General features: G+C 39.4%; 1 long non-coding RNA gene across 1 annotated transcript; it reads left to right on the forward strand.

Moving 5' to 3' along the window:
• The first annotated feature begins 397 nt into the window (after positions 1-397).
• Positions 398-41,271, forward strand: LOC132531369 (uncharacterized). Its single transcript, XR_009544075.1, has 4 exons — positions 398-522; positions 16,900-16,976; positions 18,119-18,309; positions 40,162-41,271. It is a non-coding gene; the product is annotated as an uncharacterized LOC132531369 (long non-coding RNA).
• The last annotated feature ends 30,818 nt before the right edge of the window (positions 41,272-72,089 follow it).

A 72,089-nucleotide genomic window follows, 5' to 3' on the forward strand; every position in this document is an offset into this window, starting at 1 on the left:
AGATCCTAACCCAATGTCCCAAATACACACCACACATAAAACTTCAAATAAACTGTCATTTGTTAGTAGGCCAAGTAGTACTTGAGTTTCTGCATTGGGGAGTCTAAATGCTAGACAAATATAACTTTGAGATTTTTATCTAGAATCTAAGATAGTAATCTAATATGTGACACAGTATAAAAAAACACTGTTCCAAGAAGCAGAAAACATGGGTCATAATCTCCATTCTGCTACTAACTTGCTGCATTACTTTGGTCAATGTTTTAAATCCCCGTGGGCCTCACTATCCCCATCTGTAAAAAATAAGGGTTTGGACCAATAGACACTACAGTTCCTTCCAGCTCTCTATGGCTATAAAAGCTGAATTGAATCCATCTCTTCTTCTTTCACAGAAGAGGTGGTGGAGGCCCAAAGAGCTAAGACCTGCCAGGTCAAGTGTCTGATTGGAAGCACTAAAGCAGACTCCTGCCAGGGTCTGCCATGTGCATGCAGCAGGATACTGTGTTGTGAAGATACCCTGAAGTAAGTATCCCATGAGGACATGAAGAGAAAGACCAGGTTTTTAAATCTGCATAGCTTGTGGTTTCTATTTTACAGGCAGGCCTGCATGGGAAGCCAAATTGTAATGAGGATTGCTTAGTGTGCATGGAATTACAGCAATGGAGCAGGGGAAGGAAAGGAGTCTCTTGATAAGTTGAATGATATTTGAATGAGAACATGTGTTTGCTAAAAGAATTTGAGACACCCTTCCCGGCATGACCATACTGTTGTTAACCATAATTTTAAGAGTGGGATTGGCAAAACTTGCTCTCTATGGTGGTCACTGTTGAGGTTTGCTTCTGTGACCTTCCTTCTCCCTCACTCCCAGCTTTCTTGAAGTATGATTGACAGATAAAAATTGTTTGTACTTAGGTAGTAAAATATGATGTCTTGATATATATATACATTGTGATATGATTGCCACAGTCAAGCAAATTAACATATCTATCACCTCACATTGTTAACCCCCTTTATTTTTGTGGTGAGAACTACTCCCTTAGCAAAGTTCAAGTGTACAATATAATACAATACATAATATTATTATTATCTATAGTCACCATGCTGTACATTAGGTCACCAGAACTTATTCATCTTATAACTGAAAGTTTGTACCCTTTGACCAACACCTCCTTATTTCTTCTACCCTCCCAAGCCCCTAGTAACCACCTACTACTTTCTGTTACTATGAGTTGACTTTTTTTTTTTTTTTTTTAGATTCCACATATAAGTGAGATCGTGCAGTCTTTGTCTTTCTTTGTCTGGCTTATATATCACTGGGCCTAATGTCCTTCGTGTTAATCCGTGTTGTGATAAATAGCAGGATTTCCTTTCCCCATTGAATCATCTTGGTTTCCTTGTCAAATATTATTTGACCATATATATGTGGGTTTATTTCTAGGCTCTCAAGTCTGTTCCATTGGTCTGTGTCTGTTTTTATGCCAGTACCATACTGTTTTGATTACTATAGCTTTGTAATACAATTTGGAATTAGGAAATGTTATGCCTCAAGTTTGGTTCTGCTTGATAATGATTGCTTTATTTATTCAGAGTCTTTTGTGGTTCCATATGAATTTTAGTATTTTTTGACACTCCTTTTCTCTCTTTCATGGCTGACCATCTGATATTCTTTCTTTAGTATTGTTAGTAAATCTGTTTTAGTTGGGCTCTTAAAAAACCCAGAAACTGCTTCAAGTATTTACAATGGGTTTTAATTCAGGAAATCAGTTACACAAGTGATGTCATAGCTTAAAAGCAAAACAAGGAGTAATGATAAAGCAACCCCAAAATTAGCAGTAGCAGGAAACCCCTTACCAGTAGACTAGAACTGTGTTGTCCAGTATGGTAGCCAGCCACACCTGGTTGATGAGCACTTGAAATGTGGCTAGTCTGATCTAAGATGTGTTCTTAATGTAAAATACATGCCAGATTGTGAAGAATTAATATGAAAAAAAGAATGAAAAATAGCTCATTAATAGTTTTTATATTGAATACACAGAGAAATATGTTGGGTTAAATAATATATAGTATTTAAATTCATTTCACCCTTTAATTTTGACTTTTTAAATGTGGCTATTAGAAAATTAAAACTTACATGTATGGTTCTTACATTATATATATATATATGTTTGATGGTGTTGGGCTAGAGAGACAAATGTAGAAGATGACATTACTAAAGCTCAGGATCCAGAACCTCAATGGGCTGAGAACTAGAGGCAGGAAGGAAATACAGCTGTTGCTTGAAATGCCAACCGGAGCCATATAGAAGGGGAAGAGTACCCTGGCTTTACCCTGCCACCCCAATCTCCTGTCAGTGCTGCTGAACCCAACAGGAAGTCACCTGGAAAATGGCAGCCCCCAGGGGTCAATCTTCCTGTAATATGGAGTGGAGTGGGGCAAGGGCAGGGAATGCATCTGAGGGCAAATGGATTCGTTTAGATTACAGTCAGGTCCCAGTGTGTCCTTTTTGTTCATTCACTTATTCAACAAATACTGATTGAGTATTTCAGTACTCAATACTTACTACAGAGACCGTTTAGAATTATTGTCCTGAATTCCTGATCCTTGCTGTTCAGATTCTTTACTTGATTTGGTTCCACATTCCCTCCCTGCCTAGACTGTGGTCTGGATACTTATAACTTCCCTGTCTTTGATCTTTGAGTTGTCCTATTCTCTGTTATGTTCTTCATGTTTCTTTGACAAAGAGTATTTGAACTCATCATCGTATCTTGTTCTGCTAATTCCTAGTGTCTCGTCCTGGATTTTCACTCAGTTCTTTATTCAGTCTTATTTATAGTGCTTATACAATCCCTGGTACCAAATAACCAGCTACTTCCCACAGAGTATCAGCTACTATAGCCAGTCTTGTAAACAATAAGCCTTGTTTCTCCTTTCTTCTTTCTTGCTCCCTCTCTATAATACACCACCACACATGAAACCAGTGGTGAAAAAGCTGACCTCATGACCCATGGCATGAAAAGATACCTAAAAGGAAATATACACATCTTGAGTCTAAGGGTGAATCTTTCTGGCCAAAAGCTAATTCTCATAAAGTGTTTACCTTGGAAAGGTTTACTCTTTAGGCCTGGTAATCACCAGTTTCATAGAGAAATATGTGCTTTTATCATCAATAACCATTTTACCCAGAAATGGCTAAAATGGTTACTGTGTGTTAGGCAATTTTCTAAACAACAGAATACAAGATGAAAAGGTAAAAAACCCCTGGAGGGTAGATATAAGAAAAGATAAGTAATCTAAGGAGTCATGATAACAAGTGGCACAAATAATGAAAGTCCTGGGGGTTTAGGTGAAGAACTCCCTTATGTCACAGAGTGTTTCAGAAAAGAAGGGAACCTGAGCTGGGCTTTTCAAGAAGGCAAGAATTAGATAAACAAAGTGGAAGGATAAAGTTTTCCAGAAAGGGAAAATTGTATACACAATAGGAATATACAGAAGCAGGAATAAATTCACTCTCTATTGAAATGGAGTATATTATGGCCAGGAAGCTCAAGTCTTTCAAGAGTAGTCTTCATCTCAGTGAGACCCCGGAGCAGTATCAACTTGAGTGAAGGACCTTATAGCATTTTTATTAAGATTAACGATATGGCTGGAAAGTGCAGCTTGTTAGGAGGTAGAATGGGAATCTTTCATCGTTAGTACTCGCGACACTACAACATGACTTGGTTCCCACTTTGGACCATAAGCTTCACAAGGGACAATGCCTGACCTGTTCACTGTTTAGTCCCAAGGCATGGCCCAGAGATGCTCAGTGATTCCGTGTTGAATGAATGAATGCCAATAAATGGTGTGATAATGCATGAGTCCCTGGGCTGAGGAGACCCAAGGCAAACATTGATTCAATATTGCTGTATTCCAGAATAGAGTTTAGGGAATTAGAAATGAAGTTACGCATTGTACTCCAATTATTAGGAGAAATCCTTTCAGGGACTTTGGGCAGTGTGTCCTCTGGGTCACAGTTTTACGGGACTTAGGAATCCCAGTGGAAAATTTGGTCAACCTGGCATGTTATTAGGAGATGATAAAATTTATAATATAATTGTCATCACCTATGCCTTTGTAATAGTTTTCTTTATGATAATACCTATTTAAGGCTGATTCTATTAGGTACATCGGATTGAATTTAAAGTTATATTAGATTTCATATCAGAGCTAATATTCCAGAGACCAGATCCTGCAGGCCAAGGCTAGTTCATTAAATTCTGAGATATCAAAGCAGATAAATTATGATCACAGAACCTGGGGAACTAGAAGGATCATTGAAAGTTTCAGGGGAACAGCATTACATGAGGGAGGGTTTTGAGGAAGTCCCAGTTTATTGACTTAGACCCTGGGGAGTGTTGCTGTGTGTCAAATGCGGGCTGTTTGTTAATCCAACACTCTACCATATGGAGGCCAAATGGCTGTTTAGAGTGGGCATTGTCTCTAGAATCAACCAGAGTAGGATTCAAAGCCTAGAGTCTACACATATTACTCTATAAGTTTAAACAAGTGATGGGGGTAAACATAGCGCTTACACCATAGCTGCAAGAATTCAATAAAATAATGCAAGTAAAGCCCTTGCCTGTCACAGAGAAAGTGCGCAGTAAATGTTAGTTCTCTCTGTAAGAACAGTAGAAGTGCACCTAATACACGGGAGTCTTTAGTTTTCCAAAGAGGACACACACCCCCACACACAAAACAAACACACAAAGCTGAACGTTCATTCAGACCAACTGTGTACATGCCCTATTTCCTACGCCTTACCCCAAAACGTAATTCGTTCAACCCTTTACTCCCTTTGATCTTGGATTTATTTGCCCATGAATCATTTTTGTGTATCCTAGTTCCCCAGATGAATGCTTCTTGCTCTGACTCCAGCACAGCTCCCCTGTCCTGGTTTTGCTTCACTGACAAGGTTTTGGCCTGTGTGTCTTGCTCTTCTTAGCATCTGACCTAAGTTTGCCCCCACGTTTCACTTCCATCCTTCCGATGACTCATGGTGGCCTTCATATTACTGCAGAGCTAAAACATATTTCACAGAGAGGAAACAAAGTAAATAGCCTTAAAGAGGCCTTTTGGTTGAGGATGAGAGAACAGAGTTGGAGAGAGAGTTTCCAGAGTGGAAAGGTACACAGAACACACTTCTCCCACAATCCTGTCTGGGGATTGTGACAGTAAATACCGGCTCTGGTGGCAGTAGGATTAGTCAAGGAGCCACTTAATCAGAAAAGCTCTTTACCCTTAAAAATACCGTCCATTTCTCTACTTACAGAAATGGAAAGAAAAAGCTAGTTGTGTGATTCCTCAAATCCCTGAAATTATAGTTTGGGTGCAGATTTTCAAAGTGGTCTCTGCCAGAGTGTTACTTTGATAAGCTGAGAACCAGGCATTCAGCTTTAGGGAAGCCAGGGATTTGGAGGTAAGCCATGGTGGGCCCAGCGCCAGCTCCCAGACTTGTGATGTCTTATGGCATTTACAACTCACTGCCTTCCATTGAAACCATTGCCTCAGAAGAAGGGGATAAGAAAAGAGTGAGCCATCCTAATCAGGGAATTGCCCTAGGCCATTGGGATACCTGCTCTGTTATGGGAAACCCTGCAGTTTGAGCATTGGTATAGTTCAACATGGCAAAGACTGGAGGAAAGTGATGCTAACCATGATTGAAGATTCCACCTCTGGCATCTCATATGCAAAAAAATACAAGCCTGCAAATCTCTCCACCTTTCCACTAACCCCTTTCAGAGTCATTAAGGCAATTTGGGGGCCATGAGAGCTGGTTGTCTGGCAACACCAGGCTCTGTCCACAGAGAGAAAGTTCTTTTTCACAAACCACAATCTTCTTCCTCAGAGCCTCTGCCCAGTCCTCCTTATTCCTGCCAGGATACTGCCTCCTCCACATTTTCTCCACATCCAATAATACAGTTCAGGGAGTCCCCTCTAACATAAAATGTAGTATGTCAGATGGTTTTAAAGTGCCTTAGAGGAAAATTAACCATGATTAGTGAGGTAGAAAATGAGCTGTTACTATTTTATATTAGCGTTGTCTGGGAAGGTCTCTTTGATAAGATGAAAATTGAGCAGATAATTGAATAAAATATCCAGTGAGACTTGGAAGTATTAAAGAAAGATTATTCTAGGCAGAGGGAACAGCCAGTGCAAAAGCCCTGAGGTGGCAGAGTGCTAGGCATGTGTTCAAGGAAAAGCAAGAAAGTCAGTATAGCTGGAACACAACAAATAAGAAGAGTGACAGAAGAGCTCTTGGGGAGCCAGATCACTTAAGGTTTAGAGGCTTTTACTCTGGGAAAGACAGGAAACCATGGGAGAGTTTTGAGCAGAAGAAGGACATGAGCTGACTTGAGTTTTTAAAGGATCACTGCCTGCTGTGTTGAGAATAGACTAGGGAAACAGGAAGGAAAAAAACAGCTAGAAAATTATTGCAGTAATCCAGGTTTGTGATGATAATAGCTTAACCAAGATCATAGCAGTGGATGTAGGTGAGAAAATTGGAACACAAAGACATGCTGAGAATTGGTAGTATTATGGATATATTTTTAAGGTGGAGCCAACAAGAGTTCCTAAAAGATTGATGGTAGGGTATGAGGACAACAGAGGAATCACACAAACGTGCAGGGGTTTTGGCCCAAGCAACTGGATTGATGAATTGCTATTGGTAGAGATAAGGCTAACTGCAGGAGGATAAGAGTTGAGGGGAAAATCAAGAGTTCTGTTTTCAACACATTGAATTTAAATTTGTATTAAACATCTGTGTGGAGGTTTTGAGTAGACAGAAAAGACTTCACATAAGAGGTCCAGGCTGAACTATAATTTTGAGCATTAGTGGTATATAAATGGTATTTAAAGCCATGAAACAACTTGAAATTGTAGATATATAAAGACATCCAAAGATTGAGCCCTGGGGCAGGACAACGTTTAGAGTTCAAGTAGTTGTGGAAGAGTCGCCAAAGGTGACTGAGAAGGAGCAGCCAATGATGTAAGGAGAGAACTAAGAGAGAGTGATGTGCCAAAGCCAAGTAAAGAGACTATTCAAGAAGGAGGAAGGGATCAACTTTATTGAATGCTGCTGTTAGGTCAAGAAAGAGGAGAACTGAGAGATGACTAAAGTGGAAAGTTGAAAAATGGAAGTTGTCCTACAACTAAACATTTGATGTATTTTCTCTTAAAGAAGAAAATTGAAGACCCTAACAGAAATATGTGAGACACATTTATTAATTTACACTATAAATTTGGTGACCAAATTTCCTAAAGACTAAAATTGATACAGCTGGTATAATACTGGAGCAAAATATTTGAAAATAAGATTGTTCTCTAAAACTCAAGCCGTGTAGATAATGACCAAGAAAGAGCCCTCAGCAGAGAGATTGGCTCACTACATTCTGGATGTCTTTCCACCCCACTGAGAATCAGTGACTCATTCATCCATTTTTTCCTTTATTTTATAAAACACCAATACTCATACCTCTCTATTTCTCTATTTTTTCCCCTCTATCTGCCTATCTAACCATCCTCTGCCTACCAACCTACCTATCTACAAAAATAATGCTGCTTTAATAGAAGATAGCCTTAACACATAGTTTTTGCCAGCAAGATCAAAAGATTTTATAACATTTTATTCCTTAATATTTGTAAAGGCTATAGAGGAATATACCACTTTTTTTTGCTGCAAGAACAAGAACCACTTTGAGAAACAACCTAAACCTATCATTAACAGTTTATGTCTCTTTGTATACAGAGATTTGTATTCTTTATGAGGAAGGTCAAGGGTGAGGCATTTCAGAATGCAGTAATAATTGCAACACTTCTCAGAATGACCACAAATTACAGTGAGGATAATGAGAATGTGTTCAGTGGAGTTTGAAGTGCCTAGAGGATGTTTAGGAGGAAAAAATGTCAGGTAGGAAGGGATATATGGATACATGGGTTTGTAGAACAAGATAGAAGTCTATTCTGGGTAAATAAAGTTAAGAGTTTGAGCCATCATAAGATGGGAAAATTTTGGTTTTGATAGAGTCATAGAGATTATAGAGGCACAAAGGAGAAAAGCTGAACAATTATTCTGCTAAATTGTTCAGGGGACCTCCCTCTCTTTCATAACTATGCTTAATCAACATGAAAACATTGTTTTCTCATAAAATGCCACTTTTCATTCCATAATTGTAAAACTAAACTGTGAGAGAAAATAGTGAAAGCAGTTCATCATCAGCCTTCATGTCTCATCAAAGGAATATGCTGAGAAGTCTCTCGTACTCCTTGATGCCTCCTGCCCACGTCCAACTATTTTTGGATTAAAGTTGTTCCACTATCCTGTAAAAGCCTGGGGTATTTTCCTGGGGACATTTCTGGATAGGGATATCCAGAACAGAGTAATCCTTCTCATAAAAACAACAGAGCATATAACCCTCAGAGATGGAGTGTGTCTAGATAATATTTAATTTGTTGTTTCATTTCTTCTGAATCATAATGTGCTTTATTTCCATTTGTAAGCATGGTAAGAGCAGACATGAAATGGCTCTGAAAAAACACTGCTATTTCTCTTTTAAGAGGTTTTTTACTTTCTTCTTGATTTGAACAACGATGACACTATTTGGACTTTCTGTGGTAAAGCTGTTTCTTTTAAAAGTCAGATTTGATTCTACAGACGTTTTAAGTTCAGCACATTACATCTTGCGCTAGCATCTAATTCAAGCTCCTAATTATATAACCATCCTTCCCTGCTTTCATTACCTCTTTTGTGATCAGGACTGGTGCCTTTGTGAGTGTATATATGACACCTATAGCCCAGCATCTTGCAAATCAGATGTATTTTCATAATGAAACTGACTGCCCTGGAAAAATATTAAAAATTCATGTCTTAGTTTTGAATTATTAGAAAATTGAAAATGTATATTTTAATACATTGAGTTGTTTAACATGAATTTAAATGTGTCATTGAACAGAATAGTAGATATACTTCGCCATTCAATTTTTTCTTGGTACTTCAATTCAAAATGTTTTCCTTACTTTTTTTCCAAGAAATGTATTAAAACTTTCCTTATAATTGAAGCAAGGATTGTTTTTTGACCAGGATGAAAATCATAAACAAAATTCACAATATGAGTAACATACATGGAAGTATATTAAGAAAATATGTGTGCTTTTATTTGTGCTGAGATAGAAGATGCTTAACAATTAGAAACCCAGATTACCCAACTGTGCACCCGAAGTTGCTTTGGCATGAAGCCATTCAGGCAAAACAAAAGTTGACAAAATGGTGGGAGTTGGGCAGAAGATGATAGAGGGGATAAATGGCACTTTGCAGTTGCCTTTTTAAGGAGCCATTTTAATGTGTGGACTTTTTCACACAATCCCCAAACAAACCATATTAAAATTTCAACTCCTTTTAATATTGAGAAATATTAAATATCCTTACCCCATCCCTTGGCAAAGAAACTAGTAAGGCACAAAGTAAGGGTAAGGTAGGGTAGGGATGAGGAGACACCCAGACATCATGTAGCAGACACAGTACACATAATCAAGAGACATGTATTTACCAGACTTGCTCATTTCCGAAAAGGCCATCCAGTCATTCTTCACTAAAGGAACTGTCCGTTCTCTAAGAATTTACATGACTGAGTGAATGGTTCAAGTGTCAAATTCTGATTTCTCTTTTAAAGCTATAATGGCAATACTAATTTATTTTATTTTATTTATTTAGTTTTTGGAGCACTTTCTTCTTTTTTTAATTGAGGTATAGTTGATTTTCAATGTTGTATTAATGTCAGGTGTACAGCAAAGTGATTCAGTAATACCTACATATATATCTTTTTTTCATATACTAATTTATTTTACATCAATACATGCAACTTCTGCTTAATAGTGACAACTGGCTTTTTTTTTTTTTTTTTATGGTACGTGCGCTTCTCACTGTTGTGGTCTCTCCCGTTGCGGAGCACAGGCTCCGGATGCGCAGGCTCAGCGGCCATGGCTCACGGGCCCAGCCGCTCCGCGGCATGTGGGATCTTCCCGGACCGGGGCACGAACCCATGTCCTCTGCATCGGCAGGCAGACTCTCAACCACTGCGCCACCAGGGAAGCCCGACAACTGGCTTTTTAAATCTGAAAATGAAGATAGGCATGTATACCTTCTGTGGGCTTCCTGAAATAGATCGTATTTGGGAAAGGGAGGATATTGGGGCAGTAATTCCATCTATTAATATTAGCGTCACTCTCCATAGGGAATCCTTAATTTATACTTAATGATTCTCTCAGTACTCAATAAAACACATATATTAATATTCTTAAATTGAAAGTCTCCTAAGATTGCCTGGGGTTAATGTGTTGCAAATATTTCTTAGTAATTAAAAAAAAGGGAGGAGAAGGTTGTACATTAAATGCCATTTTAATACACTTTGACTTAGTGTATTATTTATTGCCACACCGTGGCAAATGGCTGCCTCCAGTAAATGTGTCGAAATGCCTGTGTAGTCAAAAGAGCCTTGAGAAAGTGACTCCATAAAGTTTTGTTTCAAATGCAAACCTAGGGATCAGAATTAACTTGGACCTACAGAATGTAGCAAATTTTGTTCTTTTCCTCATGAGAATAGTGGATGGAAAGTTTTCTTTTTTTAATTGCTTTAAAGAATGCATGATTGTATCTTTTGGAAACCTCCAGATCAATCTCTTATTTTCTACTGCAGCAAAATATCAGATACTAGAATACTTGAGAAATAGTGAAATATGATTAACTTGTTATTTTATTTTTCTGATGTTTAAGAAATTTTTTTTTTCTGTGCATGGTTGTTTTAATAGTCACTTTAGGAGAAGTAGGTGCAAGGAAACACTATAAAATATATTAGTCCTTTCTTCTGGCTTAATTGAATATTTATTAATTCAATAAGTATTTATTGATCATCTGTTTGCTAAGCAACATTGGATGAAGGACTGTATGTTTTTGCCCTCAAACAGTTCATTGTTTAGTAGGAAGAGAAGGGGATATGAATGTAATTATAGGGTATATTAGTCAAACTAGGCTAACTGTTAAAACAAGCGGTGTTAAATTTCAGTGGTTTAACACAGCCTAGGTTTATTTCTTGGTTATGTTGCCATACACTGGGGGGGGCACAAAGAGGATGGCACAGGGTCTCTGCTCTATGCAGTCATTCAGACTTCTTCCATCTAGTGGCTCTGTCAGTTTTTTGGTCCTCAGAGAGCTCCACCAAATTTTCTACATCTGTCTAGAAGGCCAGGGAAAAAAGAACATGCAGTATACAAGGGAGGTTTCATGGACCAGGCCTGGAGAAGCCATCTTGCCACATTCTGTTGGTCAGAACTCAGTCATATGGCTGCACCAAACTTGAGTGTTTTGATCCAGTTCATAGGACTTTAAAGATGTTTAAAGTATATATATATATATATATATTCGTATATGTCTGTTTTTCTGGGATTTCTGTTGTGATGCATTGGTTTATTTATTCATCCCTGTATCCATACACACTGTCTGTATTATTATTTTTTTTTAATTAATTAATTTATTTATGGCTGTGTTGGGTCTTGGTTGCTGTGCACGGGCTTTCCCCAGTTGCGGCGAGTGGGGGCTACTCCTTGTTGCGGTGCATGGGTTTCTCATTGCGGTGGCCTCCCCCGTTGAGGGGCATGGGCTCTAGGCGTGCAGGCTTCAGTAGTTGTGACATGTGGACTCAGTAGTTGTGGCTCGCAGTCTCTAGAGCGCAGGCTCAGTAGTTGTGGCGCACGGGCTTAGTTGCTCTGCGGCATGTAGGATCCTCCCGGACCAGGGCTCGAACCTGTGGCCCCTGCATTTGCAGGCAGATTCTTAACCACTGTGCCACCAGGGAAGTCCCACACTGTCTGTATTATAAGTCTGGTAGATGGAGACTCCTTACCTTGTTCTCTTTTTACAAAATGATCCTGGCAATTATTGGCCATTTGCTTTTCCAACAAAATTTTTGAGTCACTTTATAAAAGTTCCATGAAAGAGCTTGTTCCATGAAATGTTTTGATTTAAATTGCATTTGACTATCATTTTCTTAGAATTAAATTTGTATCTGATTCACCCCAGACTTTATTACATTGTAGTTGCTCCATAAACACTTTATTGACTAAATGAAAGATGACACTTCTAAGCTTCAGGACAATGAGCCCATTATAAGCATTAACTATGCTCAGAATTGCAAACCAATTTTAAAATTGAGCAAAATAAAATTTAAAATTTAACTGTTGCAGATCCTCTACCATATAATGTAGTCCAAAGATATTATTAGCTTTTCAGGGCACTGAATTTAGTCATTCGGATATTTAACTGTGACAACATATGTAAAATGCCTAGCACATCAATTAGTCTTGTTTTACATGGTAACAGCAGATGGTATGGTTGAATACGTGGTAATTCCCTTTTGCTAGACAACTGTTCTACTTTATTAGCAAAGATCATTAAATGCTACTTTTTTAAAAGTAGCCCAGGGAAACAAAAAAGATCATTAAATGCTACTTTTTTAAAAGTAGCCCAGGGAAACAAAAAAGTAGCCCAGGGAAACAAAAAGTAGTCCAAAGATATTATTAGCTTTTCAGGGCACTGAATTTAGTCATTCGGATATTTAACTGTGACAACATATGTAAAATGCCTAGCACATCAATTAGTCTTGTTTTACATGGTAACAGCAGATGGTATGGTTGAATACGTGGTAATTCCCTTTTGCTAGACAACTGTTCTACTTTATTAGCAAAGATCATTAAATGCTACTTTTTTAAAAGTAGCCCAGGGAAACAAAAAATAAACATTGATGTTTTATTTGTTACTTTAAAAATATTATTTAATACTTATAAAGTTTATTACTACTATTTAAAATCAATTAATTTGAGTGCTAATAGTCCCTAATCAAGCTACAGCTACATTCCTGTATGACTATTTGATTGTTTGCTAAAGTTTAACAGCAACATACATAAAAGTTACTCTTACTAAAACATAAGATTATCTTTTAAATACCTAAAAAATTTAATATAGATCTGTGATGGTGAGCTTTTCCTAAAAGGTAAATGGACTACCAATGTGAGCTAATGAGTAAACTTTAGTATTATGTGAAAAATAGTTTGACACAAAGTATTTTCCGAGGAAAGGAAACACATACCAACTGGTATCCTTACCTGCAAAAGCATATCCTAGTTGAATGACATAATCCCAGGGTTGGAAGTTGCCTTGATAAGATTCATTACTATTTCCTTCCTCTCTCCCCATCCCCCTTCCCCATAATGTCTCTGTTTCTAATCAGGAAGAATAAAGTTCATGGCTGAAAGGCAGTTAGGAAATCCAGATGGGCAGCAGGAAACCACAAGTCTGATTTTCTGTTTATAGGACTAGATAGAGAAGTTGACATAGTCTATTAAATTGATGAGGTCATTAATGGTTCATTCTTTCTCTGAACCTATAGATAGAGGTGAAGGATAAAAAGATTCAGAATATAGACCTAATGTGCTACAGTCACATTACAAGTGGTGAGAGAGATGTGAGTAGATCTCAAGCTCATGCCAGGAAATACTAAACACCACATTTCAAGGTGTCTGTGAGAAAAAAAAAAAAATCCCAACTCCAACTATAATTTTACTTTACCACTGTCCACTATCAGACTGTTCCAGAGGACTGAAAATGACCAGAGCTTGTGCTCAAAAGCACATGTAGGGCTTCTAGACTCTAAAGCAGGCAATTTGGAGTTGTAGCGGATTGACAGAGCATAGCTCTGAAGTAACAGTCATTTGTAAAACTATCTTGAGTTTCTAGAAAGAAACACTAGAAATATTTACCAGGTGGCATTTTGAGTTCTCTCTTGTCTGCCTGAAGCTCAGAAGTAACAGGAATGTGCCACAGCTAGAGAGCAGGCCCATTCTTGGTGTCCTTATAACCCAGAAATCATTTGCACACCCTTCTGCCCCAGCAGGGCTTGGGATGGAGGGGAAGAGCTCGGACCCTGGAGTCAGACAGTTTGGGTTGGATCCCAGCTCTGTTATTTACCAGCCATGTCTTGGGCCCAGGCCCTTGGAATCTCAGTTCTTTGCTCAGTAGTATGGGAATAAAAATATTGATCAGATTGCTGTGAGGATAATATAAATGAAGTAGCTCTTTCTAGAAAAGGCCCCCAGACCTCACATCTCTCACCATTGACTCTCAAGTCCCTAAAATTCCTTAATTGGTCATGACTGTGAGATAAGACAGGGGTGATGCACTAAAAATAGAAATGTATGGGGTGTTGGTGGTAGGGGTGTATGACATTTTCAAACTAGCACCTTGGTCTTCATTTACTTTTGCAAACTAGTTAACCAGTCACTATGCAGGGAATTCATAGGCTAGGACAGAGTATAGAAAAGTTTGGAATATAAAAAGGCATTTAGAAGCAGAGTATGAGGACCTATCAAAGAGGGAGAGCCTGGGGTGGGAGAGTGAGGTGACACTGAAGCGCTTGGGTAAGGAAATGTGAGTCCTCAGGATTAGAAGAGGAGGGTAGTAAAACAAAGTTGGGGTGGAGGTGGGAGAGGAGAGTGACTACGCAGAAATGACACTTGAACTTGGAGTCATCCTTGATTCCTCTCTCTCACACACACCTATAGCCAAATCATCAGCAAATTCTATTTCCAAAGTTTATCCAGCACCCAATCAGTTCTCACCACCTCCACAGTTACCCTGGTTTAAACCATCTTATTCTCATGTCCCAATTACCACAGTAGCTTCCTACTTGTGCTCTGCCTACCCTTCCCGCCTACTGTCTGTTCTCTGAGTGTTCCTTTTAAAACATAACGTCAGATCATATCGCTCCTTGCTCAGAACTCTCTAATGACTTCCTATTTCACTCACAAAAAAATAGTAATAATCCCTAGTCCTCCCCATGGCCTGCTTTCCTGACCCCACATGATCTAGCCCCAGCAGCCCTCTGACCTGTCCTCCTTTGGCCCACTGTGCCCAGCTGCACTGACCTTACTGTGAGTTGAACATTCTTCAGCCTTAGCACATTGGCACATTTTTTCCTTTCTCTGGAACTTCCTACCTCCAGAAATCTACATGACTCACTTCCTCACTTTACTCGGATGTCACTTTCTCATCCCAGAGGCCTTTCTGACCTCCCCTAATATGGCACCTTGCACCCCCATCATCATCTATTCCCCGATGCTGGTCTTGTACCCAACCACACTACCCAGTGACAGCCTGCCATTGGGTTTGCACAGAGACATACAGCCACCTCATTGGAGCATGAGCTGCCACACAGCTCATCTGTGAATCTGAAGCCTTTCCTTTGAGCTGTACTAATCTGTTCTCTGAGGGCCAGGAACTGGGTTCTGTGGACTTCAGATGTCCCTGCTCTGAAATCCATCCAGCAGAGTGGGGTCCAGGGGTATGGCCAGTTCTGAGAAATCCTGGGTAGCATATAAGTGACCAGGAACACATATCTTTTGCAATTTGTTTACTTTACCCTCGCAGAAAGTATTTGCCTGGAGGCCTACCTAACAGAACATCTTAAAAATATTGACCTTAATACACTTCTAAGCAATCTCAGAAAATATTTAAAATAAATGGAGACTAGCAAAACAGTCTCCTCCCAATAGCCAGGGTCTCAGCTATGGAGAAATTCCAGTGGTATTTGAGTCTCAGTGATGGCTGGTTGCTATCAGGTTGGCCAGAATAGCTATTAGTGTAGCGAACGTTGTGATGTGTCACCCAATTCCCACTGCGGGGCAGACACACATTCTCCCAGTGCTGGGAGTGTTGCCTGCTGATGACTCACAGCTGAGTCCCTCTCTGGGCCTTTCCTATAGCCGAAGGGAGCTGTCTGGCCCAGTTACATTCCCTACCTAGGGATAGCCCACACCTGATGACTGGTCAGCATGGAGGCAAAAGGCCTGGTGTCTGTACCACAGTTTGAGATGACTCTAAAAAGCCTTCCCAGCTTCAGAGCTCCCTTTGGGATTGGCCGTGACCTTTCCTGCAACTACTTTACCAAATCTCGCTTTCCTCACTCCCTCACAGGAGGCGTTCTCAAGTGTGCCACCCCATTTACTCCCTGCGTACAAATCTCCATCTCAGAGTCTGTCTCCCAGGGGACTCCCCTTAAGACACTGAAGAAATTCAGTCTAATCATTACAGTGGCCTGAAGAACCAGCCTGCGCCACCTGGGGTCAGGTGATTGCCACTGCGGCTGATTCAGGAACTTGGGGAAATGTATTGACTCTTTTTTTTTTTTAACTTTTTATTTTATATTGGAGTATAGTTGATTAACAATGTTGTGTTCGTTTCAGGTGTACAACAAAGTGATTCAGTTATACATATACATGTATCTATCCTTTTTCAAATTCTTTTCCCAATTGGGTGGTTACAGAATATTGAGCAGAGTTCCCTGTATTGACTCTTACAGACTGTTAATGAGTAGCAAGTGGCAAAGCCAGAGCTCAACCCACACATTCCACTCCAGCTAAGGTTTCAAAAGAGAGCTGGATCCACTCGAAAGGCATGCCACCCTCTCAATGTTCCCACACTGCTTCCAGACTGACCTTTCAGTTCCTCACACAGGGTGAGCTCTCTTCTGACTCAGGGCCTTTGATTTTGCTGTCACCTGTATCTTAGAAGTGTTTTCCTGGAATCTTGGCTTGACTGGCCTCTTCTCAGCCTCAAAGTTTCAGCTTAATGCTGCATCCTCAGGGAAACCTTTCTGGAATGCCCATAACCAAAGTCATTTCCCCCACTCCATTTGATACCCATTCATCCCAGATCCTTGCTTATTTCTTTCAGTGGTTTTCATTTACCCTAAATGTTCTTGTTTGTTTATGTCTCCTACATAACTGTTTTTAAAAATTTCTTCTCTCCCCCTACAGACTGCAAGCTCCATGAATGTAGAAACGATCTAGCTCACTGCTGTATCCACAGCGACTGGAATGGCACCAGACATATGGTAGGTTTTCAGTAAATGCACTGGATGAAAACATGAACATCCTTTTCATTCTTTAGTCTTCTCTCTACACACTACAAGAAGCTATCTGAGCCAACGTACAGACACACAAGCTCTTATACAAGGAATTGGCTGGAGCCAAACGACAAGGTCTGGAGAGAGGTTTGTTTCTACTCTCTGTGTTTATAATGCTGGCTTTGAGGGTTGGTGGGGGTGGAGATGTGTATAATATAGGAACAGACAAATTGCAAAACCAAGTATTGAGGATGGGAGTACGAGTCAGCTGGGAGTTTCTACTTGATGCCATGTGAAGTTGAAATGCAGGTCCTCTTGCAAGTTCATGTGGATGTTGGAAGAATTGCTTTTCTTACATCTGTAGAACTCAGAGCCAGCAGGAGGAAGAGAAGCCCTGCTGTCTGGAGTCTCTGAGGGACAGACTGACTTTCCTGGAACAGTTCATGTAATGAAAATGAAACTTACGTTGTTCACCCTTTCTAGCTGGGACTCAGAGTAGAGCAGTCTTTGGAGCCTCAGAGAAAGTTCTGGCTGACCAGCTGTGAGCCCAGTGAAGGAATGGCTAGAAGCAAGACAGCTGTGTCTGTTCTTGATGTGAGCCTTGGAGGCCCTGCAGGAGTAGGGCTCATGCTCTTATACATGAGCTGGCTCCCCACCAGACCTACCACACTTGTACGGCCCCTGCAAAAGTGGCAAGGTGCTTAAACCTGTATGCATCCTCCCAGTCTGTATCCTGGCCAGCCTCTGCTGGAGAGCCATAGCATCATGAGGAGATACCTGAGTCAGAAGAGAGCCTGGGGCTTATCCCCTGCAGTAGTTTTTAAGCTGGGTCCTCTGCTTTAACCAGAACAGCTTCACTTTTCATCTCTTTTCTCCATTTCACTTGAGAAAGGCAGTATATTTCTAAAGGAATTAGAAACTACCAAACATATAATTCTGTTGTGTTAGAGTTGAGGAAATCAAAATCCCAAGAGGTGCAGTGAGGAGCTGTAGTCCTAAAACAACTAGTGACAGAATCAAACTATGACTTGTGGGTGTTGTGTCTTCAAACCCAGCTCCATTTCTCAACCTCCTGCATTATTGCTGTGCCAGTCATTTTATATGGCCTTCTTTGTTACTTAACCTTCCAGAGCCAGTTCTACCCTCTTCCCGGGCATGACTCTTCCCTTCTGGAGTTCCAGAAAGAGGCACAACTATGGAAAAAGTAAACACGTCCAACCCCACACTCCTCTGTCCCCGTAGACTATACCCCATCAGCGTACACCATTTGGTTTCTCAGAGCAGCACTGCTGAAAGCCATTCTGTCTAACTAGGGTTACAGGTGAGTAAAGATGTGATTGCTCTCAAACCAAGTCCACTCGGTCCATAGAGTCTGCTCTTTGACCTTTGTCCCCTCCTACCCCTTTTTTTGAGGGGCGAGGGGGAGATGGTGGTGAAATTACAGGGAAAGGGGGATGTATTAGTTAGTTATTGCTGCATAACAAGTTAATGCAAATTTAGCAGCTTAAAACAATATGCAATTATTATCTCACAGTTTGCATGAGTCAGGAGTCAAGGCAAAGCTTAGCTGGCTCCTCTGCTTAGGGTCTCACAAGACTGCACTCAAGGGGCTGCAGTCTCACCTGAGATTCAGGGGTCCTCTTGCAAGTTCATGTGGATGTTGGAAGAATTGATTTTCTTACATCTGTACAACTCAGAGCCAGCAGGAGGAAGAGAAGCCCCACTGTCTGGAGTCTCTGAGCTCAGGGAAAGAAGAAGCCCTCTTTTAAAGGACTACCTGGTTAGGGCAGGCCCATCTAGGATAATCGCCTTTTAATTAAGTCAACGTCAAACTGTTTAGGAATTTACTTTCATCTGCAAAATCCCTTCTATAACACAACATAATTATGGGAGGGATACCTCATGCCCATCACCATATCCTATTAGTTAGAAGCAAGTTGCATATCCTGTCCACACTCCACAGGAGAAAGGTACATGAAGGCATGGATACCAGGAGGCAGGGATCACTGGAGTAATCTTAGAATACTGCTACCACAAGGGGATTATTAGAAGGATAATAAAAAATGAACAAAGGTTAATTCAGGATGAGGAAATGGAGGCTCAAAATGGTGAGAAACGTACTCATGGTTACCTCATTGCAGAACCAGTTTTCTAATCTGGAGTGTCTGAAGCCAGGGCTTATTCATTTACCCTCTACTTCCTAACTCATACATTTGAAAAACAAATGAAGGCTGCTGTGAGGTTCAATGGCAAGAAACCTGGATAGGCAACAAGAGACCTGTTTTCTCTTCCAAATTTATCATCTAACTAGCTCGATATAACCTTAGTCAGCTCCTTAACTCTATGTCTCATTCTTTCCTCCCAGTAACCCACCTGATTTTTGTGAGCATTAGCAAAAAGTGTCAGGCATTGCAGATAGTAGGTAGCTATAAATGCTCATTAAACTAAAATGAAAGGTAGCTGTTTTAAGTGGAAGGAGGTTTACCAGTTGAACCTCTTCTCCTTCTGCCAAGTGTGATCTCGAGTGCTATGAGTGTTGGTATGATTGGAGGAAGGAAGAGGATGATGGAAAGGCAAAATAAATGTCCCCAAGATATTGCTGCCCTTCTCTCTTTCTCCTGAAAGCCAAGGGGACACACTGGAGCAATTCTGAGCAGACCAGTTTTCGGATCAGATTTCTGTTTTAGGAACCTTGCTCTGATAGTGGAGAGAAAGAGAAGACCAAATAGGGAGCTGCTGCAGAATTCTGGGCTAAAGATCATGTTCACCTGGGTCAAGGAGGCGAGAAAGGAGATGGAGAGGTAGGGGAGAGCTTCTGTAGATATTTAGGATACAGAATCTAGGACTTTGTGGTCATTTATATGTGAGGAGTAAGATAAATAAAGAGCCTAAAAGGAAGTCTAAGAGTTCCTTAAGAGTCAGGAATAAAAGCAGCAAGGTGGTTCCTCTGAGAAGATGACAATGCTCATTATTGTCACTGTCTCCCTCTCACATGAGCTATAGCTTCTCACTGAGTCAGTACGAAAAGGGGGCTTATCAGAGATGTGGAAGCAGGTAAGGTGAGCACATCTAAGGCTGGGTCCTGGGGGCCATTGTTCCCATTAGCCCTGAATGCTGGAACTAGGAGCAGCATCACCTGGGAGCTTGTTAGAACTTGTTCCACCCAGACACCTCCTAAATTATAAACTAGGTATGGGGCCCAGCAATCTGTGTTTCAACAGGCCCTCCTGGTGATGTCTATGCATATTAAAATTTGAACATCATTCTAAACAAGTCATTTTGTCTGAAAATATGTCCATTCATAAAACCGCTGGGCAGTCAGGCAAAATGGATGTACAACCAGGGGCCTATGAAATGGGCCAGGATTCAAGCTGAAGAATGGTTGGCTAGACATTGGCAGTGAGGAAAAGGCTTACCTTCCTTCCCCATCTGAAGATACCAAGTGAGACCTTCCAAAGTCTCGAGAGAAAGATGCCTCTGATACATATTCTGTTTGCCTTTAGTCTTGCTCAAAAGAAAACATTTTCAAAGGAAAGAAGAAGTGAAGGAAAGGTGGAAAATGCAAGGGCCATGCGTACCACTTAGTTTTTCCCTTGGGAGTGCCAGGCCCTGCTTCCTCGCTGACGTTTTCTGTTACTCACCCCCCCCTCGCAGCTTGCTCAAAGGCCTGCGCCCAGAACCCCTACTGTTTCAGAATCTAGAGAGCAGGGGTGCGGATGGAAGGGTGGCCATAAGGACCGCTAACTGTTCCTCTCTAGTTGACTCAGTCAACCAGGCAAGGATTCACTGAGACCTGATGAGATATTTACAGTTCTCTCATCACTGCAGCAACAGGGTAGGCAGACCAGGAGTGAGGCCTGGGGGTGAGGCTAGTTCCGCATGACCTACAGAAGAGACTTCAGGATGTTTCAGTGCATACTTGTATCTCTGAGCCTCCACTGCATCATCTTCAAAATGAAAGAGTTGAGCTAAACGGTACACCCAGTATTTTAATTTTTACTTGTTCTTTTTGCCCCAGAAGTCTTGGTCCTACAGACGATATCAATTTATTTTTTGTAGCAAGAGAGAGTACTGTTCACCTGAACCTATGGTTCCCTATTTGAGGGAAGGGACTTTAGGATTTTCAGGATTGAATTGACCTTAGAGCAAGATAAATCCAGCCAAACTCATACACTCCTAGAGCGTTCTGTGAACATTTCAATCCTTGTATATCAGAAACTAGAATTTTTTGGGGGTGTTAAATTTCCATTGATAGATAGATTTGAAGTATGCGGAAGAAGCCAGTTTCTCCAGCCTTAGAAATGGTTCTGGAGGAAAGTTTTGCAATCTTTAAAGTGTCTATGAGACACAGAGAAAGACCATGATTCTGAAGGAGCAACTCGGTCCCACCATTCTTTAACATCTTACCTTCATCTTCAAATTAACGCATTGAATAAGTTAAGGTTTGGATTCTTTTACAAAGTTTTTCTTTTTATATAATCATAGCCTAGAGATGACACAGCTGTACTTTCCTCCCACGCAAAATTAGTTCCTTGACTTTTACTCTGATTCCTTTGTCCTTCCTTTTTCCATTGGAAACAAAAGTTGAGCAAGACTCAAAGGAAAACAGAATATGACTCAGAGGCATCCGTTTCCTCTAGAATATTTGGAAGGTTTCACTTGGCAACTTCAGATAGAGGAGAAAGGTGAGCCTTTCCCTCATTGTGTTCTTAAATGTTCAGTCAATCATACTTTAACTTGAGTCCTGTCCCATTTCAGAGGATTATACATCTGTTTTGTCCGACTGCCCAGAGGTTTTGAGAATGGGTGCATTTTCAAAACCAAACATAATAAAAAAAGTAGAAAATTCACACAGAACTTCTGAAAGAAAGACTAAATTGTTTTCTTGATTTCCAATAACTATGGTACTTTTTTTTTTAACATCTTTATTGGAGTATAATTGCTTTACAATGGTGTGTTAGTTTCTGCCTTATAACAAAGTGAATCAGTTATACATATACATATGTTCCCATATCTCTTCCCTCTTGCATCTCCTCCCTCCCACCCTCCCTATCCCACCCTCTAGGTGGTCAAAAACCGCCTAGCTGATCTCCCTGTGCTATGCGACTGCTTCCCACTAGCTATCTATTTTACGTTTGGTAGTGTATATATGTCCATGCCACTCTCATTTTGTCACAGCTTACCCTTCTCCCTCCCCATATCCTCAAGTCCATGCTCTAGTAGATCTGTGTCTTTATTCCCGTCTTACCCTAGGTACTACATGACCTTTTTCTTTTTTTTTTTCTTAGATTCCATATATATGTGTTAGCATACAGTATTTGTTTTTCTCTTTCTGACTTACTTCAATCTGTATGACATTTTCTAGGTCCATCCACCTCACTACAAATAACTCAATTTCGTTTCTTTTTATGGCTGAGTAATATGCCATTGTATATATGTGCCACATCTTCTTTATCCATTCATCTGTTGATGGACACTTAGGTTGCTTCCATGTCCTGGCTATTGCAAATAGAGCTGCAATGAACATTTTGGTACATGACTCTTTTTGAATTATGGTTTTCTCAGGGTATATGCCCAGTAGTGGGATTGCTGGGTAGTATGGTAGTTCTATTTGTAGTTTTTTAAGAAACCTCCATACTGTTCTCCATAGTGGCTGTACCAATTCACATTCCCACCAGCACTGCAAGAGTGTTCCCTTTTCTCCACACCCTCTCCAGCATTTATTGTTTCTAGGTTTTTTGATGATGGCCATTCTGACCGGTGTGAGATGATATCTCATTTTAGTTTTGATTTGCATTTCTCCAACGATTAATGATGTTGAGCATTCTTTCATGTGTTTATTGGCAATCTGTATATCTTCTTTGGAGAAATGTCTATTTAGGTCTTCTGCCCATTTTTGGATTGGGTTGTTTGTTTTTTCGTTATTGACCTGAATGAGCTGCTTGTATATCATGGAGATTAATCCTTTGTCAGTTGCTTCATTTGCAAATATTTTCTCCCATTCTGAGGGTTGTCTTTTGGTCTTGTTTATGATTTCCTTTGCTGTGCAAAAGCTTTTAAGCTTCATTAGGTCCCATTTGTTTATTTTTGTTTTTATTTCCATTTCTCTAGGAGGTGGGTGAAAAAGGATCTTGCTGTGATTTATGTCATAGAGAGTTCTCCCTTTGTTTTCCTCTAAGAGTTTTATACTGTCTGGCCTTATATTTAGGTCTTTAATCCATTTTGAGTTTATTTTGTGTATGGTGTTAGGGAGTGTTCTAATTTCATTCTTTTATATGTACCTGTCCAGTTTTCCCAGCACCACTTATTGAAGAGGCTGTCTTTTCTCCACTGTATATTCTTGCCTCCTTTATCAAAGATAAGGTGACCATATGTGCGTGGGTTTATCTCTGGGCTTTCTATCCTGTTCCATTGATCTATATTTCTGTTTTTGTGCCAGTACCATACTATCTTGATTACTGTAGCTTTGTAGTATAGTCTGAAGTCAGGGAGCCTGATTCCTCCAGCTCCATTTTTCTTTCTCAAGATTGTTTTGGCTATTCGGAGTCTTTGTGTTTCCATACAACTTGTGAAATTTTTTGTTCTAGTTCTGTGAAAAATGCCAGTGGTAGTTTGATAGGGATTGATTTGAATCTGTAGATTGCTTTGGGTAGTAGAGTCATTTTCACAATGTTGATTCTTCCAATCGAAGAACATGGTATATCTCTCCATCTATTTGTATCATCTTTAATTTCTTTCATCAGTGTCTTATACTTTTCTGCATACAGGTATTTTGTCCTTTTAGGTAGGATTATTCCTAGATATTTTATTCCTTTTGTTGCAATGGTAAATGGGAGTGTTTTTTTGATTTCACTTTCAGATTTTTCATCATTAGAGTATAACAATGCCAGAGATTTCTGTGCATTAATTTTGTATCCTGCTACTTTACCAAATTAATTGAGTAATGCTCGTAGTTTTCTGGTAGCATCTTTTGGATTCTCTATGTATGGTATCATGTCATCTGCAAACAGTGACTTTACTTCTTTTCCGATTTGGATTCCTTTTGTTTCTTTTTCTTCTCTGATGGCTGTGGCTAAAACTTCCAAAACTATGTTGAATAATAGTGGGGAGAGTTCTCAACCTTGTCTTGTTCCTGATCTTAGTGGAAAAGATTTCAGTTTTTCACCATTCAGGACTACGTTGGCTGTGGGTTTGTCATATATGGCTTTTATTATGTTGAGGAAAGTTCCCTCTATGCCTGCTTTCTGCAGGGTTTTTATCATAAATGGGTGTTGAATTTTGTCAAAGCATTCTCTGCATCTATTGACATGATCATATGGTTGTTTTCCTTCAATTTGTTAATATGGTGTATCGTGTTGATTGATTTGCGTATATTGAAGAATCCTTGCATTCCTGGAATAAAACCCACTTGATCATGGTGTATGATCCTTTTAATGTGCTTTTGGATTCTGTTTGCTAGTATTTTGTTGAGGATTTTTGCATCTATGTTCATCAGTGATATTGGCCTGTAGTTTTCTTTCTTTGTGTCATCGTTGTCTGGTTTTGTTATCAGGGTGCTGGTGGCCTCATAGAATGAGTTTGGGAGTGTTCCTCCCTCTGCTATATTTTGGAAGAGTTTGAGAAAGATAGGTGTTAGTAACTCTTCTCTAAATGTTTGATAGAATTCACCTGTGAAGTCATCTGGTCCTGGACTTTTGTTTGTTGGAAGATTTTTAATCACATTTTCAATTTCAGTGCTTGTGATTGGTCTGTTCATATTTCCTATTTCTTCCAGGTTCGGTCTCGGCTGGTTGTACATTCCTAAGAATTTGTCCATTTCTTCCAGGTTGTCCATTTTATTGCCATAGAGTTGCTTGTAGTAATCTATTATGATCCTTTGTATTTCTGCAGTGTCAGTTGTTACTTCTCCTTTTTCATTTCTAGTTCTATTGATTTGAGTCTTCTCCCTTTTTTTCTTGACGAGTCTGGCTAAGGCCTTATCAATTTTGTTTATCGTCTCAAAAACCAGCTTTTACTTTTATTGATGTTTGCTATGGTTTCCTTCGTTCCTTTTTCATTTATTTCTGATCTGATCTTTATGATTTCTTTCCTTCTGCTAACTTTGCGGGGTTTTTTTTTTTTGTTCTTTTTTCTCTTATTGCTTTAGGTGCAAGGTTAGATTGTTTATTCGAGATGTTTCCTGTTTCTTAAGGTAGGATTGTATTGCTATAAACTTCCCTCTTAGAACTGCTTTTGCTGCATCCCATAGGTTTTCGGTTCTCGTGTCTCCATTGTCATTTATTTCTAGGTATTTTTTGATTTCCTCTTTGATTTCTTCACTGATCATTTCATTATTAACTAGTGTATTGTTTAGCCTCCATGTGTTTGTATTTTTTTCAGATCTTTTCCTGCAATTGATATCTAGTCTCATAGCGTTGTGGTCAGAAAAGATACTTGATATGATTTCAATTTTCTTAAATTTACCAAGGCCTGATTTGTGACCCAAGTTATAATCTATCCTGGAGAATGTTCCGTGAGCACTTGAGAAAAATGTGTATTCTGTTGTTTTTGGATGGAGTGTCCTATAAATATCAATTAAGTCCATCTTGTTTAATGTATCATTTAAAGCTTGTGTTTCCTTATTTATTTTCATTTTGGATGACCTGTCCATTGGTGAAAGTGGGGTGTTAAAGTCCCCTACTATGAATGTGTTACTGTCGATTTCCCGTTTTATGGCTGTTAGTATTTGCCTTATGTATTGAGGTGCTCCTATGTTGGGTGCATAAATATTTACAATTCTTATATCTTCTTCTTGGATGGATCCCTTGATCATTATGTACTGTCCTTCTTTGTCTCTTGTAATAGTCTTTATTTTAAAGTCTATTTTGTCTGATATGAGAATTGCTACTCCAGCTTTCTTCTGGTTTCCATTTGCCTGGAATATCTTTTTCCATCCCCTCACTTTCAGTCTGTATGTGTCTCTAGGTCTGAAGTGGATCTCTTGTAGACAGCATATATATGGGTCTTGTTTTTGTATCCATTCAGCCAGTCTGTGTCTTTTGGTGGGAGCATTTAGTCCATTTACATTTAAGGTAATTATCGATATGTGTGTTCCTATTCCCATTTTCATAATTGTTTTGGGTTTGTTATTGTAGGTCTTTTCCTTTTCTTGTGTTTCTTGCCTAGAGAAGATCCTTTAGCATTTGTGGTAAAGCTGGTTTTGTGGTGCTGATCTCTCTTAGGTTTTGCTTGTCTGTAAACATTTTAATTTCTCCAATAAATCTGAATGAGATCCTTGCTGGGTAGAGTAATCTTGGTTGTAGGTTTTTCTCCTTCATCACTTTAAATATATCCTGCCACTCCCTTCTGGCTGCAGTTTCTGCTGAAAGATCAGCTGTTAACCATGGGGATTCCCTTGTGTGTTATTTGTTGTTTTTCCCTTGCTGCTTTTTATTTATTTTATTTTTTTATTTTGCAGTACACGGACCTCCCACTTTTGGGGCCTCTCCTGTTGTAGAACACAGGCTCTGGATGCGCAGGCTCAGCAGCCATGACTCACAGGCCCAGCCGCTCCGTGGCATGTGGGATCTTCCCGGACCGGGGCATGAACCCATATCCCCTGCATCAGCAGGCGGACTCTCAACCACTGTGCCACCAGGGAAGCCCTCCCTTGCTGCTTTTAATATGTTTTCTTTGTATTTAATTTTTGATAGTTTGATTAATATGTGTCTTGGAGTGTTTCTCCTTGGATTTATCCTGTATGGGACTCTCTGTGCTTCCTGGACTTGATTACCTATTTCCTTTCCCATATTAGGGAAGTTTTCAACTATAATCTCTTCAAATATTTTCTCAGTCCCTTTCTTTTTCTCTTCTTCTTCTGTGACCCCTATAATTCGAATGTTGGTGTGTTTAATGTTGTTCCAGAGGTCTCTGGGACTGTCTTCAGTTCTTTTTACTCTTTTCTCTTTATTCTGCTCTGCAGTTGTTATTTCCACTATTTTATCCTCCACGTCACTTATCCGTTCTTCTGCCTCAGTTATTCTGCTATTGATCCCTTCTAGATCATTTTTAATTTCATTTATTGTGTTGTTCGTCATTGCTCGTTTCATCTTTAGTTCTTCTAGGTCCTTGTTAAATGTTTCGTGCATTTTCTCTATTCTATTTCCAAGATTTTGGATCATCTTTACTATCGTTATTCTGAATTCTTTTTCAGGTAGACTGCCTATTTCCTCTTCATTTGTTAGGACTGGTGGGTTTTTACCTTGCTCCTTCATCTGCTGTGTGTTTTTCTGTCTTCTCATTTTGCTTCTCTTACTGTTTTTGGGGTCTCCTTTTTGCAGGATGCAGGTACATAGTTCCTGTTGTTTTTGATGTCTGTCCCCAGTGGCTAAAGTTGGTTCAGTGGGTTGTGTAGGCTTCCTGATGGAGGGGACTAGTGCCTGTGTTCTTGTGGATGAGGCTGCATCTTGTCTTTCTGGTGGGAAGGTCCACGTCTGGTGGTGTTTTGGGGTGTCTGTGGCCTTATTATGACTTTAGGCAGCCTCTCTGCTAATGGGTGGGGTTGTGTTCCTGTCTTGCTAGTTGTTTGTCATAGGGTGTCCCGCACTGTAGATTGCTGGTCGTTGGTTGAAGCTGGGTGTTGGTGCTGAGATGGAGATCTTTGGGAGATTTTCGCCGTTTGATATTACCTGGAGTTGGGAGGTCTCTGTTGGACCAATGTCCTAAAGTTGGCTCTCCCACCTAAGAGGCGCAGCACTGACTCCTGGCTGGAGCACCAAGAGCCTGTCCTCCAAACGGCTCAGAAGAAAAGGGAGAAAAAGTAGAAAGAAAGAACATAAAATAAAGTAAGATAAAGTAAAGTTATTAAAATAAAAAGTAATTATTAAGAAAAAAAAATTTTTTTAAAGTAAAAAAAAAATGGACGGACAGAACCCTAGGACTAATGGTGAAAGCAAAGCTTTACAGACAAAATCTCACACAGAAGCATACACATACACACTCACAAAAAGAGGAAAAGGGGAAAAAATCATAAATCTTGCTCTCAAAGTCCACCTCCTCAATTTGGAATGATTCGTTGGCTATTCATGTATTCCACAGATGCAGGTTACATCAAGTTGATTGTGGAGCTTTAATCTGCTGCTCCTGAGACTGCTGGGAGAGATTTCCCTTTTTCCTCTCTGTTCGCACAGCTCCTGCGGTTCAGCTTTGGATTTGGTCCCACCTCTGCGTGTAGGTCGCCGGAGGACGTCTGTTCTTCGCTCAGACAGGACAGGGTTAAAGGAGCAGCTGATTCGGGGACTCTGGCTCACTCAGGCCGGGGGGAGGGAGGGGTCCGGAGTGCGGGTCGAGCCTGCGGCGGCAGAGGTCAACATGACATTGCACCAGCCTGAGGCCGCCGTGTGTTCTCCCGGGGAAGTTGTCCCTGGATCACGGGACCCTGGCAGTGGTGGACTGCACAGGCTTCCGGGAGGGGAGGTGTGGAGAGTGACCTGTGCTCGCACACAGGCTTCTTGGTGGTGGCGGCAGCAGCAGCCTTAGCATCTCATGCCCGTCTCTGGGGTCCGTGCTGTTAGCCGCGGCTTGCGCCCGTCTCTGGAGGTCCTTTAAGCAGTGCTCTTAATCTCCTCTCCTTGCGCACCAGGAAACAAAGAGGGAAGAAAAAGTCTCTTGCCTCTTCGGCAGGTCCAGACTTTTTCCCCGACTTCCTCCCGGCTAGGCCTGGTGCACTAACCCCTTCAGGCTGTGTTCACGCTGCCAACCCCTCTCCTCTCCCTGCGCTCCGACCGAAGCCCGAGCCTCAGCTCCCAGCCCCTGCCCGCGCTGGTGGGCGAGCAGACAAGCCTCTTGGGCTGGTGAGTGCCGGTCGGCACCGATGCTCTGTGTGGGAATCTCTCCGTATTGCCCTCCGCACCCCTGTTTCTGCGCTCTCCTCCGCGGCTCCGAAGCTACCCACCTCCACCACCCACAGTCTCCGCCCATGAAGGGGCTTCCTAGTGTGTGGAAACCTTTCCTCCTTCACAGCTCCCTCCCGCTGGTGCAGGTCCCGTCCCTATGCTTTGCCTCTGTTTATTCTTTTTTCTTTTGCCCTACCCAGGTACGTGGGGAGTTTCTTGCCTTTTGGGAGGTCTGAGGTCTTCTGCCAGTGTTCAGTGGGTGTTCTTGTAGGAGTTGTTCCACGTGTAGATGTATTTCTGATGTATCTGTGGGGAGGAAGGTGATCTCCGTGTCTTACTCTTCCGCCAACTTCCTCAACCCTCCTATGGTATCTTTTAACCATAACTTGAGTCAAAGAATTAAGTCTTGAACTGAAAAACACTTCTGTGTTTGTTCCCTTACACAAATGCTTACATAATTTTGCTTTACACATAACCTTTCTCTGCAAATTTATAGTAACTGAAAGTAATTTCCAGAAAGTCAAATAATTCCTCACAACATCTCTATGAAGTATATTTAGAGAGAGGTTGGAATAGTTGTTTTTCAAACAAAAAGTAAAGGCAAAGAAGGATGAGGTGATAGATTAAGACTACACAGTCAATCACTGTTTATACTAGTTTATAGCTTAGTTCCTTCATTCAGGAAATATTCCATAATATTCCCATTAGTAATCTAGTTCTTCATATATTAGGATATATTTCTTGTGTTTCGTCTTATACTCCTGTCCTTTTTAAAAAACACAAAATTTTTTATTGTCTCACAGTTCTAGAGGCTTGAAATCCGAGATCAAGGTGTCAGCAGTGTTGATTCCTTCTGAGAGTTGTGAGGAAGTCTCTGTTCCAGGCCTCTCCCCTAGCTTCTGGTGGTTTGCTGGCAATCTTTGGTGTTCCCTGACTTGTAGAAGCATCACTCTGATCTCTGCCTTGATGTTCACAGAGTGTTCTCCCTGTATGTGTGTCTGCCTTCAAAATTTCCCTTTTTTATAAGGATATCAGTCATATTGGATTAGAACCCACCCTAATGACCTCATTTTAAGTTTATTTCCTCTGTAAAGACCCTATCTCCAGGGACGAGGGGAAGATGGCGGAAGAGTAAGATGCGGAGATCACATTCCTCCCCACAGATACACCAGAAATACATCTACACATGGAACAACTCCTACAAGAACACCTACTGAATGCTGGCAGAAGACCTCAGACTTCCCAAAAGGCAAGAAAGTCCCCATGTACCTGGGTAGGGCAAAAGAAAAAAGAATAAACAGAGACAAAAGAATAGGGACGGGACCTGCACCAGTGGGAGGGAGCTGTGAAGGAGGAAAGGTTTCCACACATTAGGAAGCCCCTTCGCGGGCGGAGACTGCGGGTGGCAGAGGGGGAAAGCTTTGGAGCCGCGGAGGAGAGCGCAGAAACGGGTGCGGAGGGCAAAGCAAAGAGATTTCCGCACAGAGGATCGGTGCTGACCAGCACTCACCAGCCTGAGAGGCTTGTCTGCTCACCTGCCAGGGTGGGAGAGGCTGGAAGCTGAGGCTTGGGCTTCGGTCGGAGCGCAGGGACAGGACTGGGGTTGGTGGCGTGAACACAGCCTGTAGGGGGTTAGTGCACCACGGCTAGCTGGGAGGGAGTCTGGGGAAAAGTCTGGAACTGCCGAAGAGGCAAGAGACTTTTTCTTCCCTCTTTATTTCCCAGTGCATGAGGAGAGGGGATTAAGAGCGCTTCTTAAAGGAGCTCCAGAGACTGGCGCGAGCCGCAGCTAAAAGCGCAGACCCCAGAGATGGGCATGAGACGCAAAGGCTGCTGCTACCGCCACCAAGAAGCCTGTGAGCGAGCACAGGTCACTATCCACACCCCCCTTCTGGGGAGCCTGTGCAGCCTGCCACTGCCAGGGTCCCGGGATCCAGGGACAACTTCCCCGGGAGAATGCACGGTGCACCTCAGGCTGTGCAACGTCACGCCGGTCTCTACCGCCGCAGGCTTGCCCCGCACTCCAGACCCCTCCCTCCTCCCAGCCTGAGTGAGCCAGAGTCCCCGAATCAACTGCTCCTTTCACCCTGTCCTGTCTGAGCGAAGAACAGATGCCCTCCGGCGACCTACACGCAGAGGTAGGGCCAAATCCAAAGCTGAGCCCCGGGAGCTGTGCGAACAGAGAGGAAAAAGGGAAATCTCTCCCAGCAGTCTCAGGAGCAGCAGATTAAAGCTCCACAATCAACTTGATGTAACCTGCATCTGTGGAATACATGAATAGCCAACGAATCATTCCAAATTGAGGAGGTGGACTTTGAGAGCAAGATTTATGATTTTTTCCCCTTTTCCTCTTTTTGTGAGTGTGTATGTGTATGCTTCTGTGTGAGATTTTGTCTCTATAGCTTTGCTTTCACCGTTTGTCCTAGGGTTCTATTTGTCCATTATTTTGTAGTTGCTTTTCTCTTTAAAAATTTTTTTTTTCTTAATAATTATTTTTTATTTTAATAAATTTATTTTATTTTATCTTTAATTTATTTTCTTTCTTTCTTTCTTTCTTTCTTTCTTTCTTTCCTTCCTTCCTTCCTTCCTCCCTCCCTCCCTCCCTCCTTCCTTTCTTCCTTCCTGCCTTCCTGCCTTCCTTCCTTTCTTTCTTTCTTTCTTCCTTCCTTCCTTCCTTTCTTCCTTTCTTTCTTTCTTTCTTTTTTCTTTCTTTCTTTCTACTTTTTCTCCCTTTTATTCTGAGCCATGTGCATGAAAGGCTCTTTGTGCTGCAGCCAGGAGTCAGTGCTGTGCCTCTTAGGTGGGAGAGCCAACTTCAGAACACTGCTCCACAAGAGACCTCCCAGCTCCACATAATATCAAATGGCAAAAATCTCCCAGAGATCTCCATCTCAACACCAGCACCCAGCTTCACTCAATGACCTGCAAGCTACAGTGCGGGACACCCTATGACAAACAACTAGCAAGACAGGAACTCAACACCACCCATTAGCAGAGAGGCTGCCTAAAATCATAATAAAGCCACAGACATCCCAAACACACCACCAGACGTGGACCTACCCACCAGAAAGTCAAGATCCAGCCTCATCCACCAGAACACAGGCACTAGTCCCCTCCATCAGGAAGCCTACACAACCCACTGAACCAACTATAGCCACTGGAGACAGACACCAAAAACAATGGGAACTACAAACCTGCAGCCTCAAAAAAGGAGACCCCAAACATAGTAAGACAAGAAAAATGAGAATACAGAAAAACACAAAGCAGATGAAGGAGCAAGGTAAAAACCCACCAGACCTAACAAATGAAGAGGAAATAGGCAGTCTACATGAAAAAGAATTCAGAATAACGATAGTAAAGATGATCCAAAATCTTGGAAATAGAATAGACAAAATACAAGAAACATTTAACAAGGACCTAGAAGAACTAAAGATGAAACAAGCAATGATGAACAACACAATAAATGAAATTAAAGATACTCTAGATGGGATCAATAGCCAAATAACTAAGGCAGAAGAATGGTTAAGTGACCTGGAAAATAAAATAGTGGAAATAACTACTGCAGAGCAGAATAATGAAAAAAGAATGAATAGAACTGAGGATAGTCTCAGAGACCTCTGGGACAACATTAAACGCATCAACATTCGAATTATAGGGGTTCCAGAAGAAGAAGAGAAAAAGAAAGGGACTGAGAAAATATTTGAAGAGATTATAGTTGAAAACTTCCCTAATATGGGAAAGGAAATAGTTAATCAAGTCCAGGAAGCACAGAGAGTCCCATACAGGATAAATACAAGGAGAAATACGCCAAGACACATATTAATCAAACTGTCAAAAATTAAATACAAAGAAAACATATTAAAAGCAGCAAGGGAAAACAACAAATAACACACAAGGGAATCCCCATAAGGTTAACAGCTGATCTTTCAGCAGAAACTCTGCAAGCCAGAAGGGACTGGCAGGACATATTTAAAATGATGAAGGAGAAAAACCTACAACCAATATTACTCTACCCAGCAAGGATCTCATTCAGATTTGATGGAGAAATTAAAAACTTTACAGACAAGCAAAAGCTGAGAGAGATCAGCACCACCAAACCATCTTTACAACAAATGCTAAAGGAACTTCTCTAGGCAAGAAACACAAGAAAAGGAAAAGACCTACAATAACAAACCCAAAACAACTAACAAAATGGGAATAGGAACATACATATCGATAATTACCTTAAATGTAAATGGACTAAATGCTCCCACCAAAAGACACAGACTGGCTGAATGGATACAAAAACAAGACCCATATATATGCTGTCTACAAGAGATCCACTTCAGACCTAGAGACACATACAGACTGAAAGTGAGGGGATGGAAAAAGATATTCCAGGCAAATGGAAACCAGAAGAAAGCTGGAGTAGCAATTCTCATATCAGACAAAATAGACTTTAAAATAAAGACTATGACAAGAGACAAAGAAGGACAGTACATAATGATCAAGGGATCCATCCAAGAAGAAGATATAAGAATTGTAAATATTTATGCACCCAACATAGGAGCACCTCAATACATAAGGCAAATACTAACAGCCATAAAATGGGAAATCGACAGTAACACATTCATAGTAGGGGACTTTAACACCCCACTTTCACCAATGGACAGGTCATCCAAAATGAAAATAAATAAGGAAACACAAGCTTTAAATGATACATTAAACAAGATGGACTTAATTGATATTTATAGGACATTCCATCCAAAAACAACAGAATACACATTTTTCTCAAGTGCTCATAGAACATTCTCCAGGATAGATCATATCCTGGGTCACAAATCAAGCCTTGGTAAATTTAAGAAAATTGGAATTGTATCAAGTATCTTTTCCGACCACAACACTATGAGACTAGATATCAATTACAGGAAAAGATCTGAAAAAAATACAGACACATGGAGGCTAAACAATACACTACTTAATAACGAAGTGATCAGTGAAGAAATCAAAGAGGAAATCAAAAAATACCTAGAAACAAATGACAATGGAGACACGATGACCCAAAACCTATGGGATGCAGCAAAAGCAGTTCTAAGAGGGAAGTTTATAGCAATACAATCCTACCTTAAGAAACAGGAAACATCTCGAATAAACAACCTAACCTTGCACCTAAAGCAATTAGAGAAAGAAGAACAAAAGAACCCCAAAGTTAGCAGATGGAAAGAAATCATAAAGATCAGATCAGAAATAAATGAAAAAGAAATGAAGAAAATGATAGCAAAGATCAATAAAACTAAAAGCTGGTTCTTTGAGAAGATAAACAAAATTGATAAACCATTAATCAGACTCATCAAGGAAAAAGGGAGAAGACTCAAATTAATAGAATTAGAAATGTAAAAGGAGAAGTAACAAGTGACACTGCAGAAATACAAAAGATCATGAGAGATTACTACAAGCAACTCTATGCCAATAAAATGGACAACCTGGAAGAAATGGACAGATTCTTAGAAATGCAAAACCTGCCAAGACTGAATCAGGAAAAAATAGAAAATATAAACCGACCAATCACAAGCACCGAAAGTGAAACTGTGATTAAAAATCTTCCAAAAAACAGAAGTCCAGGACCAGATGGCTTCACAGGCGAATTCTATCGAACGTTTAGAGAAGAGCTAACACCGATCCTTCTCAAACTCTTCCAAAATATAGCAGAGGGAGGAACACTCCCAAATTCATTCTACGAGGCCACCATCACCCTGATAGCAAAACCAGACAAGGATGTCACAAAGAAAGAAAACAACAGGTCAATATCACTGATGAATATAGATGCAAAAATCCTCAACAAAATACTAGTAAATAGAATCCAAGAGCACATTAAAAGGATCATACACCATGATCAAGTGGGGTTTATTCCAGGAATGAAAGGATTCTTCGATATACACAAATCAATCAGCGTAATACACCATATTAACTAATTGAAGGAGAAAAACCATATGATCATCTCAATAGATGCAGAGAAAGCTTTCGACAAAATTAAACACCCATTTATGATAAAAACCCTGCAGAAAGTAGGCATAGAGGAAACTTTCCTCAGCATTATAAAGGCCATATATGACAAACCCACAGCCAACATCGTCCTCAATGGTGAAAAACTGAAACCATTTCCACTAAGATCAGGAACAAGACGAGGTTGCCCACTCTGACCACTCTTATTCAGCATAGTTTTGGAAGTTTTAGCCACAGCAATCAGAGAGGAAAAGGAAATAAAAGGAATCCAAATCGGAAAGAAGAAGTAAAGCTGTCACTGTTTGCAGATGACATGATACTATACATAGATAATCCTAAAGATGCTACCAGAAAACTACTAGAGCTAATCAATGAATTTGGTAAAGTAGCAGGATACAATATTAATGCACAGAAATCTCTGGCATTCCTATACACTAATGATGAAAAATCTGAAAGTGAAATCAAGAAAACACTCCCATTTACCACTGCAACAAAAAGAATAAAATATCTCGGAATAAACCTACCTAAGGAGACAAAAGACCTGTATGCAGAAAATTATAAGACACTGATGAAAGAAATTAAAGATGATACAAATAGATGGAGAGATATACCATGTTCTTGGATTGGAAGAATCAGCATTGTGAAAATGACTCTACTACCCAAAGCAATCTACAGATTCAATGCAATCCCTATCAAACTACCTCTGGCATTTTTCACAGAGCTAGAACAAAAAGTTTCACAATTTGTATGGAAACACAAGAGACCCCGAATAGCCAAAGCAATCTTGAGAACGAAAAACGGAGCTGGAGGAATCAGGCTCCCTGACTTCAGACTATACTACAAAGCTACAGTAATCAAGACAATATGGTACTGGCACAAAACCAGAAATATAGATCAATGGAACAGGATAGAAAGCCCAGAGAGATAAACCCACGCACATATGGTCACCTTATCTTTGATAAAGGAGGCAGGAATGTACAGTGGAGAAAGGACAGCCTCTTCAATAAGTGGTGCTGGGAAAACTGGACAGGTACATGTGAAAGTATGAGATTAGATCACTCCCTAACACCATACACAAAAATAAGCTCAAAATGGATTAAAGACCTAAATGTAAGACCAGAAACTATCAAACTCTTTGAGGAAAACATAGGCAGAACACTCTATGAGATAAATCACAGCTAGATCCTTTTTGACCCACCTCCTAGAGAAATGGAAATAAAAACAAAAATAAACAAATGAGACCTAATGAAACTGAAAAGCTTTTGCACATCAAAGGAAACCATAAACAAGACCAAAAGACAACCCTCAGAATGGGAGAAAATATTTGCAAATGAAGCAACTGACAAAGGATTAATCTCCAAAATTTATAAGCAGCTCATTCAGGTCAATAACGAAAAAACAAACAACCCAATCCAAAAATGGGCAGAAGACCTAAATAGACATTTCTCCAAAGAAGATATACAGACTGCCAACAAACACATGAAAGAATGCTCAACATCATTAATCATTAGAGAAATGCAAATCAAAACTTCAATGAGATATCATCTCACACCGGTCAGAATGGCCATCATCAAAAAATCTAGAAACAATAAATGCTGGAGAGGGTGTGGAGAAAAGGGAACACTCTTGCAGTGCTGGTGGGAATGTGAATTGGTTACAGCCACTATGGAGAACAGTATGGAGGTTCCTTAAAAAACTACAAATAGAACTACCATATGAGCCAGCAATCCCACTACTGGGCATACACCGTGAGAAAACCATAATTCAAAAAGAGTCATGTACCAAAATGTTCATTGCAGCTCTTTTTACAATAGCCAGGACATGGAATCAACCTAAGTGTCCATCAACAGATGAATGGATAAAGAAGATGTGACACATATATACAATGGAATATTACTCAGCCATAAAAATGAATGAAATTGAGTTATTTGTAGTGAGGTGGATGGACCTAGAGTCTGTCATACATAGTGAAGTAAGTCAGAAAGAGAAAGACAAATACCATATGCTAACATGTATATATGGAATTTAAGAAAAAAGAAATGTCATGAAGAACCTAGGGGTAAGACAGGAATAAAGACACAGACCTACTAGAGAATGGACTTGTGGATATGGGGAGGGGGATGGGTAAGCTGTGACTGAGCGAGAGAGTGGCATGGACATATATACACTACCAAACGTAAAATAGATAGCTAGTGGGAAGCAGCCGCATAGCACAGGGAGATCAGCTAGATGGTTTGTGACCACCTAAGGGGGTGGGATAGGGAGGGTGGGAGGGAGGGAGACGCAAGAGGGAAGAGATATGGGAACTAATGTATATGTTCAACTAATTCACTTTGTTATAAAGCAGAAACTAACACACCATTGTAAAGCAATTATACTCCAATAAAGATGTAAAAAAAAAAAAAAAAAAGACCTTATCTGCAAATAAGATCACATTCCGAGGTAGCAGGGTTGGGACTTCAATATATGAATTTGAGAGGGGGGATACAATTCAATACAGATACTATGTAATAAAATAATAACAAAAGCACATGTTCATTTATTGTTAATAGATTCATTTAAAAGTATTTATTGAGGACACACTGCATAGAAAGCACTATGTTCATATGCCTTTTAAAAGGATAATTTTACCCCAATATTTTCCTGATTCCTCCCAGTGTACATTCCAAACCTATCCCATCATATAGTATCAGGAGGGAGCTTCAACTACTCTGACCCAAAAGCATAGAAGAGCGAAGAGCTAAGGGAAGTAAAAAAAAGTTAACAAAAGTCCAAAAAAAGCACAGCAGAATGATTTTTTTACCATCAGCTATAATAAAGCAAAATGAGAGGTTTCCTAAACAGGACCCCATTTTCCCCTGCCTCCATTTAAGCAATGACTTTTACATAAGACTTTCTGTGGCATTTCTCTTTTTGTAATTCCTGATTCAGAATAAAATTGGAATTAATGACTGGGTAACTTCAGAAGATCAATAACTTATTATACCTGAAATATCTATTGTTAAAACAGTACAATACTCTCCTATCTAAAGTTAGAGGATAAAAGATTTCTCAAAGTAGAAGGACTCTAGAGATATCTGCTTCAGGGGACAGGTAGGTTCCATCCTATGTTGTTTTAATATAGGTTTTATTATTGCTTGGGTATGGTAAGGCCAACAGATCACGAGATGACTGCCATTGAAAAGATACTTTGTAATGTTCACAGATTCCAGTAGAAGCGGGTATATGATGCCATGGGGGTCAGGTTAGGACTTCAGCACATGAATTGGAAGCACCAAAGTTGGGCAAGAGGGAGTGAGAGAGGGGAGAACTGTGAGCAAGATCTGTGGGAGGGAACAGGCAAACCAGGGTAAGCACGTTTAGGATTGACTACTTTGAATAATTTCAGCAGATATTATTCTTGATCATCACCCATCTAATCCAACCTTTCCTCCTAAATATGAAAGTGATGCTCAGAGAGGTAGACTGACTTGCCCAGCTCACATAGCTTGTTAGTTATGGGTCTGGAAATACAACCCAGATGTTTCGACTCCCAGATTAATGTTCCCTGCTAAGCATACTTGCTACAAACTACTCATAGAACAGAGGTTCTAGGTGTAGACAGTAGTATGATTCCAGCCCAGGCCCCCACAATGTCCCCAGCATCGCCTGTAGTTTTTGGAGAGGACACCTCTTGTTCTGGGATCTATCATTGCTTAATTATTCCCATGCAGACTGCTGCAAGTCCTTCTACAGGCTGTGACATCCTTATAGGTCTGTTCTTTTCATGACCATCGTACATTCCCTCCTTTGTTGATAAAGCTCCAAGCCCGATCAGAGCCCTCTGCAACCCATCTAGACCAGTTTCTTTTCTCCCAGGGAACCTGGACAGCATGAAGAGAGTACTGGAGAGTCCACCTTCTGGTCCTAATTAGTTACTGATTCTTTCATCAGATTTTCTTCTGATATTCAGCTCTTCACAGCAGTTTCTCCTCTTGAGCCTCCCTGTCCTGGCTGCAGCATTAGTATTAGTCTCCTCCACAGTCAAAGAGATCCTGAGATAGATATTTTGTGACTTCTTGAGGGAAAATATTTCTTAGTCCTTTAGAATAACACCCAATGTCCTGAGCTGTAGAGAGGGCAGAATTTTGACTGTTCAACACTATTTATTCACTTTTTGTCTATCAGGTAAGCATGCAGTAATGGGCATGTACTATATGTAAGGCAGTTCTCTAAATATGCTGGAGTTGGAAAAAAATGGGTAAGAAAATGTTCTTACTATTAAAACAATCTAAAGGGAGAGATCAAATAAACAGTGGCAGAACTAGGATTATGTGGCAAAGACTGGCTAGCTGGTCATCCAACCTGTTTCCTTTTCATCCTTGATACAGTGTTAGATTAAATTTCTCAGCCTCCCATGCAGTTATCTGAGGCTAAATTACTGAGTTCTAGTCAAAGAATGGTAAGCTGAAATGCTATGCACCCATTTCATGTCTGGCCCATACAGACAATAAACATTGGAGAGGGTATGGAGAAAATGGAACCCTCATACACTGTTAGTGGGAATGTAAATTGATACAGCCACTATGGAGAACAGTATGGAGGTTTCATAAAAAATTAAAAATGGAACTACCATATGACCCAATAATCCCACTACTAGGCATATACCCAGAGAAAACCATAATTCAAAAAAACACATGCACCCCAATGTTCATAGCAGCACTATTTACAATAGCCAGGACATGGAAGCAATCTAAATGTCCATCAACAGAGGAATGGATAAAGAAGATGTGGTATATACATACAGTGGAATATTACTCAACCATAAAAAGGAATGAAATTGGGTCATTTGTAGAGACATGGATGGACCTAGAGAGTGCCATACAGAGTGAAGAGTGAAGTAAGTTAGAAAAAACAAATATCATATAATAACACATATGTGGAATCTAGAAAAATGGTATAGATGATCTTATTTGCAAAGCAGAAATAGAGACACAGACATAGAGAACAAATGTATGGATACCAAGCGGGAGAGGGGTGGGGTGGGAGGAATTGGGAGACTGGGATTGACACATATACATTATTGATACTATGTATAAAATAGACAACTGATGGGAACATACGGTAAAGCATAGGGAGCTCTACCTAATGTGGTGACCTAAGGGGAGGGAAGTCCAAAAGGGAGGGGATAAACATATGTGTATGGCTGATTCATTATATTGTGCAGTGGAGGCTAACACAACATGGTAAGGCAACCATACTCCAATAAAAATTAATTAGAAGAAAAAACTCACTTTAAAAACTGAAAAATCCTTCATTGCTCTTTCCTTTTCTTTCAGCTTGATGCAGATGAACATAGCAACATTGGAAGGCACATCTTAAAGATGGAAGAGCCACCAGATGGCAGGATCCTGGGTCCCCGAATCACCACTTGGAAGAGAGCAGCACATCAATCAAGAATACACATTTGGGGGCTTCCCTGCTGGCGCAGTGGTTGAGAGTCCGCCTGCCAATGCAGGGGACATGGGTTCGTGCCCCGGTCCGGGAAGATCCCACATGCGGCGGAGCGGCTGGGCCCGTGAGCCATGGCCGCTGAGTCTGCGCGTCCAGAGCCTGTGCTCCGCAACCAGAGAGGACACAACAGTGAGAGGCCCGCGTACAGCAAAAAAAAAAAAAAAAAAAAAAAAAAAAGGAATACACATTTGGACCTTTCTTGAGTGAGAACTAAGCAAGCTTCCATTGCATTTAAGCCTTTATAGATTTGGGGATTGTTAGTTACAGCAGATAGCATTATCTAAACTAATGCAGGGTAGAATCCAAATCTCCTGACTCCTAGTTCAGTTCTGTTCCCTCCAAACCACAAATCCACATGATAGTATTATAATACCCAAATTTTAACCCTAATAAATATATAAATCACATTCTAAGTCATCTAAGAGTATTAATACATGAAGAATCAAAATAAATTGGTATTAAGAAGGGGCATCTGCAATGCACGTAGTTCTGTGTGAAACAATGGAGAAGGATGACTCTGAGGAACAAACCCAGAGTCCAGTTTATGACAAGGTTAGTGCTTGAGGCACTGATATGCCATTTCTGCATTCCAAGGTTAGGCAGAGTATTCTGAGGGTTATAACAGGCAGTTTCCCCTGGCTGATCTGGATGTGGCATGCTATAAACCCACATCTCCCAAGGCTCGTTGAACTCCCAAATGAAATTGGGAGTTCAAACAAAATTGCCAAGTATGAGTGATTCCCACAGTAGGTCACAAACTATTTAGACATATGGCTGAACCTAACTGCCTTCTCAGTGCAACTGACAGACACTGAAAAGGCCCACAAGAAATGGCAGGCCAGAAGCAAGGGCAAACCTATGAAGTAGACATAAGTTTTCTTTAATATATTAAAACTTACCTTTTAGAAACTCTCTCCACCCTCCTCACACCTACTTTCTGGAGCCTCAGTATGTGCATTCTCCCAACTAGATGCCCAGGGTCCCCAAATTTAGCACTTTTTCCTGGCCCTCCCTTTTTGGGTATCACTACCCACCTCACCTTTTATTCACATATTTAAAAAACCTACCCAAATTATGAGCTAAAAAAACTAAAGTGGGAGTGGGGGGTGTCCATAGGCTACAGGTGTTACACTGCCTAGAAGGGAACCTAATCCATTACATCTGTCTGCAATTAGCTGGACAACACCTTGGGTCCAAAAGGAGAAGATACAATTTAGAGACTTGTCAAAGGACTAGCGATAGGAGAGTGCAGAGATCTAGGTAACAATGTCATGGCTGCCTGGGGTAGGTTCCATGGAGAAAGGCTGCGATAGCTTCCTCAGGAGGAGAAAACCTTGCAAAAGAGAATTGAGAAAGTGTTAGAGCAAATATTGCCTGTTCTGCTTAAGAACAGTCCTGATTTTATGGCATCTTTTCCCCAAGAAAATATGCATAGACAAAAATAGTCAACGGCACACACCCAAGAGAATTGAACAGATAATATACTTTGCACAATGCAAGTTGCAAAATGCCAAAGTTCTTCTTGTGCTGTAATATTCAGCATCAATAGTTAAGAATGCTCTGGGTAAGTTATTTGCCTGACTGAAGAAACAGTGTCCTGTTTTCTTGTAAATAGTTTGAGAGGGTGGAAATAATGGTTCTTGTAATTTTGTCTTATTTTTTATAGGATACTTGATTCTGTTTGAGGCTAGCTTATGAATTTGGGCTTGTTCTGATTTATAAGTGACCTTTGGATGAGTCTGCAATTGTTCCTGGAATTTATACCACAGGGATTCCCTTTCTGTCCTCCTTAGTTAATTACTCAACATATCACACATAAATGCGATGGAAAGGCAAACAAACACTTAAATTACTTTCCAAAGGAAGCTTATGTTGCAAAATATTTGAACTACATCCATCTTGTGGGTTTCTTTTGTCTAATTCAAGCATTTTTTCATAATTTAGCCTTCCTGATAAATTCTTACTCAAAAGCACTTAAGCTTATTGTTCCTTTTTCAGAGTACTGGTGGCAACCCAATACCCATTCAGATGTTGCCTCTGACTTTAAGGTTCAGTAACCCCACCACACTATTTAACTAAATGCTTCATGTGAAAGGTCACCCCTAAGACCCCTGGTCCTAAGAGGGGAAAAGTCCCTGCTCTGCTAACATGTTGGTTTCTAAGATCCAATATGGCAATTCTGCGTCCTTTCTTTTCATGGAATATTTCAGAGGTAAGAAATGAGGAGAAGCTGCTTCTTGAAGCTATGGAGGATTGTCCTCTTGGTGACCTGAATGACAAATGTGGGTAACACAGGCAATGGGAAAGTGATCTGCCCTCCAGGATGTCAGCAGATGTCCTCCTGGATACGTCATCTGTATTGCATTAACAACACATGGAAGTTGTTTTCCACAGCTCAGAGCTTTGCCCCAAACTTGGCACCAGGTCAGTTCCATACTGGATAATTATTGGGGAACTTTTTGCCTTCAATACCACTGTCATTATGCCACTTCCTTGCTCAAAAATATCCCATGGTTTGGTAGTGCAATTGTCTGAATATTGTGCTTCCCCCCACAACCCTGCCATTCATATGTTAACTCCTAATCCCCAAGGTGATGGTATTAGGAGATGGGGCCTTTAAGAGGTGATTAGATCTTGAAGGACGAGCCCTCATGGGTGGGGTTAGTACCCTTATAAAAGAGGCCTGAGAACGCTCCCTTCCCCCTTTACACCGCGTAAGAGCACAGCGAGAAGGTACTGGCTCTGAACCAGAAAGTGGGCCCTTACCAAAACTGAGCCATGCTGGACCCTCATCTTGGACTTCCCAGCCTTCAGAACTGTAAGAAATGAATTTCTGTTGTTTATAATTCACCCAATCTATGGTATTTTGTTATAGCCTCTTGAACTGAGTAAGACTGGTGGGCAGAGTAATGGTCCCTAAAAGACGTCCGTGTTCTAATCCCCAGAACCTGTAAATGTTACTGTACATGGCAAAAGGGCCTTTGTACATGTGATAAAAGTAAAATACCTTGAGGTGGGGAGATTAATGTGAATTTTCCAGGTGGACCCAATATAATCATGAGTCCTTAAAAGCAGAGAATCTTTTCCAGCTGTGATGAGAGAGCAAGAGCGAGAGCAAAAGCAAATGAAAGAGGAGGGGAAATGTGCTGACAAAAAAAGGGTCAGAGAGATGAGGCGGAAGAAGGAGAGATTTGAAGCATGAGAGGGACTCTCAACGGCCTGCAAAGCCACCCTCACTGTTATCACCACACCTTTTCTCACACTGTTTCTTCTCTGCTTCTCACATCTGAATCTTCGCAATCTATGGTCTGCGTCCCAATCTGGAACAAAGCCAATTCCAACCCATAGTGTTTCTTCTACTTCTGCACTCCTGCACCACTTACTGCTATACTACGTTGCACACCTAGCACAGAGATTCTCAAACTTACTGGTCTAAGGATGTCTTTACATTCTTAAGAATTATTAAGGGTTCCAAAAATCTTCTGTTTATGTGAATTATACCTATATTTACTGTATTAGGAATTAAAAGAAAGAAATTTCTCAAGCAATTATTTATTACTTTATTTTTAAATAACAATAACAAGCTCACTTCATGCTAACATAAATAACATATTTTAGTAAAGATAGCTGTATTTTCCAAAACAAGAAAATTTAATAAGTGTGGCACTGTCTCCCAGTTTTGCAAATCTCTTTGATGTCTGGCTTAATAGAAGACAGCTGTATTCTCAGTCTGTGTTCCATCTATTGCTATATATTGTTTTGGTTAAAGTATTTGAAGACAAATTCTGGCCTCAAACAGACTGCAGTCGTAAAAGGGAAATTATTTTAAAAGCGTTTCCAGATAATTCTAGATATTCTTCTTTGATATTACACCAAAACTCGATAAGTGGTAGTTTCTTAAAGGTTAACTGCAATGTAGAATCTGAAACTATATCAATGAGTCATTTACTACTCTGTTACGTTAAAATCCATTGATTTCCCTTGCACTTTGAATGGAATTTTTTGTAGCATACATGATTGGCCATTTGGAAAATACTGGTTTATGGAGTTAGGCAAATCTTACAAGTGTTGAAACAATTTCATTATGCAATATGAAAAAATCACATTTGTTAAAATCACCACCAATATCATCCAAAAAGTATTTATGTATTGAGAAGCTATCAAGTTTGTAGTGGTGAATAGAAGATTTTAGAACTTCTAATTTTGAGAGCTTGAATTTTATTGTCAGCAAATACTGTCAGTTGTTTTCCTTGATGTGACATGCTTAGTTCGTTCATTTTTAAAAACTGCTGCCGAATATGCAAGTCTGAAAACCCAAACTGACCCAGTTTGTCAGTCTTTGTTTCATGAAAAAAAGTAGCAATTCCCGCTTACAACCGAAACTTCACTGAGGGAAGGCATTGACATCCAATATCTTTGCCCTCAGACTTCCAGTAGGACACAGATTTTTCTACAAGTGAGCATTAAAGGTTCAAAGTATCTGTCCAATATTCCTTCAGTTAGAGCAATCAAATCCACAGGCATGTGCCAACTCTAAGAGAAGGGAATGATCTTCCCAGAGAGACCTTACTTAGTACAACAAGATAGCTGAAGGCAAAATCACGCTGACCTTCTAGTTTTTTCCTGTAGTCTCTCCTCCTAAGTGATACAGATTAATTACAGGAGAGCATAGGAAGAAGGGGAAGCTTTCCCATGGGCCAGGTGGCTAAGGCTGAGGTGAGATAGGCCTTAAGAGCAAAAGGAAGATGAGCTCTGGAGGTGAGTTCCAGTAGGACAAACTGAACTGAAGCTATGGGCTTCCTAACTTCATTTCCCATCTCTTCCCATTATGTTCTTTAAGAACACCTGACCCCAATCAGAGATATGTAATCACCGGAAAGGAATCAACATAAAACACAGATTAGGATGGGGAGGTGGGGAAAGGTAGGGGAGACAAATACAAGGAAGATAAAGAGAGAATTAATTAAAGAAAAAGATACATAGTTCAAATCATTATAATTTCAAAGAAATTTGAAACTTAAAAAGGCTCAATTAGAGATAACAAGAAGGTGTAAAACAATGAAGGATAATAAGGAAATTAATAGAGCAAGTTGGAAGAGCGAAGAAAAATAAGACATTAGAGGAAAATCATAATGAAATAATAAAAACATTGAATAGAGTGAGTACAATTTTAAATGACGCATAGAATATAAAACAGCCTGTGGAAGAGTATACAGAGAAAATGAAAAAAAAGATATCTGTAACTTACAGAGGAGACAATAGACAGGTAAAATATACAAAATACCCCATATTCCTAAAGAACACACACACACACACAATCAACAAAGATTCAGAAAGCTACGAGAAAGAACCCTCCTGAAATAAAGATGTGAATCTGTAGGTAGGAAAAAACTCATGCCCAATGCCAAGAAAAATTAATACAAAAGATTGCTGTGACACATTCTGATGAAGTTACTGAACTTTAAGGGTAAAGAAATAATATAGGCATCCAAGCAGAAGAAGTTTAACATTAAAGTGGGAAATTGAGTTTTCCTCAAACTTGTCCACAGCAACTGTTGATACCAGAAAATAATGGAACAGTCTCGAAAAAAATCTCAGGGAAGTATGAATTTTATGCCCAAATAAGTTGCTTTTCAAATATAAAGGGAAGAGGCATTCTCAAGCATGCAAAAACCTACAGACTACAGCACCCATAATTTGTTCATCAAAAAAAGAAAAAACTTCATGAAAATGAAACCAGGCCAATAAGATATGAATTAAAATTTAAAACTTGGGAATAAAGAAACTGTGGTTTAAAAGCCAACTGTGGTACATAGTAAATAAATTTAAATTTAGAATTAAGACTAAACAATTATGAAAATATGGTTACAGAAAAAATATAACTTACAGATCTTTGAATTGTAAAACTAATATAACTGACAAAAATCAGAAATAGAGAAAAGGCACGTTGGGATAAACTGAAGTGTGCTTATTTTCTCATCTCTCAGGACAAGGACTTAATAGATGAAGTTTGGTATACTTCCTTCACAGAAGGACAGTGCATCTGATTGCTTTCCGTGGACACCATCAACAAATTTATTGCTCAGTAATGTCTTTGGAGGCAGTAGAACCACCAGTCACCACATCTCCAAAGTTAAGAACAAAAAAGAAATCTTGAAAAATAGAGACATAATTGGGCTTCATCACAGGAGAAGGACCTTTTTGGAGGCAAGTCTATGGGTAATAGGACTTTTTTGTGTGTGTGTGGTACGCGGGCCTCTCACTGTTGTGGCCTCTCCGTTTGTGGAGCACAGGCTCCAGACGCGCAGGCTCAGCAGCCATGGCTCACGGGCCCAGCCGCTCCGCGGCATGTGGGATCTTCCCGGACCGGAGCATGAACCCGTGACCCTTGAATCAGCAGGCGGATTCTCAACTGCTGCGCCACCAGGGAAGCCCGCTAATAGGATTTTAATTTTTTTTTTCATCTAAGGAAGGATAGATGTAGGTTAAGGAAATGTCCGTATTCTCCTTGTGGTTACTGGCTTATGCAAAAGCTGTCAGCAAAATGCTCAAAAAATTTTTCTTCCTGATTTTGTTTATGGTTTTACAGAAGCTACCCATATTGACTAGGCTAGCTTTACCATTGGTGGTCATTTTTTCCTATTTAGCAGTGTTACAATTATATACATGAGAATGATTCATATGACCACACTTATATGACAGCAAAAGCTGAAAAATAGTTCATGAGTACATGTGGTATAACTTAGCTAGAGAAATGTATAAATATAAAATTACAGTGGAAGATGAAATTTCCGTGAGTAAACAATTCTGCATTACATGTACAGGGCCAAGAATGCCATACCCTGCCATATAGATAACTCAGAGGAAGCAGAGATAGAAGATGGACTTGTGCATTTGGTTAGATTTCATTTCAGAAATGTAACAGAGCTGGAAGAACATGGCACTGGTGTCAAACCAGATTCTAAAACCTGGTACGGCCTCTTTTTTATTGAGTATCTTTGGACAAATTAAGAACTTTAAATCTACTAAAGCAATGGTTTCCTTATTTTATAAAGTAACTATAACAACATCACCTACCACAGGGTCATTGTGAAAAGTAGTGAAATGATACATGTGGTGAATTCAGTACAGTGTGTAGTAGGATAGGTTCTCAGTAAATGGCAGCTGGATGTGGCCAACTTGAAAAAATTTTTTAAAAAGGCAACATGAAATGCTTACGTCTAGAAAGCTGCTCTAGAAATGTTTTCAACCAGTTGGAGAAGAGAATCTTTTGCCTTTCACTTCATATTGCTAGAAATTGTCAGCCAGACAGGAGTCTTGAATTCTAGCCCTAGATCCTCCATTAGTGTTCTGTGTGGCCCTGGAGCCTTATTTTCTCTGGCTGTGTAATAAGTAGATCACTACCTGCCGATATATTGTTAAGCCAAAAGAAATAGAGAAAGTGTAAGAACGCTGAAAAATAGGATGTTCTATACCAAGGTGAGGAGACAGCTGGTGATGGCAACAATTATGCTTTAATAGGTACACTTTCGCTTCATTTCACTTTGCTATTCTTTCTCTTAAACTAAGGAGCTAAGAAACTGTGTTCTCTTTGAGGGGGTTATTTTTGTGTCTCTATGCACCCCCCCACAGGGATTCCTCTGAATGGAATATCCTTCCCCCTGATTGCACAAAACCCCTGTTTATCCTTGAAGGCTCAGCTTAAATGTCGCTGCTCTTTGGAGCCTTCCCTAACTGTACCCCTTATCTGTGTTCTCACAGTATACTGTCTCTTTTGCTGTGCTTATTACGTTGTCTTGTGGTTATTTCTTTATAGCTCTGTCTCTCCCACCAATATGTAGCAACTAGGACATGAGTCTCTTATAGTGGAGACATTTTCTATCACCATCACCTAATAGGGTGAGTGGGTTAGAGGAGGAGCTCAATAACTATTTCAAGGGGAGAGACAAAAGCTGGAAGTGGAGAGGAAATGACTAGTTACTGGGTTTCTAATAAGTATCAGGCATGTACCAAACCCTTCATATACATTATCTCATTTAATTATTATATCACTAACATCTTTTCATGTATTTATTCATTTTACAAATATTTATTGAGCCCTATACTATGTGCCAGGCACTGTTCTAGATGCTGGGAATACAGCTACACTTACATGGTTAATTCCAAGGGAGGAGAGACAGACACCAAACAAATTAGCAAAAAATATATATAAATATGTCAAGCAGTGATATATTCTATGAGGAAAAATAAAACTGGATAAGAAAATAAAGGATATGGGAGTTGGGATATGGGAGTTTTAGATTAAGGACCAAGGAAGCACTTTGTGATAAGATGACTTTTGAGCAAAGACCTGAATGAAATAAGCTGATAGGCTATAGATATCTCAAAAGAGAATGTTCCACAAAGAGGGCTAGGAGTGCAAAGACTCTGGGCGGGAACACATGTCACGTGTTTGAAGGCCAGCATGGAGGCCAGTATGTCGAGAGGAGTGATCAAGAAGCTGAATGATATAAGAGGTCAGAAAGATAATAGAAGAATGTCATCTAAACCCTCATGGGAAGGCCATGGGAAAACTTTGTGATTTTATTCTCAGTGAGAGGAGAAGGGATGGGAGGATTTTGACTAGAGAAGTGATTTATTTAGATGCTGTGGGGAATATAGACTTTGATGAAGTAACGTGGATGGATGAACCACTTCTTTATTGCAATAGCCGAGGACAGAGGAGAGAGATGATGGAAGATGAGACTAGAATGACAGCAGTGGGGACCAGGTACTGAATGTAGTTTAAGGTAGAGCCAATAGATTTGCTGATGGATTGGAAGTGTGGCATGACATAAAGAGGCCTTAGGCCTGAGAAATTGGACAAATGAAAAGGCTACATACTGAGGTTGGGAAGGTTGTAGGAAGAATAAGTTTGGGGAAGAAAATGAATTTGTTTGTACATATTAAATTTGGGATACCTATTATATATTCAAATGGACTTGTTGAGTAGGCAATTTGATTTAAGAGTTTAGAATTAATGGGACAAGTTGTGTCTGGAGATACAGCCTTTTGAAGGTCATCAGCATAAAAATGATGTTTAAAGTCAAAGGAGTGGATGAGATTACCTAGGAAATCAGCGTAAACAGTTGAGGAAAGAGGTCTGAGGACCAAGTCCTACGTACTCCAATGATTATAAGCTGGGAAGGTAAAAAGAATTCAGCAAAAGAGGCTGGGAAAGAATGGTCACGGGGGCAAGAAAGGAACGAAGAGGGAGTGGTAGCCCAGAAGCTAAGCAGAGGAAGTGATTCAAGAAGACAGAAATGATCAAAAGGGTCAAATGCTGCTAATAGGTTCAATTCTGAGGCCTCAGAATTGATTTGGTAGATTTATTATTGCCATTGGTTCCGGTCATTTTAGTAGGTGTCTTTATCCCTCTTTGACATATAATCAAACTGAAGTTCAAAGAGATTAAGCAACTTGCCCAGGTTCAGACAGCTAGAAAGTGGGAGCTGTGACTGAAACACAAATCTGCCACCTCTAAAGCCAACACTCTTTTACCTCCTTTGGTCGCAGTTATGCAAGTTGTGCTCTACACAGGCACCTAGTCAAAGGGGAAGTTAGCTTGTGCTCTGCCTGCCAAACCTGATCTGGAGCATGGAGGGGTCTGACTTGGGGAGGGGGTATCTCTTCTCACAAAGGCAGGACAGACTTGGGGCAGTAGGAGGGAGAGTGATAAGAAATTGGACAAATCAAAAGATAAAAATTTTAAAGTAAATCTCAGCATTTAAGTACATTATTTAAAAATGCACTGGATGGCTATGCGCCACTCCAGACCTATTATATCGGAATCTCCAAGAATGATCACCTATGTACTCTAGCACTTATGGGTGGATTGTACATTCCAACATCGCAAAACCTTAAGATCTCAGATCTTCCCACACCTACATAGTATCCAGAAGACTGTGGCTCTTTGAATTTGAGCGGTATATGAGCGGTATACACATGCGGTATATACAAGCGGTATATGAGCGGTATACACATGCAATAGCACAGAGCAGCGAAGAGTCTCAAATGGATTTTCTCACCCTATTCTGGATATCCCTATTCCTGTCCCCTCCAATATATTTGAGGTCTTAACACTGGTGGCCCCCATATGTCACCCATACTATGATCAGCAAAGAAGCCCCTTTCCTTTGGGCCTTCTTTTTCCTTTTTCCTCTCTCCCAAGGCCCTTCAGGTTATGTATTTTGCTAACCCTCCCTTGACAAGATTAATGTCCTACAAGAGTGACTCCCATGTATTATGCTAAAAGAGTGCATCCTAGTTTCAGAATGTGCCAAGCCTCAGAATGGTTGTGTGATGGTGGGGGCTGGAGGAGGATACAAAGAGAAACAAACCTGAACCATCATATCCAAAATTTTCAAAAGCTCCAGAAGTGAACATGTTGATAATCACTGCTAAGACCTAGCTCCCCAAGCCACCCTTGCCTCCCTTAGATAAGGAACTTGAAGCCCATGAGGATTAAGTGACTTAGGCAAGGTTATGTAGCAAGTATAGTGGCAAATCAAGGGTTAGAAGTTAGGAGACCCAATCTCAGTCTGAAACAGGAGAGGGGTGAATAGTCTAGTGGGAAGGTAGTAGCACGTTACCATGTAATTACTTAGGACACTGAAAATGAGCCTGATACCTGACCCCACCACAGAGATTTTGATATAGTAGCATTGGGATTGGGCCTAAGAGTCACAAAACATTTCTGACGCTCAGCAAGGTTCGGGGAACTAAGACATAAAGACATCAGCTGTAGTCAATCTCAGGAGCTTAGAAGCCTCCAGTTGGCTCTTTCTAGAAAAAACTCACCGTACGCTGAAAGTAAAATAAATGCAAAGACAGATTGATAGGTATGAGCCGAGTATAGGTGAGGGAAGAGAAAAGCAGGTTTGACCTAGCCTTTTCCAGCTCAGTCTTATCTTGAAATTTGGCTGAAGACTTTTTGGAGTCTATTGTATATCACTGTTTGGGAAACATCAAGTGAAACTGCAAGGCAGAGAGGAGATGACTCCAGAGGAGAGTGGAAGGACATGGAACCTTTGGCTTCTTGAGTCTGTCTAGTTCAGGTCATTAGCATGAGTTAAATTTCCTGTGTTTATGGTGAGCTGAGCCGTGGACTCTCTCTAGTTCTTGGGAGACCAGCGTCTCAACGAACAGTAAGGGCCTTGGAAGCCTTACGTGAGAAGGGCAAATCAAAAGGCAACGGTACTGGACTCCCTGCTCCAGATATGGAAGCAATGAAGACTGAAAACCCCTCAACAAGGGTCTCTGCTTTGCCTATCACTTTCTATAGATTATGCAGCTGCTTTTTTAGTTATGTTCCAGAAGGCAAGAGGGGATTTAACATGGCCAGTAATATGAATACACCTTGTTCTCCAGATCCCAAGGAACACTCCATTTTCTTTTCATTTAAATAAATTACTAGGTCTCTCAGCTTTTTACATAGTAGCCAACTAAAGGTTATTTGCATAACTTTTCTGTGGGGGTAACTGAGGCTTGAGATGCACAAACCAGTGGGGCACTGAGCATGGCTTTTGAGTGCAGTCAGGGGCAGCTAGCAAGCAAAGCAAGAAGGAGAAGCCTATGCTTTAGGATGCCACCCCTGCAATGGCATCATCCCAGCTGAATATGCCACAGCCACTGGCCAAAGCAACATTAGGCAACCTTAGCAGGTGACATTCTTTCCCAGTGCTGTCTGGAGCTAATTAGGAGCAATAGCACAGTTGTCTCTATTTTCCATGTTACTATAGTGAGCCGGTTTTGACTTTCCTGAATATGATTGATTGGGGCCCACCTTGTCCATTTGGAAGGTGAGAGTCATTCCTGCAGAAAGGAGAATATTTCACGTGCACTGAAAAGAATGTGTATTCTGCAGCTTTTGAATGAAATATTTTATATATATCAATTAAGTCAATTTGACTTAATGTGTCATTTAAGGCCAGTGTTTTCTTATTACTTTTCTGTCTCGATGATCTATTCACTGATGTAAGTGGGTTATTAAAGTCCTCTAATATTGTATTACTGTTCATTTCTCTCTCTGTTAATATTTGCTTTATATGTTTAGGTGCGTCTGTGTTGGGTGCATAAATATATCCTCCTCTTGGATTGACCCATTAATCATTATGTAATGTCATTCTTTGCCTTTTTTTTTAGTTTTCATTTAAAGTCTATTTTGTGTGTAATATGAGTATTGCTATCACAGCTTTCTTTTTGTTTCCATTTGCTTGGAATACCTTTTTCCATCCTTTCACTTTCAGTCTGTGTGTGTATTTAGATCTGAAGTGAGTCTCTGGTAGGCAGCATATAAATGGGTATTGTTTTTGATCTATTCAGGCACCCCACGTCTTTTGATTGGAGCATGTAGTCCATTTACATTTAGAGTGACTATTAATAGGTATGTACTTATTGCCATTTTGTTAACTATTTTCTCATTATTTTTGTAGTTCTTCTCTGTTCCATTCTTTTCTCTTGATCTCTTCCCTATGGTATGATGATTTTCTTTAGTGTTATGTTTGGGTTCCTTTTTTAAAATTTTTTCCCATATCTGTTGTAGGGTTTTGGGTTGTGGTTACCATGAATTTCATATGTATCAGTGTATTTTAAGCTGACAGTCACTTAAGTTTGATTGCATTCTGAAAGCTCTACATTTTACTCTCTGCCACATTTGTTTTTGATGTTCAATTTGATGTGTTTCTATTTTGTGTATCCCTTAACTACTTATGGTAGTTATAGTTGATTTTACTACTTTTGTCTTCTAATCCTCATACTGACTTTTTAAGTGACTGATTCACTGCCTTTACTTAATATTTGGTTTTATCAGTGAGATTTTTTTCTTTCATATATTTCCCTATTTTTAATTATGACCTTTTCCTTTCCACTTGAAGAAGACCCTTTAACACTTCTTGTAAGGCTAGTTTAGTGGTGATGAACTCTTTGTTTTTCATTGTCTGGGATACTCTCTCTCCTTCAATTCTGAATGATAACCTGGCTGGGTAGAATATCCTAGGTTGTAGGTTTTTTCCTTTCATCACTTTAAATATATCCTGCCACTCCCTTCTGGTCTGCAAAGTTTCTGGTGAAAAAATCAGCTGATAGTCTAATGGGGATTTTCTTTTATGCAACTAGCTGCTTTTCTCCTCACGTCTTTAAAATTCTCTGTCTTTAACTTTTTCCATTTTAATTATATGTCTTGGTGTGGATCTCTTTGGGTTCATCTTGTTTTGGACTTTTTGTGCTTCTTGGACCTGGATATCTGTTTCCTTCCTCGGGTTAAAGAAGTTTTCAGTCACAGTTCTTCACATAAGTTTTCTGCCCCTTTATGTCTCTCTTCTCCTCTGGGACCCCTTTAATGTGCATGTTAGTATGCTTGGTGGTGTCCCAGAGGTTGTTTGAATGATCCTCTTTTTTGTTTTAATTCTTTTTTGTTTTTGCTGTTCTGGTTGGGTCATTTCCACTATTCTGTCTTCCAGATTCCTGACTCATTTTTCTGTGTCATCTAATCTGCTGTCTAGATTCTCTCTAGAGTATTTTTCATTTCGGTTACTGTATTCTTCAGCTGTGATTTGTTCTTTCTTATATTTTCTAATTCTTTATTGACATTCTCACTGTGTTCCTCCATTCTTCTCCTGAGTTCAGTGAGCATTTTTATGACTATTACTTCAAACTTTTAGTCAGTTAAAGTATTTATCTCTGTTTCATTAGGGGTTTTCTTTTCCTGGGATTTTATCTTTTTCTTTCATTTGTCTCCTCTGTCTCCTCAGTTTGTTTGACTTTGTTTCTATGAATTAGGTAAAACAGCTACCTCTCCCATTCTTGAAGGTGTGGCCTTGTGTGGAAGCATCCTCTGTGTAGACTGTGTGTTGAGCAGATTTGGAAGACTGGGTAGAGCTGCAATGGGCACAGGCCAGGGGGCCGTGGGGTACCCTGCACTGGGGCTACCTTGGGCAGAAAGCTGGACATTTTGTGGCCCAGAGGCCTGAAGCACATTGGGGTGGCTTTGGCAGGGCTACAGTGCCTGGAATGTGTTTCGCTTGTGCTTTCAAGATGGAGAGGGAATGCAAAATATGGTGCTCTCTAGTTCCTCTGACCCTTGAAGAGAGTTCCAACCCTTCCCCACCCATTTGTCAGATGCTTTAGGGTTAGTAAGTGGATTTCCTTCATGTATAATCTAGGTGTCCTTTAACTGCTGTTTTTCCTCTGTGCCTCAGAGCAGGTGAGTATGGCATGGGCCCCCTCAGTGAGGTCCTGCCCTACTGCATGTTGTTGCATCAGGGGTGGGGGTCCCTTCAGTACTGGGTCTCCATCTTTCCTACCTATCTCTGTGTGGTCCCTCTTTGATTTGTTGTGCAAATGATTTTCAGTCAGCCCTCAGTTCTTCTTCAGGGGGAATTGCTCTGTATGTAGAGGTAGATTCCATGTGTCCATAGAAGGAGATGAGTTCAGGGTCTTCCTTTGCTGTCATTTTTGCACTGGAATTCTGAATAGGTCTTAAAGAAGGCTGTCCTTGCTGATAGTATCCGCAATCCCCCAATTCTTCTCCCTAAACTTTCTATCCTCTTTCAAAATACAACTACCCCTGGAAGATTTAGCCCATTAAGCTTGTTTGGGATTCAGTTGCAATTTAGTATAATTTCATTGGTTTATACTCACCCTATTAGGGCTGAGAATATTGGGTGAGTATATGTGTATGGGGTGCTGGGGAAGGCAATAAGGAGGTCTTTCATGGTTATGATGACAGTCTGGGTAGTCTGGAAAACCAGAGACAGCATTAAAGACCTGGTATTGTGTGGTGAGAAGGTATTAGGAGAGAAAGCTAAGGAAAGGAGAGAGTGTGTGCCTTATATCAGCATTTCCCAAATGTTCATACAACTACCTTAGAATCACTTAGGGGAACCTTTAAAAAAAAATACAAATGCTAGGACTCCATCCAAAGATACTGTGGCTTAGTGAGCCTGGGATGGAGCCAACCAAGTTTAAGAACCACCACCCTTATGCACCCTTTATCTACCTCATGATTTTTCACAAGATCAGCCATCTGACTGGCTTTTCTTTACAGACACTTTTCACTTGGAAGGATAGCCTGGTCTGCCTCATTAGTCTCCTAAGTTGAGAACAGAATAGAGCAAGAAGAGTAGATTCAAATGAGAAAGACCTTCCAAATGTGAGGTAAATGAGACAAGCCCTCTCGCAGGCCTGAACCTCAAAGGAGAACAGGGTTTCTTGAACTGGCTCAGTTTCCAGTGGCTAACACCCTGTCTTTTCTTGACCCCTGTAGTCCTTTAAGCCTTGCAATTCTGTCAACCTCTGAAAATACACAAACAAGTACCCAAGGAAAGACAAATTTTAATTTGATGCCTTCCAGTAAGAGATGCTTGTGAAAGCCAATGAATGATGGGGGTTCCTTGTGCCTTGTTAGTTGCAGGGTGTGGCTGATATCCTGGAGAGTGGGTCAGATCAGCCAAGAAACCCAGCTTGAGTATGATCCTTGATCCTCAATCATGTTGAATGCTTATAAGAGATAGGAATGTGAGATAGAGCAATGGGGAAGATCGGTAAGAGGTGGCTCTTGTTTTTCCCCAGATACTTTGATAATACTTAATATTCTTACTGGGTTGAATCTGCTCAGTGTCTGAAGGGATTCAAATCTGAAACCATTTCCGCATGTAGTTTGTATCAGACTATAATTGGTCCAATATTTGAACCAGTTTGGATTTTCATTTAATGAGATCCTTATTCCAGATCCAAATGTCTCTGGAATCATTTCCAAGCTTGAATTGATTCAAACTGTGACTACTTCTGAATGATGACAGGTTGGGTGGTTGTTTCACGGAGACCTGTGAAGCTATGTGGGAGGGCTGGGACAGGAGCAGCAGTGGGAACTTTATATATCCATTACTTGGTGGCTGATGGGTTCTGTAGCCAGACAATCCAGTGTTTCCAAGCCAGAGAACACAGCTATCACTGGTCCACTGAGTGCAGCCTGCCCCTGCTTGTGACTCACAGTAAAATATTCTAACTTAGGCTGGTTTGTTTCCAAAGTTTCCCTTACTTTTTTCATATGTAGGGGGAAAGCAAGTCCAGGTCTGGGGTTGTGTCTGTATGAAAGAGAATCATGAAAAAGCTGGAATCTATATTCAGAAGGACTCAGTACAAATAGGGGAGTACAGGCTGGTGATAGTGAGTGCTACTCAAAGAACTCAACCAATGACTTTGACTGTATGTAAAATAGGCTGTTTTCTGTAGAAGTAATCAATTCTCAGTGACATTAGGAAAAACTTTAAGAGAGATATGGGATTATTTGGAATCCTGAGACTATGGGAAACTTGGATGTACACCAGATATTTAGGTATAACTTTTGTCTAAAGATTATTTCCATATCAGAAGATGAAGCCCACATTCTCATGACTAGAATGTGAGAGATTTAATGGCTCAATAGAACATTAAAAATGTAGGAAGATTAGTTGCCATCTTTAGTTTCTATAGGCAATATCAAAGTGAGTTGTGTGAATTTCTTAAGCCAAAAGAACCAAATGGATATCATTTATTGCTTCATACTTCTATGCCCTTGCCAGGATAGCTGACAAAAGGGTTATGGTGCATATTTGGTAGGATTCTACATAAAACTGTAGGATCATGATCAAATAATCTTGTTTCTCATCAAAACCGTGGCCCTAGGGGAAGGTCAAAAGTGAACCAAAAATGCTGTCTCAAAGTACTTAGCTAACACATTTAACTCTCCTTGTTCAACTCATTTCCAACTTAAAAAGAAGTGTACAGATTTAATGATCTGTGTAGCAAAAGCTTCCCCTGGTGAGTCTCATATTTTGTTTAAACTTCTATAGACTCTTCTTGGCACTTGGTACTATTTGAAAATTCTTGGAGTACTCATCAAATTAAATTACAAACTCATAATATTTTCTTTTAGTTAATAAACTATCTGAGCTAAGGAAGAAGCTATCATGATTTGTTTACGTTCTTTAGATGATAGGCCTCAAATCTGGTAGATTTTATTGCTGGTCTCTAAATATGTTGTAGACATCTGCATAAATATTGAAGGCCAATTACTGGCATCTATTCTTCATTCCCTTGAAAAATACTAGTTCAAATCTCAGATCTCAGGGAGGTCCTTTCCAAAATTTATGTCTGACTTTGTAAGGCATAAAGTCAAAAGACAAGAGACACTAATTCTGAAATCTCTTCATCATGTTCTAATTCATTCTGAGGATCTTAAAGAAGGACTTTGCTGGGAGAGTTTCTACGTTCCATGTTGCAATTGGTAGCATCCAAACTAAACAGGTTTTAATACTTGTGGTAGCACCTGGGGCTTTAAATTCCTCTTTATCACTGGGGTCCTGAGAGAGACTTGACATTTACTTAATTTGTCTGGCAATACTTTCAAATAAGAACTACAGTGGATAAAATGCATTGATTTTTAAAAGTCACTTTTCTGCCCACCACCCATGGCAACAAGTTTGTTTATTTGGAAGAAGACTAGAATTTGAATTCCTACAATAGTATGAACTGTAACAAATCTTAAGTTGTACTTGTGTGATAACTCTGGAGAACACAGAGAGGATGCTTGTCTCATCTGTTCCTTTCTATCCTGCCTTTATCTTGTAAAGAATGAGATTGGTCCAAATTCTCCATGCCTCCCCAGTATCAACATCTGGAAAATATGGCTTATCCTTATCCTCTAAAGTAAGTAACTGGATCTGATTTATATACTGTTTAAAGGAAAAAAAAAAAAAGAAGAAGAAGAAAAAGAGAAGGGAATTGTTCATTTATGAGTAGCATGGGGAATCTTCACTAAAAACCAATCTTGCTTTATACTTCATTTATTTAGCGTAGTTTGGACTATATACAAATTTAAGATATGAAGATAGTAATTTGTTCCATAGATTTTTTTTGTCCATGTCTCCTGGTCTAATCTCTTTTCCTGGAATAAAAATAAATCCTTAAGGGAACCAAGCTAGGGTCTCATTTTATTCTCTTAAAGTACTTGCAATGAGTTAGTATCTACAAGTAATTTCCAAAATTATCAAGAATAAACACTTAATTGAAGTGACTGTGGTGATGACTTTTAGAATGAAAGCAAGAATAGTTTCCTCAGCAAGGAGATAACTGTGTTTTTAAATACTAGACATTCAGTAACAAATGTTTGAGTCAAGTCTAATAAATGCATCTCCATGGAGATATTCATCCTTTCTCCCCAGATTTGGAGTGGAGTTCAGAACTCAAAACAATATTGCTATCTAACTATTTCAATATTAAATCCCATAAAGAATGAATGAAGAGATCTAATTAAGTACCTAATAAAGAAATTAGTAGATAATCTATGTGAACTCTTAACGTAACTATGAAGATTAGATAAGTAGTAGTCCATTAGACTCTATTGCATAGGTGAATTAAAGGCAACAGGCTATGTTTAGTTGATGCTTTCATAGCTACTGAAAAGCAAAGTAATTAGTCAATTAAAAGAAAAACTCCAAAGCAATAATTTAATTAGATTGAATACATTTTTTGGTTGGACACAGAAGCTAAGAGAAGCTTAGAGAGGAGAAAGAGAAGAAAAAATATATAATCTTAGTTAACACAATAAAATAACAGAACAAAAAGCATTTTCAAGGACCCCAAAGTAGGGAATTTTAATGATTTTAAATGTATGCAAGTGTTAAAGTAATTAAGCAAAGAGCTTATTAGACCAAGGTGGTTTTAATTCCTTGGCAGCCTAAGTAAGCAAACTGAAACCTAAGCAAAAATCAATTACTGTAAATGCCTCAAGACTAAGAAATTGAAACTTAAGGACAACCAATCACACCTGACTAGACTTTGCCAAATAAGGCAATAGATTAAGCAATAGCCCATCAGATAACTTCCTTGCTTTGCTTCTGTGTCTGCTCTATAAAAGCCTTTATCTTACCTCCTGCCGCTAGAGAATTCCTAATCATTTTCGGTTTGGCATTGGTCAATTCAGATCAATGTTTGCTCAAATAAACTCTTGAAAATTTTAATGTACTTTAGTTTGTCTTTTAACACAAGAATTATTTTTCCATCTATGGGAACTGATCTTCAGAATTAGAATATATTTCAATGAGGGAATATTACAATCTGATATACGAATATTTGCTTTAAAAACAATATATTTAAAATGTACTCATTCAGTGTGTTGGATCCTAGTGGCCAGAAAGACTTAGTATATCTCCAAATGGCTAGTCACATAATTTTTCATGTGTTAGGCCAAAGGACTTAAGCACTTAAGAGATTTTACATTTTGCTAAGGGGATGTCATTGCAGGGTGCATTGGTGGCAAAGGATCACTAAGAAGTGGGTACAAGGTTTAGCATCATCTCCAAGGCAAAAATACAAGGTTAGTAGTCAGGCAAGAGACCAGATAAATGTAAAGGCTGATGGCCAAGAAGGATCAGAAAGAGTAAAACAAGATGATGATTCAACTTCAAAATTCATTAAGATATTTGCACTGGAAAAACATAATGAATACAAAAATTGATTAATAAGGCAATGGTTTCACAGAATCTGAATTCAAGACAAGATAGCTGCTCAAATAAGGCAAAAACAAAAGAACCAAAACTATGTAATACCAAAACAATATCAAAAACCATGGTTGAAAGCCTTAGAAAAGAAACAGGAAGTAATTACACTTCCTGCAGGAAATGCAGCAAGTGGTACCCTCTATACCAGAGCAAAAAATCTGGATAACCAATATGAATCGCCTCAATACAGAACAACTTCTATCCCCTCTCACTTCCTGGTACAGCAGTCAGCTCCAGGGCTCAATTAACCCAGAGTCTGCAGGTTGTAGCAGATTAATCAGTTCAAAAAATGAATATCTTGGCTGAATTGGTAAGTATAAGGGCACTTCAGTGGGCATGCATGTAATTAATTCATTTATTCATTCACTTATTCACAAACATGTCCTGAGGATGTCAGTAAAAATGATGGAGGAAGGGCCTCCAAAAAACCTTTCTTCCTTGAAAGTGACATAAACATTGCCCTGCCACCCAAAAAACAATCAGAATCAGTTTTTTTAGAACTCTGGAAATTAATCAAAGGCTTACAGCAAGTGGGGAGTATTTATTCAAGAAAAATGGCCAAATCCTGATAAGAAAAGCAAATTTTACCGTGATTTAATGTGCCCTTGTCTACCCCCACCCCTCACAGCTCCAGCTCTGTGGTAGCATTAAAGCCCTACAGCTGACAATCATGGTAAAAACCAACAGTTTGGCAGTAACTGGGATTGGAACTCCTCCAGAGTTATCTTCCGAGAGAAGTTTTGACCTGTTCAGTGGTTCCATGGAAGATACCACTTCAAGGCTGTCTTTATTTAACCTGACACACAGCTTGCCCAGTGAAAACAGCTTTTTCCAAGGGTGTTTGCCAAAAACAATTACAGGTAGCTATGGCTGCCTGAGGCAGTGGGTAACATTTGGAGCAAACAATAGCCTATTTACAAATTACACATCTGATAAGGGTCTAGTATCCACAATACATAAAGAACTCTCATAATACTCAATGATAAAAAGACAACCAAATTTTAAAATGGGCAAATGATTTGAATAATAATTTATCCAAAGAAAACATGAATGGCCAATAAGCACATGAAAGGATGCTCACCATTATTATTCATTATGTAAATGCAAATCAAAACCACAATGAGATCCCCTTCATATCCACTAGGATAGCTATAATCAATAAGACAGACAGTAACAAGTGCTGGAGAGGATCTTAAGAGATTGGGATCCACATACACTCTAGGTAGGAATGTAGAATGGTACGGCAACTTTGGAAAACAGTTCAGCAGTTTCTCAAAGTTAAACATAGAGTTACCAGAAATTTTACTCCTATGCATCCAAGGGAATTGAAAACATATATGCATACAAAAACTTTTACATGAGTATTCATAGTGACATTATTCATAATAGCCAAAAAGTGGAAACAATCCTAATGGCTATCAATTGATGCCTGGATAAACACAATATGCTATATCCATACAAAGGAATATTATTCACACATGAAAGCAATGAAGTACTGATTCATGCTACCATATGGAAGAACCGTGAAAGTTTTATAAGTGAAAGAAGTCAGACACAAAAGCCACACGTTGTATGAATTCATTTATTTGAAATGTCTGGAATAGGTAAACCCATAGAGATAGAAAACAGATTAGTGGTTGCCAGGGACTGGAAGGAGGGTAAAATTGGGAGTGACTGCTATTGGGTTGAGATCTCTTTTGGCAGTGATGAAATCTTACGAGATTATATAGTGGTAATGGTTATACAACTTTGAATAATCTAAAAAACACTGAATTGTGTACTTTTTAAAAGGATGAATTTGACATTGGGTGGATTTATCTTTAAGAAAAAAATTTTTACTGAGGATCTAGCAAGTATCAGTTGCTATTTTGGGCACTGAAGTTAGTGAGAAGAGTAAGGCATCCATGCCCTTGTGAAAGTCTAGTGAAGAAGCAAGACATAAATACAGTTGAGCCTTAAACAACATGGGTTTGAACTGCAAAGGTCCACTTACACATGGAGTTTTTTCAATAGTAAATACTACAGTACTACACAATCCATGGTTGGTTGAATCCGGACACACAGAGGAAGCACGGAAATGAGGAACCACATGTAGAGAGGGCCCACTATAGGTTACATGTGGATTTTTGACTGTGCAGATGGTTGGCACCCCTAACCCCCTCATTGTTCAAGGGTCAACTATAATTTACTATAATGAAAACCAGGAAACTGGGAAACCAGAAGAGGAAGCATATAATGTTGCTGAGATATTGGGAAAGCTTCACAAAGGAGGTAACATTTTTGGACACTGAAGCAGCTCACCAGACAGGCAAAAGGGAGAGGGACATTCAAGGCATAGGAAAAAATGCTCAAAGATCTAGAAACATGACAGAGCAGGCCCTGACAGACATTCAGTGCATAACACAGTGAGTTCCTGTTTCTAAATTTACTGTAAGAGAGGTACTTTCAAAAATGAGACCAGGCAATGAACAGTCTAGCAATGTCTCACCGGTTATCTCTTATCCCCAAATAGAAATTCACATGACAAAAGCTGTTTATACTAGTCAAGATTAGCTAAGTGTATACAATGAGATTTTTGTCAAAAATCACTTCTGGATGACCACCTAAATGACCAACAAATAAATGATTCAGAATAAATAAGTGAATTTGTTGGCATAACTTTATATGGACTAAAAATTTGTGAAATTCAGTCCCTCGGATCTCACTAAATATAGAGCCTGGGAGAGTGGGCTCAAGTTATCGAATACTTTAGATGACTTTTTATTAAAACAAGAGGTTGACAATGAAGAATCAAAGAACTATCTCAACTATTTTTCACATAATGAAGTAATTTTATTTATTCATTTATTCTTCCCTTCATCAACATTTGTTTTGTGTTTATTTTGTACCAGGTGGGCTAGTTGTTTTCCAGTTATCTAAAGCTAGATAAAAAAAGAGTAAGGATGACAAGGGTGAAGGTCATACACTTCCTTATATGTAGAAGGAAAGAGACATAGGCATCTTTAAAGGAACAATAGGATTGTGGTAGAAAGGATTAAGTACATATTTCTCTGATCCATTTAGTACAAAAACCATTCTCAAGCTTCAAAGATGAAAGACTAAAAGAAGAGATTTACTTGTAAGGTTTAGATAAAGAATAATCCTAGGAATCATTTATGTTGCTATTAAGTTAGAGCTCAAACTAGACATCAGGACCATGTTTTTTACAGAAATAATTGGACTTTCTCTCTAAACAAAATACAAAATTTCAAAATCAGTACTTCCAGAGAGTATATGCATTTACATTTTTAACTATGAGAGTAATTGATAACAATTATAAAAGTTGGACAGAATACCATTAGACAATAGATTGTAAAGATAAGAGAGCAACTAAGACAGCTAAAACTTGAGGGGCCAAGATCTCAGAGAGTAGGTGCATGTATTAAGAGAGTCTCGTATATTACACTGCTTTTTCCCCCAGGGCATTTCTCAATTCAAATCACAGGGCATGGAAATAAGGAAGTGGTGGCCTAGAGCTGTGATAATCTCACTAAGCCAGAGCTACAAAACATCCGGGACTTGAGGCAAGTTTCTGGAGAAAAGGGAACGGAAGAAAAATGAGTCTGACTTTATGCAGTTTTTGTTTTGGTGCATTTTTAAGTCTTCTAAGCTATATGTGTGTAAGTTAAGAGACCAAAACTTCAAAGCAGAAATCTGTTACCAAGAGGCTAAAATGCTAAACAGATTTTAGTAGTTTTTGGTGCTGAGGATATAAAAGCTGGATTTCAGAACGCTTCCAGTAGAAAAGGCCAATGAAATACCCAAATTTTCAACTGAGATTTTTTTCTTTTATCGAGGTATCGTTGATTTACAGTATTATACAAGGCTCAGGTGTATGTAATAGTGAGTCACAATTTTAAAGGTTATACTCCATTTATAGTTATTATAAAATATTGGCTATATTCCCTGTGTTGTACAATATATCCTTGTAGCTTATTTTATACATAGTAGTGTGTACCTCTAAATCCCCTACCCCTATCTTGCCCCTCCCCCTTTCCCTCTTCCCACTGGTAGCCACTGGTTTTTCTCTATATCTGTTAGTCACTTTCTTTTTTTGTTATATTCACTAGTATGTTTTAGTTTTTAGATTCCTCGTGTAAGTGATATCATATAGCATTTGTGTTTCTCTCTCTGACTTATTTCACTTAACACAATACCGTCCAGGTCCATCCATGTTGTTGCAAATTTCATTTTTTTTCATGGCTGAGTAGTATTCTATTGTACATATATACCACATCTTTATCCATTCATCTGTTGATGGACACTTAGGTAGCTTCCATATGTTGTCGATTGTAAATAATGCTGCTGTGAACATTGGAATGCATGTATCTTTTCAAATTAGTGGGGATTTTAATTTAATTTAATTTATTTATTTATTTTACAGTAGGTCCTTGTTGGTTATCTCTTTTAAATATAGCAGTGTGTACATGTCAATCAGAAGCTCCCAGTCTATCCCTCACCCCCACACTTTCCTCCTGATAACCATAAGTTCGTTCTCTTAAGTGTGTGAGTCTGTTTCTGTTCTTGTAAATAAGTTCATTTGCATCATTTTTTTTGAGTCTGCATATAAGAGATATCAGATCAGATATCAGATATGTATTTGTCTTTCTCTGTCTGACTTACTTCACTTAGTATAATAATCTCCAGGTCCATCAGTGTTGCTGCAAATGGCATTATTTCATTGAATTGGTGGGCTTTTTGTTTTTGTTTTTTTGTTATAAACTCAGGAGTAGAATTGATGGGTCATAAGGTAGTTCTATTTTAGCTTTTGAGAAACCTCCATACTGTTTTCCACAGTGGTGGAACCAATTTACATTTCTACCAACACTGTACCAGAGTTTCCTTTTCTCCACATGCTCGCCAACATTTGTTATTTGTAGACTTTGTAGACTTTAAGATGATAGCCATTATGACAGGTGTGAGGTGAAATCTCATTGAGGTGTTAACTTGCATTTCTCTGATGATTAACAATGTTGAGCATCTTTTAACATGGCCTGTTGGCCATCTGTAGGTTTTCTTTGGAGAAGTGTCTACTTAGGTCTTCTGTGCATTTTTAAATTGGGTTGTTTTTCTGCTGTCGAGTTGTATGAGCTGTTTATATACGTGTAAATATATATATATATATATATATATAAAACTTTTGTTTTTATTGGAGTATAGTTGATTTATAATGTGTTAGTTTCAGGTATATAGGAAACTGATTCATATATATATGTGTGTGTGTGTGTGTGTGTGTATATATATATATATATATACACACACATATACTTTTTCAGATTCTTTTCCCTTATTGATTATTACAAAATATTGAGTATAGTTTCCTGTGCCATACAATAGATCCTTGTTGGTTATTTATTTTATATATAGTAGTGTGTATATGTTAATCCCAAACTCCTAATTTATCCCTCCCCTGCTTTCCCCTTTGGTAACCATAACTTTGTTTTCTATGTCTATAGGTTTATTTCTGTTTTGTAAATTTTATAAGTTCATTTGAATTTTTTTCTTTAGATCCACATATAAGTGATACCATATGATATTTATCTTTCTCCATCTGGCTTGCTTCACTTAGTATGATCTCTAGGTCCATCCATGTTGCTGAAATGGCATTCTTTCATTATTTTTTATGGCTGAGTAATATTCAGTTGTGTATATATACCACATTTTCTTTATCTATTCATCTGTCAATGGACCCTTAGGTTGCTTCCACGTCTTGGCTATTGTAAATAGCACTGCAATGAACATTGTGGTGCATGTATCTTTTTGAACCATGTTTTTCTCCAGATATATGCCCAGGAGTGAGATTGCAGGATCATACTGTAGCTTTATTTTTAGTTTCTTGGCCATCTGTGTGTCTTCTTTGGAGAAATGTCTACTTAGATCTTCTGTCCATTTTTGATTGGGTTGCTTGCTTTTATTGACATTGAGCTGCATGAGCTGTTTGTATATTTTGGAGATTAATCCCTTGTCAGTCACATAGTTTGCAAATATTTCCTCCCATTCTGTAGGTTGTTTTTTCATTTGTTTATGGTTTCCTTTGCTGTGCTAAAAGCTTTAGAGTTTAATTAGGTTCCATTTGTTTATTTTTGTTTTTATTTCCATTACTCTGGGAGACGGATCCAAAACAATATTGCTGCGGTTTATTTCAAAGGATGTTCTGCCTATGTTTTCCTCTAAGAATTTTATAGTATCCAGTCTTACATTTAGGTCTTTAATCCATTTTGAGTTTATTTCTGTGTATGGTGTTAGAGAATGCTCTAAGTTCATTCTTTTACATGTAGCTGTCCAGTTTTTCCAGCACCACTTATTGAAGAGACTGTCTTTTCTCCATTGTATATTCATGCCTCCTTTGTCATAGATTAATTGGCTATGAGTGTGTGGGTACAATTCTGGGCTTTCTATCCTGTCCATTGATCTATATGTCTGTATTTGTGCCAGTACCATACTGTTTTGTCTCCTTAGGTCAGTTTATTCCTAGATATTTTATTCTTTTTGATGCAATGGTAAGTGAGACTGTTTCCTTAATTTCTCTTTCTGATCTTTCATTGTTAGTGTATAGAAATGCAACAGATTTCATTTAATTTTGTACGGATTTTGTATCCTACAGTTTTATCAAATTCATTGATAAGCTCTAGTACTTTTCTGGTAGCATCTTTAGGATTTTCTATGCATAGTATCATGTCATCTGCAAGAAGTGACAGTTTTACTACTTCCTTTCCAGTTTGGATTCCTTTTATTTCTTTTTCTTCTTTGATTGCTGTGGCTAGGAATTCCAGAACTATGTTGAATAAAAGTGGCAAGATTGGACATCCTTGTCTTGTTCCTGGTCCTAGAGAAAATGCTTACAGCTTTTCACCATTGAGTATGATGTTAGCTGTAGGTTTGTCATATATGGCCTTTATTATGTTGAGGTAGGTTCCCTCTATGCTCACATTCTGGAAGAGGTTTTATCATAAATGGATGTTGAATTTTATCGAAAGCTTTTTCTGCATCTATTGAGATGATCATATGGTTTTTATTCTTCTATTTCTTAATGTGGTATATCACACTGATTGACGATGTGCCGTACTGAAAAATCCTTGCATCCCTGGGGTAAATCCCACTTGATCGTGGTGTTTGACCCTTTTAACGTATTGTTGAGTTCAGTTTGCTAGGATTTGGTTGGGGATTTTTGCATCTATATTCTTCAGTGATATTGGCCTATAATTTTCTTTTTTTAAGTATCTTTGCTTGATTTTTGTATCAGGGGAATGATGGTCTTATAGAATGAGTTTGGAAGTGTTCCTTCCTCTGCAATTTTTTGGGAATAGTTTCAGAAGGATAGGTGTTAACTCTTCTGTAAATGTTTGATAGAATTCACCTGTGAAGCCATCTGGTCCTGGACTTTTGTTTGTTGGGAGGTTTTTAGTCACAGATTCAATTTCAGTACTTGTAATTGGTCCATTCATATTTCCTATTTTTTCCTGGTTCTCTCTTGGGAGATTGTATGTTTCTAAGAATTTGTCCATTTCTTCTAGGTTATCCATTTTATTGGCATATAGTTGCTTGTAGTAGTTTCTTATGGTCCTTTGTATTTCTGTGGTGTCAGTTGTAATTTTTTTTTTTCATTTCTAATTTTATTGATTTGGGCCCTCTCCCTTTTTTCCTTGATGGGTCTGGCTAAAGGTTAATTGATTTTGTTTATCTTTTCAAAGAACCAGCTTTTTGAATTATGGTTTTCTCAGGGTATATGCCCAGTAGTGGGATTGCTGGGTCATATGGTAGTTCTATTTGTAGTTTTTTAAGGAAACTCCATACTGTTCTCCATAGTGGCTGTACCAACTCACATTCCCACCAGTGGTACAAGAGTGTTCCCTTTTCTCCACACCCTCTCCAGCATTTATTGTTTCTAGATTTTTTGATGATGGCCATTCTGACTGGTGTGAGATGATATCTCATTGTCGTTTTGATTTGCATTTCTCTAATGATTAATGATGTTGAGCATTCTTTCATGTGTTTGTGTTTGTTGGCAGTCTGTATATCTTCTTTGGAGAAATGTCTATTTAGGTCTTCTGCCCATTTATGGATTGGGTTGTTTGTTTTTTTATTATTGAGCTGCATGGGCTGCTTATAAATTTTGGAGATTAATCCTTTATTCAAAAAGAGTCATGTACCAAAATGTTTATTGCAGCTCTTTTTACAATAGCCAGGACATGGAAACAACCTATGTGTCCATCATTGGATGAATGGATAAAGAAGATGTGGCACATATATACAATGGAATATTACTCAGCCATAAAAAGAAACGAAATTGAGCTATTTGTAATGAGGTGGATAGACCTAGAGTCTGTCATACAGAGTGAAGTAAGTCAGAAAGAGAAAGACAAATACCATATGCTAACACATATATATGGAATTTAAGAAAAAAAAAGTCATGAAGAACCTAGGGGTAAGATAGGAATAAAGACACAGACTTACTAGAGAATGGACTTGAGGATATGGGGAGGGGGAAGGGTAAGCTGTGACAAAGTGAGAGAGTGGCATGGACATATATACACTACCAAACGTAAAATGGATAGCTAGTGCGAAGCAGCCGCATAGCACAGGGAGATCAGCTCGGTGGTTTGTGACCACCTAGAGGGGTGGGATAGGGAGGGTGGGAGGGAGGGAGACGCAAGAGGGAAGAGATATGGGAACATATGTATATGTATAACTGATTCACTGTGTTATAAAGCAGAAACTAACACACCACTGTAAAGCAATTATACTCCAATAAAGACGTTAAAAAAAAAAAAAGAACCAGCTTTTAGTTTCATTGATCTTTTCTATTTTCTCTTCTCTATTTCATTTATTTCTGCTTTGATCTTTATTATTTCTTTCCTTCTAACTGTGGAATTTGTTTTTTTTTTCTTCTCTAGTTGCTTTAGGTGTAAGGTTATGCTGTTTATTTGATATTTTTCTTGTTTCCTGAGGTAAGCTTGTATCACTGTTTACTTCCTTCTTAGAACTGCTTTTGCTGCTCCCCATAAGTTTCAGATCATCATGTATTCATTTTCATTTGTTTCTAGGTATTTTTTAAATTTCCATTTTGAGTTTTTCAGTGATCCATTGGTTGTTTAGTACCATATTATTTAGCCTCCACCTGTTTGTGTGTTTTGCAGTTTTTTTCTTGTAGTTGACTTCTAATCTTATAGTGTTGTGGTTGGAAAAGATGCTTTATATAATTTACATTTTCTTAAATTTACTGAGGTTCACTTTGTGACCCAGCATGTGATCAATTCTGGAGAATGTTCCATGTGCACTTGAAAAGAATGTGAATTCTGCTGCTTTTGGATGGAATGCTCTATAAATATCAGTTAAGCCCATCTAGTTTAGGTGTCATTTCATGCCTGTGTTTCCTTATTGATTTTCTGTCTGGATGATGTGTCCACTGATGTAGGGAGGGTATTCAAATCCCCCACTATTATTGTGTTACTATCAATTTCTGCTTTCATGTCTGTTAACATTTGACTTACATACTGAGGTGCTCCTATGTTGGGTGCATATATATTTACAACTGTTATATCTTCTTCTTGGATTGATCCCTTGATCATTATGAGGTATCTTTCTTTGTCTTTTGTAATGGTCTTTATCTTAAAGTCTGTTTTGTGTGATAGGAGTATTGCTACTCCAGCTTTCTTTTGATTTCCATTTGCATGGAATAACTTTTTTCTATCCTCTCACTTTCAGTCTGTATGTGTCTCTAGATCTGAAGTGGGTCTCTTGTAGGCAGCATATATATGGGTCTTGTTTCTGTATTCATTCAGCCAGTCTGTGTCTTTTGGTTGGAGCATTTAATTCATTTATATTTAAGGTAATTATCGATATGTATATTCTTATTGCCATTTTGTTAATTGTTTTAAATTTGTTGTTGTAGGTCTTTTTTCTTCCTTTCCTCTTTTGTTCTCTCATCTTGTGATTTTGTGACTATCTTTACTGTTGTGTTTGGATTCCCTTTTTTCTGTGTGTGTATATCAATTATATATTTTTGGTTTGTAGTTACTGTGAGCTTTTGATATAGCAGTATACACACACACACACACACACACACACACACACACACATTATACAAAATTGTTTAAAGTTGCTGATCTCTTAATTTCAAATGCATGTCAAGTATCCTGCATTTGTACTCTCCTCCTCGAAACTATTATTACTAGTTTAGATATCATATTTGTGTGTGGATGATTTCCTTCCTTTTCTATATGTTTGCCTTTATCAGTGAGCTTTCCCATTTTGTAATTTTCTTATTTCTAGTTGTGGCCTTTTCTTTTCCGCCTTGAATAGTTCTTTAGCATTTGTTGTAAAGCTGGTTTGATGATGCTGAATTATTTTAGCTTTTGTTTGTCTGTAAAGATTTTGATTTTTTGGTCAAATCTGCACAATATCCTTGTTGGGTAGAGTATTCTTGGTTGTAGATTTTTCCCTTTCATCACTTTAAATATATTGTGCCACTCCCTTCTGGCTTGCAGTGATTATGCTGAAAAATCAGCTGATAGCCTTATGGAGATTCCTTTTGTTATTTGTTCCTTTTCTCTTGTTGTTTTTAATATTTTCTCTTTATCTTTAATTTTTGTCAGTTTGAATACTATGTGTCTTGGCATGTTCCTCCTTGGGTTAATCCTGTATGGGACTCTCTGCTCTTTCTAGACTTGGGTGACTGTTTCCTTTCCCATGTTAGGGAAGTTTTCAGCTATTATCTCTTAAATATCATCTCAGGTTCTTTCTCTCTCTCTTCTCCTTCTGGGACCCCTAAAATGCAAATGTTCATGCATTTGATGTCCCAAAGGTCTCTTAAACTGTCCTCATTTCTTTTCATTCTTTTTTTTTTTTTATTCTGTTCTCTGACAGTGATTTCCACCACTCTGTCTTCCAGGTCACTTATCCATTCTTCTGACTCATTTATTCTGCTATTGATTCCTTCTAGTGTATTTTTTTATTGCACTTATTTTATTCTTCAACTCTGTTTGGTTGTTCTTTATATTTTCTAACTCTTTGTTATAAAGTTCTTGTAACTTCTTGCTCTGTGTGTCCATTTTTTCCCGAGTTCTTGGATCATCTTTACAGTCATTACTCTGAACTCTTTCTCAGGTAGATTGCCTATCTTCACTTCACTTAGTTGTTCTTCTGGGGTTTTATATTGTTCTTTCACCTGGAACATATTCCTCTGCCATCTCATTTTGTTTAGATTTCTATTTGTAGTTTTATGTATGTGGAAATTTAGTTACATTTCTCTACCTTGGAGAAGTGGCCCTCTGTAGGGGATGTCCTAGGTATCCCAGTGGTATACTCCCCTCTTGTCACCTAAGGACCAAGGACCAGCTAGTCCCAGGGTAGATTCTGACCTGTGTTTGCAGACTCAGCTCTGCAGGCTGCAGGATCATAGTTTTCTTGCTTCTGGTGTCTGCACCCTGGTAGATGAGGCTGGTCTAGAGGCTTGTGCTGGCTTCTTGGTGGTAAGGGCCTGTGCCTGCCCACTGGTGGGTGGAGCTGGGTCTTGGCTTTCTAGTGGGCAGGGCCATGTCAAGGGTGTGTCTAGATGCAGCTATGGATTCAGGAAGTCTTTAGGCAGCCTGTCTGTTAATGGGTAGGGCTGTGTTTCCACCTGTTGGTTGTTTGGCCTGAGGCATCCCAGAACTGGAGACTACAGGTTGTTGGCTGGCATCAGGCCTTGGTGCCAAAATGTCAGCCTCCAGGAGAGCTCATGGTGATGGATACTCCCTGATACCTCCACCACCAGTGTCCTTGTCCCCAGAGTGAGCCACTGCCACCCCCACCTCCCCAGGAGACCCTCCAAGACCAGTAGGTAGGTCTGGCCCAGGCTCTGGTGAAGTCAGTGCTTTTGCCCTGGTCTGGGTCCCAGTGTGCATGAGACCTTGTGTTCACCTTTCAGGGATGGAGTCTCTGTTTCCCCCAGTCCTGTTGAGCTCCTGCAATCAAGCTCTGCTGGCCTTCAAAGCCAAATGCTCTGGGAGCTCCTCCCCTCAATGTGAGACCCCCAGACTTGGTAGCCTGATGTGGGGATCAGAACTCTCACTCCTGTGGGAGAACTTCTGCAATATATTTATTCTCTCATTTGTAGGTCACCAGCTGGGGGGTATGGAATTTGATTATATCAT

The sequence above is a fragment of the Lagenorhynchus albirostris genome, chromosome 1 (assembly GCF_949774975.1).
Source record: "Lagenorhynchus albirostris chromosome 1, mLagAlb1.1, whole genome shotgun sequence".
Classification (NCBI taxonomy): Eukaryota; Metazoa; Chordata; class Mammalia; order Artiodactyla; family Delphinidae; genus Lagenorhynchus; species Lagenorhynchus albirostris.